General features: G+C 41.9%; 2 protein-coding genes and 1 pseudogene across 3 annotated transcripts; 2 read left to right on the top strand and 1 right to left on the bottom strand.

Annotated features, from left to right (window-relative positions):
• Positions 1-19,351: 19,351 nt before the first annotated feature.
• LOC133926393 (UDP-galactose/UDP-glucose transporter 7-like) lies at positions 19,352-22,854 on the top strand. Of its 2 annotated transcripts, none has more exons than XM_062372322.1 (7): positions 19,352-19,509; positions 20,529-20,634; positions 20,723-20,968; positions 21,495-21,605; positions 21,685-21,843; positions 22,116-22,259; positions 22,378-22,854. In XM_062372322.1, exons 1-7 carry the CDS (start codon positions 19,472-19,474, stop codon positions 22,543-22,545), a joined length of 972 nt encoding a protein of 323 aa, XP_062228306.1. In that variant the 5' UTR covers positions 19,352-19,471; the 3' UTR covers positions 22,546-22,854. The 2 variants fall into 2 exon arrangements, with proteins under 2 accessions (XP_062228306.1, XP_062228307.1); XM_062372323.1 differs by having other exon boundaries at positions 19,390-19,509; positions 20,419-20,634.
• Positions 22,855-24,100: 1,246 nt separating this feature from the next.
• On the top strand, positions 24,101-29,858 carry LOC133927551 (glutamate receptor 2.8-like; annotated as a pseudogene).
• A 2,233-nt stretch (positions 29,859-32,091) lies between these two features.
• LOC133926392 (cyclic nucleotide-gated ion channel 17-like) lies at positions 32,092-37,043 on the bottom strand. The gene is made up of 7 exons (XM_062372321.1): positions 36,747-37,043; positions 35,646-36,153; positions 35,052-35,264; positions 34,620-34,906; positions 33,961-34,072; positions 33,375-33,611; positions 32,092-33,177 (listed from the first exon to the last, which is right to left on the bottom strand). Exons 1-7 carry the CDS (start codon positions 36,809-36,811, stop codon positions 32,539-32,541), a joined length of 2,061 nt encoding a protein of 686 aa, XP_062228305.1. The 5' UTR covers positions 36,812-37,043; the 3' UTR covers positions 32,092-32,538.
• Positions 37,044-60,168: the final 23,125 nt, after the last annotated feature.

Genomic DNA, 60,168 nt, shown 5'->3' with positions numbered 1-60,168 from the left:
CTGGTTGCCACTGTGGCCAGCTGGGTTGACTTCATGATCGTGTTGACGGCCAGCCAAAGTGGCACTAGGCGGTGGAGAGGACATGCGAGCAGCAAGATTAATTTCCTAGGCGATCTCTGTGACCTCATCTATGATCAGGCATAAGACATCAACCTCAGGAAGACCCTACGGCGAATGCAAACCGTGAAACTCTGACCCAGGAGAAGGCTTGGAGGTGGAAATTTTGGGAAAATGCCAAACATACCAATATGACCCGAGCCTTCTCCGACAAAGGGAGGTCACATATTGGTGGAGCATCTCGCGGAGGGCCATTCTTCCTTAGGGCAGCCACCATTAGGAATTTGACCCACGAATCGACAGCCTCGTCAGGGAGATCTGAATAAAAGAGATACCTAAGATACCACATGATTAGCAACAAGCGCCATAAAAATGGTTGTGCCATTACCTGAGGAGCTCTCCTGGGTGTTGTCCTCACTCCTAGAGTATAGGTAGGCCTGGAGGTGCTCTCCTCCGCAAGTGGCACAACCAGTGCCTGATGAAGTCACGGACGACGTCTGATTCCGACAGCCTGACGTCCGCGAGTTGCTTAACCCAAGCAGCGAGGCTTAGTAGCTCTGGAGTTGTTGTAGGGGCGATCTCCTAGTTCTCGGTGACTTGCGCCGGCCTGGCTGGTAATCTGGAGGTAGAACCACTCGTCCCTCCAGCTTGACCACGACGATTTAAGGCCCATCTCAAGGTATGAGCCCGTGACACCATCGTGAAGTTGAAACCCATAGCTCCCGGTGGCCAACCCGATCTATAACCTGGCCCTATAGAAGAATCTGAAAGGGTCTTGGCACGACTCGACCCCTCTGAAATTCTCGCACATGTGAGCAAAAATGCTCAGCATGATGGAATTAGGGTTGAGGTGAAGGTGGAAGATGTCGTAGAAGGTGATAACGGTGGTGAAGAATTCAGAGAAGGACGGCACGAGGCCGGCTAGGATGGAGACGAACATAATGATCTCCCCCTGGCAGGCAGCAGGCGCATCTTCCCCAGGGCGGTAACCCAAAGACAGGCGATGGGGGAGCAGATTGTTCTCGCGCATTTGCCTTATCTTCGTCGCGGTGCACTTGGACTTGGGGAAGTCAGGTTCTTTACTGGAGTGCAGCGCCATTGGAATGTGGTAAATGATATGGCGAGAGCACAGGCAGCGACAGAGAAGAGGGGCTCTGCGCACAAGGGCTGGGGGCTCGGAGAATGCGGAGAGCCATCGATGCTCCCATTTATAAGATGGTTGTGGTATCTCAACCACCGTGGGGCCCGGCCAGTTCGAAATTTGAAAAGCCACGCAGGAGAAGCAGAATTCCCTTGGGTCCGGTGGACATCATTGTCTCTCTCTCCCACGTTCCCCTTTTTTTCTCCCAGGATCTCTCTCTCTGCTTTTAACCTCCCCTTGGGATATGGTTTTCTGGGCCCACCACGAGGGAAGACTGTGTCGATGACCACACCCGGAGTAAACTCTTGTTCACCTAGGGCCCAAGTGGTGTGGCCAGGTTGGACCACGGCCACATGGTGAACTGCACAATGACCATATACGTGGGGGAGCTTAGGAGCTATTGTCGGTGCACAGAATAAGGGGGTCCCTGCCAGGGGGAGCCCACACAAGGGAGTGCTAGCTGGCGATAGATATTTTTTCAAAGACCATGGCCCCATCGTGCGACCAGACAATGCTCTCGTGACCAGCCCCCTGGTCGCGAAGGTAAGCCCTGCGACCAGCCTCACTAGACACAGTGTAGATATTTCATCTTAACCTATCAAGTCGCATTAAATGCTATCTACTCAAGTATTTTCCTTCTCTAGGCACCCCCTCTAGCGAATGAAGTCTTGGCCAGTGTAGATGGGTAGTGTCCCGTCCTGTAGCATTAAATGCTACGGGATGACATTACAGATAGGTGTGGCGCCGTGAGGCGACGGGACAGGGCAGACCGATCGATCAGTGTAGGGTCTGCATAACTACCCTAGCTAAGGGTAGTTGGTTTTGTCAGGGTTATACTGTTCATTGGGTTCGACTTGTTGTTCGAAAAAAATCGAAAGGAGTCTCTCGTATGTTATTGTAAGGTGATTCATTCATAATATTTATTATGTGCGGTTTCAAGGTGCTGGCTACCTAAGGAAACTCCGATTCGATCCGCCCCCGGGCTGGGAGGCATCTACCTCATCCCAATCACAAGGAGAGGTTCACCATGATGGGCTTAATTTGGAATCTGGGCTCTTCTATCTTCGACCTTTAATAGGAAGGACGGTGATTTTTATTCACTGAATGGAAATCGCTGGCCTCCGAGGGCTGGCCCCTCTTCCCCTTGCTCTCCTTTCCTTAATATTCACCGTCGAGTCATCAAAGTCATCAACTAATTCAGAGGGGCTCGGCTGGCCCAGTCGCCCTACGCTACTGGCACTTCCAAAGGCGAAGCTCTCGTCTTTGGCGACCAGCAAACGGAGGGCTAAAACCAGTCACGTTATTGGCACGGTCTGTTTGTATGTACACCACTCTTGCTATATAAATACGGGAGGACCTAGCATGTAAAAAGAGAGGAACACATCTGTAAATAGTTTCATACTATCTATAAAAGAATACACAGGACGTAGGGATGTTATCCCACAGGAGGGCTGAACCTAGATAACCTTGGTGTTCTTGAGTTTATACATACACACCGAACACGTCGATCACGCACCCATCATTCGGTATACCCTAGAAGTATTGTTAGGGATTAACGCTCGACGGTGTTAGAGGATATTGTAATAGTATTATATGAGATAAATTTTTAGAGTATCTGCTAGAGATATCTTTAATGGGCCATTACTGCGGCATTCTAGCTATTTGAGAGCCAGGAGACGTCCCTAGTTGGCCCTCTGGTTTTGATCTCCTCATATATTTTTTCCAAGTCTTCTTCTCTCTCGTGCTGCACTGTTTTGTTCTGCTGCCTAGCCTTGTTGTCCTTTCCGATCTGTGTGCACTGAGGAGAAAGGAGAGCGGGATCTCTGAAACTGGTGCCGCGTAAAGAGCTGCATAGGGTGGTAATTAGGTTTTTAGGTAGTGCTTGGCGTGACCGCTTGATGACTGCTACGACGACTGCGACCTGCCTTGACTTCTTCTTCATCAATGTCCTCGACTTTGACTATGTACTCGAGTTCGACTACATCCTCGACATCGACTACAAACTCGACTTCGACTACGTCTGAGGAGGTGCTTCCACGACATCGGTCAGATCGCCCTTGCGGAAGCTTATCTTCATCAACTCAATGAGTAAATTGTGCGCACAACTTTGAAAAACATGATAGATCTGCTGGTTGCAGTGTTTACATCTAGTTTATCATGTGCAGTTTTCCTCCTAATAAAATCTAGACTTAAAATTTATCGTATTATCTAACAAACTCAACTGTCACGACCTTTATTGAAGGCATGTAAGTGCAAGGCTGGAACCTCTGGTTCTTCAAAAAAAGGCTGGAACCTCTGACTGACAGGCTCCTCTCGTGGTGCCTTAACAATAGCACTACGGCAGCTCCCTTATGCGAAATGCAATATTGTGACTTGATCGAAACAAACTAACAAAATCTGCAAGTACTTAACTTCCCCAAGCAGGAACCTCATCAAAAAAATTATTCTGAAAAAAGGATTAACGAAACGTCATCATGCAACATTGCAAATTCTCTAGGTACTACAGTGGTGAGCTCTGCCACTGGCCAAAGAATAATCACCCGAGAAATTTCATCTGTCACTGCGGACACGCTGGCAGCTGGTTATCTGGCTCACTCCCTCTCTCGGTATATGTGCTGGATATGTTTTTTTTTTTAGATACTGATGTGCCGGATATGTATCACGTACCTCCTGCAAGAAACTGCATCCAAGCGAAGACATTAACAGTATGGAGCCGCCAACGGGACGCTTGATCGCCGGCGCCGCTGCCGTCTCCGCGGCTCTCCTCTCTTCGGTCATGTTTTGGTGCGTCGGAATATCGGCGCCACGGCGGCCACGGCAACAGCTACGGTGCCGGTGCCGGTGGCGTCGTGCTCGACCTCACAAGCGACGCCAGAAAGAAGAGCCCTTTTTCTCCTTAAGAGGATGTCTTCTTACGCTGTGCGCTGTCAGATTTGCTCTGAGATTCGTCTCCTACGCTCTGACAGATTCCTGCTCTACACGACTCTAAGAAAAGATCCGACAGTGCAGAGGTTAGGAGGACGGAAAGAAATTTGATGAGTCCGGACCTTTCGTATAGACCGGTGCACCGTGCGATCGTGCATGCATGGCGCCAATGAAAGTCTCACCGAGATCTTACACGCGCGAGTCTCATGAAATTTCTTTTCTAAGGACATACCTTAAGCAAAAAATTTACTTTCAGGCTGGAGGACTTCTACGCCAAGCGTCAAGCTTCGCGTGGAAGCCCTGGTACGGCAGTGCATGCTGGTAAGTTTATTCGCGTATGTATACCGGCCCTTCAGGGAATTGTTAACTTCGGTGATGATTTTTTTTCTGTACTTCGAATTTACTGCACGCATAGATCTCGATAAAGAAAACAGTAAGTTTTTACAGCTACCAATCTCGCTCGATGATAAACCAAGTGGGTTAGATTCGGATCGAGTTAAAATCATATGATCTATCACTACTTCATTCCTTAAACCAAACAGTCCATAAGCCTCTCGCATGAACCACCACAGCATTATTGTTTGTAGTACCTGGACACATTCCTCTCCGTGACGAGGAAAGGTCATTGGATTCTATTAGAGAAACCAAATCATCCATTGTATCAACTGTCATAACAAAATATCAGAACTAAACATCACTTAAGGCTCTAGAGACTGCCAGACTTATTGTCAACTAACGGCACCCAGCTTCTCGCCAAAGCAAAGAAGTCCACAGCCATCTTGCGCAGTTGTTTGGTTCCTTCAGGCAGACCTTGCCCGCTGTTCTTCTCTTCAACAAAGACCAAAGTCCGCTCAATAACAAACACAAAAAAGAATAGAGTTCTTTTTTTTCAAAGGGCACATAATAGAGTTCTTTTTTTCTTTTGAGATGCAGAATAGAGGTTGGATCATTATTTCCTTTTTGAAGACAAAACCGGAAGGTTTTACTCACTACTCTCTCCCGTCCGAAATAAATGTTGTTTTGGACATTGACATAATCTCTAAAATACAATTTTGACTACTTCTTTTTTTTAATATATTGATAAAATATAGTAAAAATATATTATTATAAAATTAGTTTTTAAGACAAATCTACCTATATCATTTTCAAGTATCCAAACTCAATAAATATAAAATAATTTATATTTAAAGTTTGAAATAATTGACTACATATAATATAAAATGACATTTATTTTGGACTAGAGAGAGAACTTTCAAAAATTATGTGCATATCCACTATATATATGGGGGATGAAGAAGCCAAACATGGCTACCTCCTTCTAAAGAACATGCATACTTAGCTACCTTATGAGAATGAGCCTCCGTCTTCCATGGCACATTTCCAATGTGGATGAAGAAGCCAAGCATGACAGCCTCTCTTTCTAAAGAACATGCATACTTAGCTAGCTTATGAGTATGTATATTAGCATCCCGTCTTTCATGGTGCATTTCCAATTTCTTGGACTGCCGTTGTCGGGCCTCAATCTCATAGATCACAAGTGAGAACTTGAATATGATTTGATATGCCAAACTCTTTACCACCTCAAGGCAATTGAAGGCCACACACAGCTTCACAGCATTGATGTCAACCGCAATGCACAAAGCTTACGTAGAAAGACGAATATATTGTGTAATTGTGGATGCTACATTGAGCCTCATATGCATGTTTATATAGAGTTAGGGGCGGACCCACCCTATAGGGATGGTGGGCCGGCTGCCCCAGCTATCGGCGGCCACCAGCACCCCCTTCCTCCAGCGAGACCGCGAGAGCTTCTGTGAATCTTGTCGCCAGAAGCAATGCAGTGATGAACCTCTGTTTTGTTCATGACAACAACGAAGAAGACATGTCACAAGAGGATACCAATTCATTGTGGGCTTACCGGCTTTAGCTTGGAGTATTTGGACAATTGGTCTTGCTAGCTTGGAGACATCCCAATCAGCAACTGAATCGTTGACCCCCTCCGGTCTCTCCATCTCTGAATGTTATGCGGCGCAAGCAAAGCAAAACCTAGCGCTAGCGAGCAGCGACAACCGCCAAATGACAACCGGGCGGAGGCATGCAACGAGCCTCAAATCATTGCGGTGGCAAGCCCTAATCCCCTATCAAGGAGCTTGATGGAGGGAGAGGAAGAGGAGCCTAGGAGCGCGGACTGCGCGGTAGGTGACCCCCCGTTGCAATTGCAGTCGTTGCGAGGCATGATGCATTTGTGATGTATTTGTACTTTTGGTTTACTTTGTTGCTTGAGTTCGCCCTAGCTAAAAAATTTAGCTGGGTTCACCACTGTATAGAGTACATCACTTAAATTGCAAGCCAATCCTAGAGTTAAGGTTGAATCATATCAGACAGATTATAATCAATCTTAACAAATCATATCCTACTATAACAGTCGTACTCTAACATCCCTCAAAGTCGTAGTGTGAGCCTGGAGGTGTTGGAGGAAGGTGCTAACTCAGAGCGATAGCTGGCATGGTGATGATGACGACTAGCATGGGGTGGAGACATTTCTTGGAGTGGCAGCGACGATGGCGTGACCACGAGCGTCGGCATTGCAGACTGGGAGGGCATGCAACAACAACCTCGTTATTGGTAGTGCCAGGCTCGTGATCGTGGATGACTTACCAGCAATGATGATCCAGCTTAATAATGATGTTAGATGGGGCACTTGGAAGGCCACAGATGAGGGTCATATCGATGAGCGTGCTGCATAACGTCACTACATCATCGGAGGAGAGGAAGCACCGGAGAGGTTGAAGCCGATATAGTGAAGTTGAGAGCCGAGGAGCATCGATAGGTCAGCAGGGCAACACAAGTTGATTTATGATCGAAAAGAAAAGGAGAAAACTTAATCTGAAAATGACCAGGGAAAACTCTAAATGTTGGTGATCTATGGATCGGCGACACAAACACTAATCTACATGTTGTGCAGCCTCGGGAGAGATCATGGAGAGAAAATCATCTCCCAAGGGTGGGACGGTGGAAGCTATGGAGGCAACAGCTCGGGAACGGAGCCGACTTTGTGGATGTTGTATTAAGCCTCATGGGCGTGTTTATATAGAGTACATGATTTGAATCGTAATAGCAATCCTACAAATAAGACTGAAACATATTAGACATATTACAATCAATCCTAACAAATCATAGCACAATCCAACATCTTCTAGTGTAGCAGGATCAGTTAGGGTTTGATTGGTTGCCCGCATGAGAGTGATATGGTCTGGTGAATGCATATAATCTTAGGGAGGAGTGTGTTACCCGTATACATTGTTCCACTCTGGCCTAACGGATGCAAATACATGCTCGTAGCCTAGCTCGGCGAATACAGAAGTCTACATCCACTCATGCAAGTAGGCCCATATGTCAATGTCATAAAATCACCTTCATATGAGTAAACAATCACAATCTCAACTCTTGTAATCCTCGTGCGCTCTCATATTTAGTTAACCAAATAGAAACTCAGCTCAGTCTATTCAGACATATACAACGAACCAAATACTATTCTTTTCAAAAAATATAACTACACTCAGACTTCTTCCCCTCAACATGCATATACGTTACATGCGGGTAACCAATCACGCCCTTAATGTGTGTTTTGTTGCTCAAACGAGATTTTGTAGAGCTGCATCATAGAAGTAGGCTGAGGGGAAGCTGGTTGAGTGGAGTCATTTGTGTTAAAAAGGAGAGTGTTTGGTTGATTGTATCTGAGACCGCATGAGCGGATGGTATAAGCTGATTTTCTGTTTGGTTGACTGAATATTTGAGGCCGCATGAGCAGATGCAAGAGTTGATATTGTGATTGGTTACTAGCATGAAGATGATTTTGTGATACTGATAAGTGGATCCGTATATATGAGTGGATGCAGATATTCATATGAAGATGATTTTGTGATACTAATAAGTTGGCCCGTCTACATGAGCAGATACAGTTTCTGCATCCGTCGAGCCAGGCTGAGGAGTGAAGCTCAAATCAAGCTTCACCCCTCAGCCAGGATGATGACATATTTTTGTATCCACTCATACAGACGAAAATAGTAGATACAGACAACCAAACATATTTTTTCTTAAGATTATATACATCTGAATCAACCAAACAGACTTATGTCACAGCACTAGCCGCAATGAATTTGCGGAGTTTTTCTTATTTGTATATTTTGTAACATTAATATTTAAATAAATAAATCTCCGATGGAAATAATTATAAGAATAGACACCTACCGCCCTCTCATAGGGCGGTTAGGACCTTACTGCCCTCTGAGAGGGCGGGGTAGTGCAGGGCTAACAGCCCTCTGATCTGTGGTCTTTTGTTGCTCCAAAAATTCTAAAAAGTTTTATACGTGTTGTGCAACCCATTTTAATTGGATTCACCTAAAAATCATGTGTAGAATTTAAAATAAAATTCTCCAAAAAAAGACTACTTTTATAACTTTTAACAATTATTAGGGCCTCAAATAAATTTCCAAAAATCTGAAAAAATTCACTAATATTCATCTTATGTGATTGACTAGTTTCTAAAATTATTTTCAGACCTAGTCTATATGGTGAAAAAGTGAGTTATTTTGTAATGATCTATTCACATGAAATGATAAAAATACATATAAATACAGCATTACAAAGTAACTCACTTTTTCACCATATAGGCTAGGGCTAAAAATAATTATAAAAATTAGTCCATCACATAAGATTAATATTAGTGATTTTTTCCAGATTTTTGGAAATTTATTTGAGGTCCTAACAATTATTAAAAGTTATAAAAGTAGTTTTTTTGAGAATTTTAGTTTAGATTCTTCATATATTTTTTAGTTGAATTAAATTAAAATGAGTTGCACATGAATTATGTAACACGTAAAAAAAATTAGAATTTTTGGAGTAACAAAAGATCACAATTTTATATAAAGAACATGCGAGAAAAAATATTACTGTAAACAGTGATTTTGACGAAACACTGATCACGCTTGCCATCTATTTATTTAAATATTAATGTTAGAAAATATACAAATAAAAAAAAACTTGCGTAGCATCACATAAAGCAGCAGCAACAAAGCTGGAGATTGAGGCCCATAGTCCTGTCGCATACTGTTGCGGCCCGAACTTCCAGAAAGGTCAACCCACGCCCAACTACCAGAAAAATAATAATCCCACCTCGGTCTCCGATGCCTATGGAAGCCTTGCGCTTGAAAAAGGGGCGCGCAATCGCATCCCTTCCTTCCTCCTCACGTCCCTCGTTACCACTCGCCAATGAGGATTATTAATTAATCAACAAGTCAATCAATCTTAATAAATTCTCAATGAACCCACCAGTGGAGTAACCGGAGACTTTTTTATAATTTTTAAATCCAAAAAATTGTAAAAAATAAAAAACTATCAAAATAGTTATGAAAAATTTGTAGTATATAGAATACTATCATATAGCTCTTACAAAAATCAGACAAAATATGACCTGTAAAATGAGAAAAAAGAACAATTTTTCTTTTTTCTTATTGTATAAGTAATTATTTGCATTGAAATTTTTTAGAGCGATGGCATACTATACACCATAATGTTTTTAGAATTTTTTATGACCATTTCAATAGAGTTTCAAAATAGACACATATATTTATAATTTTTGGATTTAAAAAATAATAAGGTCACCGGAGATCGAATCCCAACCAATCTCGATTTTTTAATAATATTATTTTACTAAAAATTTGCAAAAATAATAGTCAAATTAAAAAATTACAAAAATATGTAGCAGTCGGCACACTAAATACTGACAAAGTACCTATCAATATTCCGTATGCCGACAATCTACGCAGCAGTGGGCTCGGGGACCTGTCGGCATTCTGAAAGCTGACAGATTGTGGGCCCACCTAAATGGTGGTGCCATGTAGGCAATTCGTGCAGGACGGCGGCATATCGGCATTTGGAATGCTGACACGCGACTTCTCATAGCCTATGGGCACGTAGAATGCCGACAAGCGTGTCGGTATTCCGAGTGTCGACATGCCTTTATATATTCTACGGCTGCCGATTCCTCTCCCATATGCGACCGTATACAGAGAGCGGGCGGCGACGATGAGAGGGCGGTGCAAGGCGTCGTGCGGCGGGAGGCAGCGGGGCGGTGTGCGGCTGGACGTGCGAGGCATCGAGCAGCGGGCAGAGGCGTGCGGCGGCGGTTGGTGAGAGCAGCGGCGTCGGTAAGTGTTCTTCCTTTTTCTAATTAGTTAGAATTAGTTACAAATTCAGAGCAGTTAGAAAGTAGTCGTAGTTAGAAGAATTAGGAGTACTTAGAAAATTAGAGAAAAAATTAGTAGTAGTTAGAAAAATCGTAGGTGATTCAAGAAAAATAGTTTGAAATTAGGAATAGTTAGAAAAATTAGGAAGAGTTAGAAAATAGTAGGAAAATAGTTAGAACTATTAGAGAAATGTTCAGTATAGTACACAATTTAAAAAAATAAGAATATGAAATTTAGAATAGAGTAGAGTAGATATGGTTTGGAATTAGTTATAGCTAGAAAATATATTATATTTAGTTAGGAAATATGGAATAGTTAAAAAATAAAATTTCGGTAATGTAGAATTAAAATAGGTTATTTAATAGCATTCTAAAAATTAGATATTATTAGATGTATACAATTTTCGTCAATGAAGGAATTGTATACATCAACGGTTAACGGTGAAGGTTCTGATTCCTAGATGTCGAGGAACCACCTGGCAGTGGAAAGCTTGGAGGTTACATGTTCGGAGCAATGACAACAATTTGTGTCACTGGGGTTGAGACGGGATTTTTCTCACTATGTCCTTGTAGAAGCGAGCGATGTTGCGTCGACAGAAGTCGGACCTAGCACCGTAGAAGGTGTTGGTGAAAATATTATCTTTGAGGAGGTGCAGGAGAGTGTGGTTTCGAAGGTACACCTGCAAACTAGTGCACCGGTTGAGATATAGACTGTAAGAAAAGAACTTAACAATGAGGAAGAAAATCGGGCCGTAATGTGTGCTGATCAGGGAGAGCGGGATGAGGTACTAGTGGATCAGATTGAAGCAGATAACGACAAGTTCTGCACACTAGTGGACCCTGCCACCCCTGCAGATGTTGCATAGTCTCGCCATCCTTCGCGCGACCCCTTTACGTTCTCCATCGACCAGGTGCATCACAGAGCAGCTGCTAGACGGAGGCCAGCAGGCGTGCGCATCAAGCGCGCCTGTGGCCATGGAGATGCCCCTTGACTGCACCATTAGACAGTACTTGTACATATTTATGTTGTTTCTATTATATGATTGACATGTCATATAAGATGTTTATGTTGGTACTATGTTATCAACATTGATTTTATTACCCATATTCTCCTGCCTTCTAAAAGCTTAGTATCATGCAATCTTATTAGATTTCGAACGTATCTACATGCCGTCCTGACTACAACGACATAATAGGGGTACCACTAATAACTGTTACATGATAGGGTACAATTTATTCAATTACAAACAATACGTACAATAAAAAATTACATAAGTGTAATGCAGTACCTCGGGATACATTTATACTACTCATACTGACCACTACGATAGTACGATACATGTAGCATAACATGAATTGACAATACCTCCTCATATACTACAACTACGATAGTACGATACACGTAGCATACTGCACATGAATGCCCTACGTGAAATACATTGGAGGAAACAGTACAGGTTAAATACGAAATCAACACCTGGCCCGTCCGCTAGAATACATCCATATTACTCTCAGTTGTTCCTCCGACCTACCATGCAAGGCGGGATATAGCGGCTTCTTACGTTGTTGGCTCTCTCTTGGCGCAATTGTTCATGTAGTTTCGCGATAATGATGTGTAGGTGACGGATGTATTCTTGAATGTGTGGTTCCAACCGCGGGTCAATCCAGTATTGAAAACCACAATCATTCGTCTGAAAAAAGTGGTATATGAGATAAGTAAATAGTATGGTGAAAATCGCAAAGAATGTGCGTTTTATTTTATCTTACTCTAAAATGTGGACAACGGAAGAATCAACACGTCACCGAAATGCTTATAAACTTGGACTATAGCGTCATCTCCATGCTGACATGGCAGCCAAAATGTGCAAGGAAGAGCATTATGGTTTTCGTAGTAATCTCTACCATAGACATCTAAATAAGAGTGCGGAGGCGGTGGATCGATGGGACCATCGAGAGGATGAGGATGCGCCATTATCTCGATTAAATACGAGGTCAACAGATATGTGCGTAGAGAATAGATTGGCTTTCATTTATATACAAGAAGTCCCGAAGACAATGCAAAGATGTTGCAGTATTTGAGAGAGTATGGCCTAGAATGCACCGACCTATTTGGGGTATCGCTGAAAAGTCTATTCGCTAGACTGCACTGGCCTATTAGGGGTACCACTGAAATGATGTTACATTATTTAAGAGCTTATGGCCTGGACTGCACCAGCCTATTTGGGATAGCACTGAGAAGTCTATTCGCTAGACTGCATTGGCCTATTAGGGGTATCACTGAAAAGTCTATCCGTACATATCTACGTTCTATGTATTACATGTTCAACCATTACTACTTACCATTAAGACATGCTTCATTTAGCGATGGAGTACTAGATGAGAAGCCTCCATCTTTTTCACCAACCTAGTAGATATTTTCTTGCACCCAGCAATCTATCTTTCTATAAGACATACTTCATTTAGCGATGGAATACTATATTCCATTGTAACTTGTCGTAGAATGTGTACGAGCAGGGTACGAGTCGGTGCATATTACCTTACGTACTGTACACATAGACAGATAATGAATGCTTAAGATGATCCCTATTTGTGATGTATTTTACTTTCTTCAATGAAATGGCCGGGTTTTATCATTCTACCAATATATTTTTTTAAGTTCAATGTTTTCATAGGATTCTCTACCTTCTATGTAGAGATAATAATAACTCCTTAATGAATTTTTAGAGAATGATATGACCACACCAAGCAACAGCTTTCACAGGAAATCTCTACCAAGCATCAATACCATAACTTTTCTAGTTTTCACAAGGAATCCTATACTCTAGCCCACAGCCAAGCACATGCACTCAGTCTATGCACTAGCCCCCAGCCACTATAAATAACTTCACTCCCATCCATGGATAGATCACTCTTTCCTCAACTATCTCAACTGCAATGTCTTCATCAGCTCCACCAAACTCACCCAAGAGATTTTCATCCCACAGGGATTGAACCCCCGATGTGTTTATGTGGCGACCCTTGTAGGTTTCGCGAGTCACAGGACATCTCGTACACATATGGCCTATGCTTCTTCATGTGTGCCAACTACCAGTACGATAAACCTCGACTTGGACCATACGAGTACCCACTGGTATAGTGACATAAATCACTCATGTGACACTTTCCATATAATTTCAAGCACCGTCTTACTAATCTCCTCTCTTGTTTCATTTGTCTAGTCTTCTTCACCTATATGTGATTTCATGAAATAGCTGGATATAGAGAAAAATGAACACCAAAAGCAGTGGATCCAAATGACCATGCGGTGAAGGAGGGAAGCATACGAATGCTGAGAATACGAGCAACAGCAGGAGGAACTACAGCTGAAGCGTCAGGACGAGGAGCGCATGAGGAAGATGACGGAGGAGCACGCCGCGGCTGAAGCACGTGAAACAGAGAGAAAAAGAAAGCGGGAGATGTCCCATCGCGCTAAGGCAGGAGGCTTCGATGCCCTGCGAAAGGATAAATATCCTAGGTGCACTCAGTAGAGAGCATCTATTGTAACCTGACCTACTTTCATTTCCTTAAGGCATGTTAGGTTTAGCAGCGGCATGCTATAATGTTAGTATTTAGGCGTACCGTACATGCCAACATTTATTGTCGTTATATCTTTTATGGTTATGGTCCATTCGCGCATCGACAATAAACCCCATGTAATATTTTTCAGCGTATGTAACATCCATGCCTGATTCTTTGAAAATTATGCTCCCCGACTATTATTGTCCGATTAATAGTTTTTTCAGTATTCCTATAACATAAATTTATTAAAACAAAAAATTAAATTCAAATAGAAAAGTAGCTATCGTCAACCCTAATTATTAATAAAAATCAATAAAAAAAGTATATCGACAAATAAAATACCAACATACCTATCGGTATTCCGTTTACCGACAAATATATCGGCTCTCCGCTCCTGCGACACCCCTATCGGTGTCTATCCGGGATCCTATCGGCACGCGAAATACCGATAGGCTTTTTATCCGCTTTCCACATGCCGATAGGGCCCCGAGCTCAGAGCCAACATAACCTTTTCGATATTCCATGTGCCGACCGGTACCTATTCTTACAATTTTATGAATTTAACTATTATTTTTTATAATTTTCTAATAAACAAATACTTCCTCCGGATTTTTTTATATGACGCCGTAGTGTTGACGAGAAGGAGTTTTTTTATATGACGCCGTAGTGTTGACGAAATGTCTTCTTCCATCTTTGCCCCTTTTCAGCTCTCCAGCGCTCTTCGCGACCCAGCACTCTCCAGCCCTCCCCGGCGGCGGCGCTCTCCCCGGGCGACAGCTCTCCCCCGACAGTGGCGCTCTCTCTAGGCGGCGGCGCTCTCCCCAGGCAGCGACAGCTCTCCCCCGACGGCGGCAACCCTCCCCCGACGGCAGCGCTCTCCCTGGGCAGCGGCGCTCTCCCCGAGCGGCGGCTCTCCCCAGGCGGCGACGCTCTCCCCGAGCGGCGGCTCTCCCTAGGCGGCGACGCTCTCCCCCGACGGCGACAACTCTCCCCCGACGGCGGCGCTCTCCCCTGACGGCTACAGCTTTCCCCGAGCGGCGACGCTCTCCCCAGGCGGTGACGCTCTCCCCCGACGGCGACGTCGCTGAGCAAGAATGCCTTGCAATCTCTGCTCTGTGTGAGGCCACTGGTGCCAATTTAGCAGAGGTGCCGGGCAGCAAATACGTTGCAATCTAATGCTTATATTCTTGTGTGAATGTTACTCCTGAATTCTGTATGTACAAGATCTGTATGTACTCTGAATTCTTGAATGCTTATGCCTACAATGCTTATACTCCTGAATGCCTGCAATGAGTATGTACTCCTGAATTCTTGAATGCTTATGCCTGCAATGTTTATACTCCTGAATGCCTGCAATGAGTATGTACTCCTGAATGCCTGCAAGGAGTATAAATCACAAATTCTTGAATGCTTATGCCTGCAATGCTTATACTCTGAATGCCTGCAATGAGTATTCAGATTGGACCCAGATTCTTGAATGCCTGCAATGCTTATATTCAAATTGGACCCAAATTCTTGAATGCCTGCAATGCTTATATTCAGATTGCTGAATTTTTGTGTGTATGAGGCTGGGCAGCAACTGCCTTGCAATCAACTGCTCTGTGTGTTGGTTTCGAAGGCTCCTGTTTCCAATTTTGTGAAATTGCAAGGCAGTTGAAAACTTTTGTACAGGCATAAAGAACAGATTCAGGTCATGGTCCAAGGAGTATCAATGGTTACAGACAACTGTACATTGAACAATTTGTCTTCTCAATTACTAGGCTGAAACAGGTCATGGAGTAACAGCGATACTAATGGTTATAGACAAACAGGTCATGGAGTAAGGATTTACTGGGCTGAAACAGGTCATGGAGGAATTAGTCATTGATTTGTGCCATAGCTTCATGTACCAACAAGTCATCGCAGCTGAGCTGTAAAGGAAGACACCCTTGTCTTTCTAGCATTTTTTTCTTTATGTGAGGAATATCATATCCATTGCCGCCTCCAATTTTCATAGCTTCCTTCATACATCCATGGAGAGTCAAGAAAATTCGGTTTGACTTACACACCGAATAATCTCGGAAAGCCTGATCCATAATATCAAGATGTCAGCTCATTTTCCACCACATCCAACAAAAGCATATTGCTTATGGCAAAATCCAATGAACATCCAAAATTTTAGTGTTTTCTGGAGCACAATGCTTAGAAGAGTAATGTAGCCATTCCCAGCAGGGTTGTTAAATTTTCCTTGCAGAGGCTATATTCTATGGAGTATTATTCAGTAACTAAATTGGCTGGGCACAAGATATTTAACTGAAGATACAACAGATACAGATATTACAATTCAATTCGTTTCCATGGCAGCAAAACTAACAGCTCATGCTGTACTGTACATTATTAACAGCCAGAGAAATGGGTCAGCTCAGATATAGCTAGTTGTATAGTAAGATGGGGCCTTAAATGAAGTGGCTGCAGGCAATGCTCTACTAAAAGAAAGTCGAACATTACCTTATCAACGGCAGTTACAAGTTCAGCTGTTGTTTTTGCTGTTGTTTTGTACTGGATTGACTAAATGGAATTAAAGAACCCTAGATCCAAGATGTTAAAATCAGGCGAATTTGCAGGTTGACATATGAGTCGAATGTCGAACCCATGTTGCTTGGCAGCATCACAAAACAGTTTATCATTAGGCGCAATATGAGGTCGGGCATTGTCTTGTTGTATGTATATGGGCTTATTGGCGTCTTCACGTGGCCATTTAGCACGAATCGCTGGCAAGACTTTTTCAATCAGAAAAATTCGAATGACCTCCTTTGTAATTGACTCAATAGGCTTCATTTCTATTGTCCCTGCAGGCCGGTTAGCACTCGATCTCTTAGCTGGTTCGTATGTCACGAAAGGGAAGCATCCAATTTTGCCATCAAAGGTGTAGTTGCCATCAGAATCAAATCTTGGTCGAGCAAGAGCAGTCATAAGCATGATTTTTGGAATGTAGTTCTTGTTTTTGCATGTCCGTGTGGGCTCATCTTCACCTTGAACCGTATAATATCTCTCTGTCTTTCTTGTGATGTTGAACCATTTCTCATCAATGAAAACAAAATCAAACAATCCTTTAAACACCGGATCATTAGGTATACTCATTGGGTCAAGCATAGATAGACACCACTTCAAACGATCCTTCTTGTTCTTATCTGTCAAGTACGGCTTTATGCTGTTTGAGACACGCTTTATGATACCTTCCCATTTGATTGATTGCAACTTGCTTTTACTGACATGTAAGTGGGTGGACAAGTCATCTAGTGTTGTACGGCTTGACAAAGGAAGACCACGAAGCACGGAAACATCCACTTCTACCTTCTTGCGGCCACACTTGGACTTTCTACTAGAAACATCAACTGAAATACCTTGATCCAGACAACTTTTACCTTGTTTTCAAATACGTTGTACTGTCCGAATGGGTACCGAGAATGCTATAGAAACTTCCCTTGTCTCATGGCCCTTCAAGTAACCATTGTTGGCTCTTCCTAGCAAAGCTTCAAATATCGCTCTCCGTTTATCATTAGACACCACATTCCTACGTGCATTCTCTTGAGCATCTGGAGCATGATCCAAACCTGTATAGTCACATATGTTTCAGTCTCTCAGTAGCACATGATGCATACTTACTGCAGTTGGCAAAATACTTGAATATCACAAAGGAGTGACATGCTTAGAACTTTGTGATCGAGAGAATTTACCTATCATCAACTCTTCTATTGGTTCCACATTCAAATCAATATCACCAATTTCTCTTCGACCTCCGAAACTTGATGGCACATTCAAATCAATATCACCAATTGCTCTTCGACCTCCAGAACTTGATGGCACATTCAAATCAATATCACCAATTGCTCTTCGACCTCCAGAACTTGATGGCACATTCAAATCAATATCACCAATTGCTCTTCGACCTCCAGAACTTGATGGCACATTCAAATCAATATCACCAATTGCTCTTTGACCTCCACAATCTGTATTAGCAAGAAATGCAAAACTTGTCACATACGGAGTAATCAGTCAACCTAAGAGTATAAAGGTACAACCTACAAACTTGACAATTCAAATCTTACCTTGGCCAAGATCATGAGAGGTCACTGTTCTTGCCACCACCGGAGACCTCACCACTGGAGATAGATGCATCCTCGATGACAGCAACATCCTGCTTAGCGGGGATCTAAAAATTGGCATGTTCGCACAAGGGGACTTCCTTTTCGCTGCTGGGGGTTTTAACACATTTGCACCTAAGGACTTCCGTTTCAGCAATGCCGACTTCATCACAGACGAGCTAGTTGAAGGATCTAGTTCTTGAACATCTAGCCCTCCTTGCGCAACCTCAGATTGTGAGGTTGCCATGAACTCTAGTGCGGACTACAATAAGATAGAGAGCTCCCCTGCCCTCTTGGTTCCATATACAGACAACAATAAGAATTTTACTAGTACAGAGAATATTTTGCTGCTACAATAAGATAGAGAGCTCTAGTGCGGACTATGTGTGAAAGAAGAAGAAGAAATGATGCCCCAGCATATGACCAATCGCTATGCCCAACAAAACATTGCTTGTCCCTCAATACTCCAATCTAAAGATCAAAAAGAATCACACCTTGACTCATTCACCTTGGTGGTCTGGAGAGGGAAGTGGAAGATGCGTGCGATGATCCGGTGGCGCTGCTTGGCGACGAACAGCTGCACCGAGACGCCACGGGCTCGCGCGGGAGCGAGGCGTCACGTCGCCGGTGCGGGAGGGAGGCGTCACGCGGATGGAGCCGGCGCGCGTCACGTCGCCGGCGCGGGAGGGAGGCGTCACGCGGATGGAGCCGACGCGCGTCACGTCGCTGGAGCGGGAGGGAGGCGTCACGCGGATGGAGCCGGCGCGCGTCACGTCACCGGCGCGGGAGGGAGGCGTCACGCGGATGGAGCCGACACGCGTCACGTCGCTGGCGCGGGAGGGAGGCGTCACGCGGATGGAGCCGGCACGCGTCACGTCACCGGCGCGGAGGGAGCTGTGCGACAGTGGCGGATGGAGGCTGCGGCGCGCCGCACGACGGTGGCGGATGGAGGCAGCGCGCAGAGGAACGTGATGTGGAGGAGCGACGAACGAGAGAGGGACAGCAGTGTCATGGGCCGGCCCACGTGAAGAGAGGAAGGAGGGGCTGGCTGGGCCTGGCTCGAGTGAAGAGGGGAAGAGAGCAGCTCGCCACCGGAAGGTCGCGCGCGGGAAATGGAGAAGGTCGCTCGCGCCACCGGAAATCCCCACGGAAACGGAGGGCAAATGAGTCAATTCGCGCAATCCTTAAATTTGTCAAACTTGTCGAAAACGTCATATAAAAAAATCCGGAGGGAGTATTGTTTAACCAAAAGAACCGTGCGTGCCTCACCCCACGGGCCACGGCTCACGCCCCCAGTTCACCCGGCCCACAGATCCCCTGAGCCCGCACGGCCGCACCGCACCACACCCGACTGCCCGTGCGCGGCCGGTCCATGTAGCCTGCGCCCGGCTTGTCGGAAGCGCGAGAGGAGAGGAAGAGATGGGGGCGGAGGCCGGCGAACCCAGCTCCTTCCTCAGGTGAGCTCCCCTGCGCCCGCTCGAGACCCCCCCCCCCCACCTTGCTTTTCCTGTTCCTCTCCAGTCTCCATCGACCATCGCCTTGGCGCTGTTTTGCTCTCCTCGCCGTGTTTCGTGTGATTTGGGGCGGACGGATGTGGGTGAGAGTAATCGCGCGGGCGCGGCTGTCTTATGCTGATTTCGATACTTGGGTAGTTCCATAGTTACATGAGTTGTGGAATTCGAGCCCAAGAAAGGAACTTTCGATTCGATTGTGTTGCACAGAGGAATCAGCGGCATGTGGGAAACTTATTCTCCCAATCTGATTTCTTGCTGTCAATTTTTTCTTTCTTTTTGACGAAAACACACGCCTTTTCTTTGAAGATAGCTTAGAATGTGCACAGTTTTTTCTGTCATTTCGTTCGCCAGAAGACACACGTTGAGACACGTGTTCTATATGGTCTGGGCAGGGCAAGGCCGTTGCAACTTGCAATGGGCATCCCGCATGCTAATGGCAGGGGTGGGATGTTGTTCTTTCGAAGATCATGTTGGGTGAGGGTTTGAATTTAGGTGGTCTTTTCTTACTGAAGAGCAAACGATGTTTCATTTAAAGTTTCAAGGCAATTTGGAATAGGATAGTGAGCACTGAGCAGAGCCCTACTTTTCCAGTAGTACTGCATGTAGTCAATTGTCTGGCCGCCTGATGTGTTGCCTTTTTTTCTTCGAGGGAATCTGACGTGCTGCCACAACTAAACTACAGACTAGATATCACTTTGTTTACATTGTTATCATATGGAATTATTACTGACATGGGCAAACATGGTGAGGGAATATCTTCTTGATTTACTAGAGCCATGAAGAGCGTTAGAACGCAATGATGGCATTGCTTTACATCATCAATATCTGAGACTAGAGCAACCTTATTTTCAGGAGCCAAAGAAAAGAAAAAGCAATTTGTGTACAGCTACTGGTTCAGACCAGATTGAAGTTTAAAATGCATTGGAAGTTCTCACAATTTCCCCATATATATTCTCTTGTAGCTTAGCTTCAGCCTTTTCCTATGGAATTGCATCTATGGCAATGGTTTTCGTGAACAAAGCAATTCTTATGCAGTATGTTCACTCCATGACCCTTCTCACTTTACAGGTATTACTGAACACCAGACTGACAAAACATTGTTTGTTTCTATGTTTGACTAAGCCTGATTGTTTCAATTTCTCCAATACTTCTGCAGCAAATAGCCACAGCACTTCTGATACATTTTGGTCAAGGTGTAGGGATGTCTAAAAGAAAAGATTTCAGCTTAACAACTGCAAAAAAGCTTCTTCCAGTGTCAATTTTTTACAATGCGAACGTGGGATTTGCTCTAGCAAGCTTGAAAGGGGTTAACATCCCTATGTATATTGCAATCAAGAGGCTCACTCCCCTTGCTGTATTGGTGGGTGGGTGCATACGGGGAAAGGGGAAGCCACCAACACAGGTAAGAGTGCATTTCTTGAGACTCTTTTGGACTTGCTTTTACATATAGTACAATGGTTACTCCAGCTGTAGACCTCCCACTGTCTCCATTTGACGTTTTGAAAACCGATTGAGTGGTTTGGTCTCTCCAGCTCAACTGTTGTTTTGACTCATGAGTCATGAATTTGGATAAGAAGTATGGATATAACTTCTCATAAGTTTACGAGGATTCGGGCCTAAACTGGGTAGCATCAATCAAACTTTTCAAGCACTCCTGCCAATAAATCTTCATAATGTTCTTGTTACCACAACTTCATAAGTGGCTTCTGACATCCATGTTTTTTCTAGTAAAATTGTGTAAGCACTTAAGGAACATATTGCAAAAGGCATTGACATTGTCACTGGAACTCTTGATCTGTTGTACCTTCTTGTTTCAAAATTTCATCATATGCAACTTGAAAATCTTTTGGGAACTGCATTGTTTTCCCTGGGAAAAACAGCTCTTTATTATTATTTGGCACATCCTAATCAGTTCAAATTGGTTTTAGGTCACTCTTTCAGTTATCTGCACCGCCGCAGGTGTCCTTATTGCAGCACTTGGAGATTTTTCCTTTGACCTATATGGATATTGCATGGCTCTAACATCAGTCTTCTTCCAGGTTGTGTTATTTCTACTCTGGTTTGTTCTCAGATAATTTGTTCCGTATCTTTCTAGCTGACAGCTGAATGTGTACACAGACAATGTATTTGGTTTTGGTGGAGAAATCAGGTGCCGAGGATGGTCTTTCCTCAGTGGACTTGATGTTTTACAACAGCTTATTGTCACTTCCATTTCTGTTTTTCCTCATTATAGCAACAGGGGAATTCCCCCATTCTCTTTCAGTATTATCTGCCAAGGTTAGTACTACGAAATTACGAATCCATCATAATCAAAATTTAAATTTAATTAATACATCTAAGGTAGCAAACTTTGTTTGTTCCCTTCTTTCACCCATTCAACTCACAATGATGACTAGAGATGGTTCTCCTGAGCTTGTAGAGCTAATAGTTTTACACTGCGCTGTTGATCAACATAATATAACTTGTTGTCAGTTTCTGTATCAAATTATTTTCACTTTGCTCTATGCCTCTGTCCTAACTTACAGTACCTGGTGACTCTTGAAATGCAGACATCCTCTCTGTCATTCAGTGTTATCCTTGTTATTTCACTGGTGATGGGAATCGTTCTCAACTTCACCATGTTTTGGTGCACAATAGTAAATTCTGCTCTGACAACAACAATAGTAGGAGTTCTCAAGGGTGTCGGATCTACGGTAAGTTTACGCCCTTCTGAATGAGCAGTGTAATATTTAACTGGAACCCTTGATTGAATTTAGCTTTGAAGTCCTAGAATTAAGCACACCTGCTTTTTTTTCCTCGTTGGCTTTTCAGACCCTAGGTTTTGTGCTGTTGGGAGGTGTGGAAGTACACGCTCTTAATGTTACTGGATTGATGATCAACACATTTGGTGGTGTCTGGTACTCCTATGCAAAGTATAAGCAGAAGAAGAAAACGCCACGAAAGATTGAACCTGATGAAGAGTCGCATGCCCACAAGTAGCACCATGTGGTTATACTTGGTACCTTCTTTAGCAGATAATAAGTGAATACCAGCTTAAAACAATTTTTGATTCATATTCCACAAGTAGCAAATAGTTGGCACAAGGGAAGCGACGAGCTTGCTTCCTTTTGTTATCTTATAGCTTTATGAGTTAATACTTGGTAATCTATCCATAGGAGGGTGAAATTAGTGAATCTCGCGGTGCAGTAATTTTGCCCTGAATGGTTCACTTATTTCAATTCAAAGGAATACATGATGAAGAGTTGCATGCCCACAAGTAGTAACGGATTCAGTAGCTTTGTAGTCATACTTCATTTTTCCAAACGGACTTATACTTCATTTTTTGAGAAGATGATGACTAAATACCAGTTTAATCCATTTTTTCTGGACTCTCATTCCACCAGTAGTAAATAGTTTGTGTTGCCAGGGAAGCGGCGAGCTTGCTTCTTTTTTAAGATGAACTTGCCCTTTTATTCATCTTCCAGCTTTATGAGCTGGTAACCATTACCACATGAGAGTGAGATCAGTTAATGGCGAGACTGCAATGCAGTATTTTTGCCGTGAATGATTATTATTTCGAGTGAAGAAATACCTGAGGCTTTATAAGGGGAATGACGTCGTTGAAAATTGAAATGGTAGTCATCATCATCGTGACGGTGTGAGATTTTTGTTTAGATGTGGGGACAATCCCAATTTCAATTAATGAAACTAACATCACTAGTGACCTGGAACAACAAGTTCATAACCGATAAGTTCATAACCGAAAAGGATAAAACGAAAGATAAAAAGATATCATGTCAAAACAGCAGCTACAAGGAGCAAACCGTAATCTAGCTGATGCCAACTAAAAAGATTTAGTGGCAACAGAGCTGTCACTCCTCACGATATTCACACAGCAACTCACATCATTTTGACACGATATTCACACAGCAACTAACATCACTTTCAAAATAGAGCTTCATGTTATCGTCTTTTCTTTTCTTGTTTACTCCAGCTTTAGCTTACTATAATCATCCTTCGTCCCTCATGACATCCTACTTGCACTTTGGTAATCTCCGTCACCATACTTTTGAGTCTTGTAGCACCTTTATGTATCACCTCCAGCTTCTCTAGTTTCTGCAAAGTTGACCAAAGACTAATCTAATGGCAAATCAAAAAGATTATAACAATTGGATCTTGGGGTAATTTACGTTCAAAGCATGATATGTTGCGAGTTTTCCATACAGATCAAAATATGGTTGCACATACAGCAATCACAAACATTTTCTGTTTTTGGGGTCTGTGGAGGAGCAATTTAAAGGCACCTCTAAGGTTTATGCCAGTACACTAATTCAGAAGCTCCTCAACACTAAGTATAATTATGGATTCTGTGGCATAAGAGAACACATCATGATGATGACAGATATAGCTGCCAAACTCAAAGGCATGGAGATGAAAATCTCTGAGGGTTTCTTTGTCCACTTCATTATGACATTTTTTTCCTCCTGAGTTTACTCTTTTTAAGATAAATTATAACACTCGGAAGGAGAAGTGGAGCATAAGTGACTTGATCGCGATGGACGTCCAAGAGGAAGAAAGGGTGATGGCTAAAAAGAAAGACTTTGTAAATCAAGTTAGCAGCTCCAACAATAAAAAAAAATTCTAAGGGGATTTCAAGTCTAAAAAGAAGTTGCATTTCATTGCTAAACACGACAAGGCAGCATAGAGGGTGCCCAAGGCACATGCTCCTTCTGCCTCTGCCTCTCAAGAATCTAAGGATGACAGATGCCACTTCTGCCACAAGAAGGACCACTATCAAAAGGATTGTGTTGGTTTTCTAAAGTGGTTTGCAAAGAAGGGTAATGATTTAATAACATTCATTGATGAGTCTCTTTATACTGATTTTTCCCTTAATTCATGGTGAATTGACTCAGGTGTTATTGTGCACGTTACCAATTCCTTATAGAGATTTCTTACCGCGAGAACATTAGGAAAGGGGGAGCGAAGTCTTAGAGTGGCCAATGGGAAGGAAGCTGAAGTTCAAGCTGTCAGATCTCTTCTATTAGTTCTTCATAGCGGCTTCACTTTTAGACTGAATAATGTAGTTTATGTTCCTTCCATGAGGAGGAATCTTATTTCAGTTTTGATGTTAGATGATGATGGTTTTTATTGTAATTTTGAAGATAATAAGTGTATTCTTAAGTTTAATTCAAATGTTATTGTCTTGCCATCCGACAAGACAAACTTTATATGCTTCCTCTTAATGAATCCTCTGTGTTGATGAATGTCTATGATGTAAGTTTTACGAGAAAGAGAAGTACAATTAATGAGACTTCTTCGAAATTGTGGTATTGCCGTTTAGGTCATATTTCGAGGGGGAGAATGGAGCGTCTCATTAAGGAAGAGATTCTCCAACCCTTAGACTTCTCCGACTCTGACCACTGTATAGATTGCATTGAAGGAAAATATGTTAAGCAAATAAAGAAGAGGGCCACTCGGAGCATAGGATTATTAGAATTAATTCATACAAACATATACGGTTCTTTTCCTGTGACATCAGTTGATGGTTTTGATTCATTCATTACCTTCACTGATGATTTCTCCCGTTACGGCTATATCTATCGCATTAAAGATCGATCTGAGTCTCTTGACAAATTTAAGATATTTAAAGCTAAAGTAGAAAATCAGCACAACCTGAAGATTAAAGTAGTGAGAGCGGATCGTGGGAGAGAATATTATGGGAGACATAGCCCATATGGGCAAAACCCTGGTCCTTTTGCTAAATTCCTTCAGTAAAATGGCATAGTAGTCCAATATTCTACACCTGGTGAACCTCAGCAAAACGGGGTAGCTGATAAACGCAACCACGCGCTTATGGACATGATGCGAAGTATGCTCAGCTATTCTAGTTTACCAGTTGAACTGTGGATGGAGGCACTTAAGATAGTCGCACACATTCTTAATCGGGTTTCCAGTAAATCAGTTCCAAAAACACCTTATGAATTATGGACTGAGAGAAAACCCTCTTTAAAGTATTTACGCGTGTGGGGCTATGCAGCTGAAGCTAAAGTCTTTAATCCACATATTGGGAAATTAGATCCTAAGACAGTTAGTTGTCACTTTATCGGGTATCCTGAAAGATCAAAGGGGTATCGCTTTTACTGTCCAGATAGGATCACTAAGTTCGTAGAAATAAGACACGCTGTGTTTCTTGAGAACGGAGATCTGGAGCTGAGGGAAGTTGATCTTGAAGAAAAACGGGTTTATGTTCCTACACGGTTGATCCAAGAGCCCTACATCCCTGTGTCCCAGGTGGTTGCACCTTTAGTAGAAACTAACGTTAGTGCACCCCCTGTTGAGGTCTATGAAATTCCTAACGATACACCTAACGATGAGCCTCAGCAGTCTCCTGCAGTACCCAGTCCTGATCCTGCAGTGTATAATGAACCGATCAGGAGATCACAGTGTGAGAGGAGACCTGCCATCTCGAACGATTATGTTGTTTATATGAATGAGGATGTTAATGAAATAGGGAAGACAGAAGATCTCAACTCATATAAAGAGGCTATGATGAGTGAGCATTCGTTTGAGTGGTTTAATGCCATGAATAACAAATTAAAGTCTATGAGCGATAATAATGTGTAGAACCTAGTAAAAATCCCTAACGGAGCCAAAACAGTAGGCTGTAAATGGGTCTACAAAACCAAACATGTCTCTAATGGGAACATCGAAAGGTTCAAAGCAATACTCGTAGCTAAAGGCTTCTCGCAAAGAGAAGAAATCGATTATAATGAAACTTTATCTCCTGTATCAAGTAAAGATTCCTTCAGAATAATTATGGCGCTCACAGCGCATTATGATTTAGAGCTGCATTAGATGGATGTAAAGACGGCATTCCTTAATGGCGACTTGGAAGAAAATGTTTACATGTTTCAGTTGGAAGGTTTTGTCATGGAAGACAAGGAACATTTCGGATGTAGCCTTAAGAAATCAATTTATGGTCTAAAGCAAGCGTCTAGGCAGTGGTATTTCAAGTTTGATAAAGTCATTAGAAATTTTAGCTTTAAAGAAAATGAAATTGATAACTGCATTTATGTAAAGTTTAAAGGGGGAAAATTCACCATCTTAGTTCTTTATGTGGATGATATCTTATTGGCTAGCAGTGATAAGGATATGCTATTTGAGACCAAGAGATTTCTTTCCTCTAATTTAGATATAAAGGATCTCAATGAAGCCTCTTATGTTCTTAGCATTGAAATTCACCGAGATCGGTTCAAAGGAGTATTAGGTTTGTCTCAAAAGGCATACATTGACAGAGTACTGAAGAAATACAATATGCATAAGTGCTCTGTCGGAAGCATTATATATGCTCAAGTATGTACGTGCTCTGACTTAGCTTTCGTGACCGGGATGCTTGGCAGATATCAGTCAAATCCAGGATCGGACCACGGGAAAGCCGTTAAGAAAGTCCTTCGCTATTTGTAAGGCACTAAAAACCACATGCTCATATTTAGATAATCCGATAACTTTGAAGTTGTTGGTTATTCGGATGCAGACTTTGCAGGGTGTGTAGACACTAAGAAATCCACGTCAGGTTATATTTTCACCCTTGCTGGAGGAGCTATCTCGTGGAAAAGCTCCAAACAAACACTTACAGCATCTTCAATGATGCAAGCTGAGTTTGTGGTATGTTATGAGGCTACCGGGCAGGTTGTATGACTAAAGAACTTTATCCCGGGATTAAGAGTGGTCGACAGTATTTTAAAACCACTTACGTTATACTGCGACAATCAACCCGCAGTTTTCTATACGAGTAACAACAAGTCGAGTGGTGCTGCCAAACACATCGATATTAAGTATCATGTTGTGAAAGATAGAATTCAGGATCAAACAATAAGTGTTAAGCATTTAAGTACTAAGTCAATGCTTGCGGATCCGCTCATTAAAGGCTTACCACCTCATATTTTTCGTGATCATGTTGCCGGTATGGGGTTATTGGAAAGCCTATGATTCTGGATAAGAGGACCATGATGCATACCGACTCCCATTAGTAATAATGTGTTTCTATTTCGAGATGGAGTGATACTCTGGGTTTCGGCGGTATATCATTAGCCACTATAACGTTTAGCCTTGATGTATTGTTTCATCGAGAGTGGGCTTATGATGTTAGCCTTACGATCAAGAGGGAGAATATTGGAATTGATCTCGGCAAACAAACTAATGTATCATAACTAACGAGACCGAGATATGGGGGAGTCATGTCCCGTCCCGTACGCGCCACGATCGGAGACGCAACCAACACATGGTTGCGGTCCCGAGTTAAGCAGCGCCATATAAATAAGGGGTCCGGCGCCTTGTGGTGGGTTAGCTAATCCCGTGAGGTTCCGAAGCGCCCTAACAAATCTTTCCCGATCCTAACGAGACACTGAATCAACTCGAAGATTGCTGCCACTGCAGCGACAAACCGAGGACCTAATGGCATCTCCAGGCTCCGGTATGTGTTCACGCTTCCGTTTTTAGGTGTTTAATCTTAGGGCTAGCTATAACGATGGTTAAGTGAAGATTTACTACTAATACAGCCAACAGCGACTAGCGTCCAAGATCTTCGAACGGTGACTACGTGGGGTATCAAAGGGGTTCTTACATGGAGTCCTGGCTGGAGGAAATAGGCTTCCACAAGAAGAACTTACTGGGTTATGGCACAGTGGAGGAGTATGCTGACGCCCTACAGAAGAGATCTCACAACGGAGGGGTCTCTGCAATAGTTGACGAAATCCCATACCTGAAGATGTTCCTGTCAAGGGAAAACTGCAAAAACCCCCCCAAAAGTCACTTGGATTTTGACTTTCCTCCCCAAAAGTTGTTTTGTTGCAAAAAAACCCCCCAAAAGTTTGACTTTATTGCAAAAATCTAAAAAAAATCCTTTGCATCATATTTCATGGAGAGGAAGTTTGGAAAAAAAAGAAAAATATGCAGCTCATTTATTAACTCATGTTATTTTAACTTTTTCATGTCTACCATTATTTTTCCTACACAAATAATTTTTTAAGTAAACTAATAAAAGTGGTTTCACTAATTTTAGGGGTGTTATGGATTAGTTATGAATTAATCTATCTGCAGCATATTTACTCAATCCTGCGCGTTACAATAACTATTTCAAGATTTCATGTATTTTTACAATATAGAGGATCATGTAAGAAGACTAAAAAAATTTTGTTTCATGATTTTTGGATTAGTAAATAATTAACTATGCATTTAACTCGAATTAATAAATGAGTTGCACGTTTTTCTTTTTTTTCAAACTTACTCTGCATAAAATATGATGAAAAGGATATTATTTTTAAAAACAAATTTCACAAAAGGTCTTATAATTGTCTCTAGTTTTTTTTAGATTTTTTTGTGATTTTTTTTAATTTTTTTGAATTTTTAGAAGTGTTTTTGCAACAAAATCAAACCTTTGGAGGGTTTTTTTGCAACAAAACAATTTTTTGGGGGGAAAGTCAAAATCCAAGTGACTTTGGGGGGGGGGGGGGGTTTGCATTTATCCCTCCTGTCAAAGTACTGTGAAGGTTACACCATGGTTGTTCCAACCTACAGGTTGGGAGGCTTTGGGTTTGTAAGCCCTTTCACTATTTAATCTGGTATTTCGTATTCTGTAGAACGAGCAGGATTTGATTTGATTTTCACTGTATATGTTAGGCTTTTCCGATAGGGTCACCCATGGTGCACGACATATCGCAGTCCATCATGACGCCTGCAATACAGGAAGAGATGGCACGGATAGAGAGGAAATGGTTCGGCAACCCAGGAACCTGTGAGAGCAAGAGCGACGGCATCAACTTGTCCAGGCTCGGCTTCAGCAACTTCAATGGGCTGTTCCTCATGAGCGGCATCACCTCAGGCCTTGTGCTCCTCATCAACGTCGCCATCTTCGTCTACCAGGAGCGAGACAATCTCAGGTCGATGTCACTGCAAAGGCTGCACACATGGGTTCAGCGCCTCGCCAGCACCGAGTACAGGGGTTCGCCCATCTTCAAGAGGTGGCGGCAAGAAGAATCTGTGAGGAATGGCCACGGAGCAAATCAGCTTCAGGGAGATGGATGAGTGGCCGGTGGCACCGGAGTCAGCAAATAGTTGGCGTAAGAGAAGCAACTGAGCTTTGCTTCCTTTTTTTTAGACGAACTTGCTTAATGTATTGATCTTGTAGCTTTATGAGTTACTAATAGCCAGTAGCATAGGAGAGTGAAATCAGTGAATGTCGTGGCTGCACTATTTATGCCCTGTAAGATTCACTTGTTTCAAGACAAAGAACACGTGAGGTTTGATGAGTGCAATGCCGCTGTTGAAATGGTAGCCATCATCATGTGAGATATCAAAATTGTGTTAACACTTACTCCTGGATTGGGTGATCAGAAGATGTTACGATACTGCATTTTACATCGGAGGTCTAGATTATAATTCGAGTACCCATGTGATCATGCAAAAGGTGTTGAAGCAGACATCAGAATCTGCGAGAGCACGCTTTTTCCGAATACGCAGAGCCTCGTCAAAGCTAAAGTTGATGAAATTATCGAGATGACTATAGACAAGATGCTGGGCGAGTGCCGGATAAAATCTTGGTGGAGGATGATGATTCAATTGTAGTGGAGGATATGGTGTCACATGAGGAGGACGTAAGCCAAGAGGTGCTGGAGGAGGAGTGCTACCATAATTCGGCTGTTGTTTTGCAGATGGAGGAACACGATGTACCTATGGCGGGCGATTCTGCTCCTTTGGCAGTCAACGCTGCTGGAATGGAGTTGGGGACCTTGAAGGTATTGGGCGCGACGGTCTCTGGCGGAGGCTTGATGTCGGACGGGGTTTTGCAATTGCTGATCGACGCAGCGCTTCTGCCGGGCGACGCTGATCCGCTGGTGATCGATACTGCTACTCTGGAGTCGCTGTCTTGAAGGACCACAAGCAATCGTCACAGCTCTCAGCTCTGTAGCCGCAGATCTTGATGGGGCCTGCCGAGAGGGTGTCCAGCAATGACAAGCAATTGGCACAGCTGGAGATGGTCGCCAATGCGAAGGACCGCTCGAGGGGCTTCGGAAGGAGAGGAGCCAAATCAGCGTCGACTCCAACAAGCTTGGCCTCAACACCTTTAAGGCGCACCAAGAGGAGAGTGGATTCTGCTAGACTCGGTGGAACGAGCAGCAAGGCTGATGGTCAAGAAAAAATTGGAGCTTAATGAAGGTTCTTTTTAGTGGCGTATACTGGATTCGTTATTGGTCTTTACTACAGAAGACGAAAAATTGGTCCCTTATATAGGATGCATATTGAAGATTGGAAACAGAGTTTTATGCTCGATATGATTAGCTATTTAGTAATAGAATTTGTGCTTGATTTTATCCAGATAATTCTGACGATACTCTTGTTTTTACCTAATTTATCCAGAATGTCGGATGTTATATCAAAATTTGTATTAATAAACGAGTATGTGTATAACTTTATATAGAAGCTGAAATAATCTTATTCTTCATCTAAAATGGATTATAGAAGAGAGGCCAAGCTACTCTGAAGTCTGAATCGCCGAAGGGGTTCGTGCTCAATTTGTTGCTACTGATTTTCCACAATCCTTGCACATGGTGAAAATCTCCTTGCTTCATGCTTTTCTTTGGAGGAGCAGTGTCCGAAATCATCGAGATTTCGTGGGTTCCGCTCTTCTGCCGCCTCGCGCTGGGAACAAAACCGGGAAGAATTACTCATTCCGCACAGACCGCGCCGGTGGCGCATGGTGTCCCAGCAGGCCTCCCGTGCGAACGCGACACGCACGCGGGTGGGGAGCACCGACCGGCGGACGGAAGGCAGGAACCCCTACGACGAGGCAGCCGCGGGAGTGGGTTTTGTTTGATTGCCCGTGACAGGGATTAAAAAATTTATCGAAATTTCATGAATTCAGTAATTTTGGATGAGAATAAAATATCTAATTTTTTAAAAAAATACTAAAATATAAAACAGACAGAGAAGATGACGAAAAATAACCAAAATTTTTAAAAAAATTCATAAATTTCAGTCTTTTCGTCGGCGCAGAAAAAAATTGTAAAACAAAATTAAAACCCCTACCCGTGACCCTGAGCCACGACGTGCGCGGCTCCATCGGTTCGCAGTGCCACGGCGACGCCCTCATCACCTGGGGGCTCGTTGTGTCCGACAGCGTGCACTGCTGCCTATGTGCAGCCGAGGTGGGACAAGGATCCCTGACGTCGCGTGTCATCGCTGACATGTGAAACTAGACACACGTGTCATCGACGAAGTCATCGTGATATCAACATTATAGAATCCGGATCCACAGAGTTGGGGATGGGGCAGGGCCGCGCCGTGCGAGCGCGATCCTGCTGTGTGGTCTGTGGAGTACGGTGGGCACCGGGATTTGCGATCACTGGGAGCGAAAGCGAATCCCCCATGCTGGTGACTGGAGTTGCAGACATGCTGGCCTGACGGCCAAGGAAGGACCACTTGCTTTGGCAGAACAGACGCACCTTGACAAAGAATCGGTCTCGTCCTTGTTAAACTGACCACAGTGCATAAAACCAAAACCAAGCCAGGTACGATATTACTGCTGCAAAACAAAACAATGGTCTCCTACTGCAATTTACAGACTCCGAAACAAGAATGGCGGAGCCCTAGCTGGGATCGTCAGAAATCCGCTCGGCCAGCCAATACAACAATCTGCTCCTATGAGGTGCCAACAATGCTACAACCATAACTTCATATGTATGTACAGTATGAACAATAAGTCAACCAACAACAGCACACCTTTCACCGTCTTTCTTCCTTCCTTCCTTTCTTCTGTTCAGTCACGAAACCTGGCTTTATAACAATTTCACCACGATATTAGCATTTTTATCGACAGTCAGTCACCTGCAAACCTGAAATCGATGCATATCTGTAGAAGATCGACGCACAGCAGTGTTTGCAGCAGAAACAGCTATCTTGCCGTACCAAAGAATGCATCAGCTATTCAGCTCTCCCTTAATCGTCATGCTCGGCTGAGAAATCTGGCTCAGAAGGCTTCCTAAACTTAGGCAGTTCTTTAATGATGTGGGTTCCTCTCTTGAGCGCGAGATTCTGTTCGGGTGAAGCGTCGCCTTCGTATGATCTCATGGAGGAGAACGACTCCCTCATGTTCAGGTGCTTGGCCATCCTCCTCTTGTAGCGGCGCCAAGCATGTTGGATGAAGCATGCCGCCCAGGTCCTCCAGTGGTGAGAGTAGTAGCGGAATGTGTGCTGCAACTTCCTGCTGTGGAGACGCCTGAATTGACTGGCAACGAACCTGAGGTCCTCGGCTTGGAGAGCAAACGCCTCCACTTCAAGAATTGCCTTGACTGTCCGAGTGGATGATGGCAAGTTAACAGTAGGCTTGGGAACAAGAGCCCATCCAAGGAGCTCTTCACCGCAGAAATCACCAGGTTTGAGGGTGATTGAATTGAAGAAGCCCATCCGGCCACCATCTGTGGTGGAGCTTTCCAACTTCCCACGAATGATAAAAAGCATCTCAGTCACCGGGTCGCCTTCACGGACAATAAATGTGCCCTCTGTGCTCAAGGAAGATACAAGACGCTCACATATGGCGTCAAGAAGTCGATCGTCCATCTGGGAGAAAAATGGGACCTGCAGCGTTGCAATATACAGGATTAATGATAGTCGGACATCAAGTGATCCATGATGTCATGAACTAACAGCAAATAAACTGCTACGTGTGTCGCATCTATCACCTCACAAGAGATATGTCAGTTAATGCTATCAAATGTGTTACTAGCCAAAAAAATGAGAGAAGGTAGATTTGCAAAGGAAGTAAGCTAATTTACCCGACAAACAAGATCCAAGCAAAGGTGACGCTTGATGTCACGGCGAAGATCTGCTGGTAGAGACTTCAATATAGATTCTTCATCCACACCTCGAGTTGCAAGCCACTTGTAATGAATAAATCTTCTCACCCTTTCCCTTAAGTCATGGGGAAGTTGTCGATGTCTCATCCACTCTTCGGTATCTCTCTGCTTTAGTCTCCACTCCTCAACCCTTGCAGTGATAGATTGCAGGTAGGTCTAGAAGATAAAATAATTTGATAAGGATAATATTCCTTGTAAAAGAACTGCTGGCATTACCCCACGAAAACAAAATCTAACTAATTCATGGACATGATAGGACTGGGGAGCTGGTTTGATAAGGTCCACTGGTTAAGGTTCAATGTATCAACTTTAAGACAAGAGTCAAAACGTTTGGATATTTAAAACCACTAAGGCACTATAACACATTTGTACAAATACACATACACTAAGTGGGATATGAACGGGAAAGTATGACCACATCAAGACAAAAAAAAATCAGGTTTCTATAATTGTTAGTCTAAGCAGTTCCTCAGTTGGCATGTGCACTAAGCATAGTTAAAAGTACCTGGACATTTCCAATCAAATGCGCAAACAAGACGAGACCAAGCACCGCCAAGAATATAGCATACAGTGTCTCACCAAGATAGGTACTCACACTTAATGTCTGGCCATAACAACTGTTCAAAAAAAAATGGAGTGTCACAGAGCATGTTAGAAATGTAATAAAATCATCATACCAATTACTCCCTCTGTTCTCAAATAGATATCATTTAGGGATACGTGCAGTCAAAATTTATAAACTTCGACCATTACTATACACAAGTATTAAGATTTGTTACATGAAAATAATATTAGTGGATTTGTCATAGAAAATACTTCCAAATGGTTATATTTTCCGTACCTTCCGATAACATATACTTAGAAAAAATGCTCAAAGGTATGCATTGGAGACTGTGTCGATATCCTACACTACAAGTAAAAAAGGACGGAGGTAGTATTATTGTTCTTGTTTTATCTTCGGTTTTCTTCCCATACATAACCCAAGGTACCATTGCATATTGGTACTTACTGTAGATCTGCTTTTGTCGTCTACAAATTTTCACTTTAACAGATAATACTAATATAATTACTACTCAAACTAACAAATAGTCAATTAACAGTCTTTTTTTCGTTTGAGACACAATTAGCAGTCTTAATAGAACATGTTTTCAGCTAAAGTCATACCTTAGATTCTGCAAGCCCCACCAAAGGCAATAGAAGTACTTCCTCAGGAAGCTCTGACTAGGAGTTCTGTTGGATAACAATGGCTGGAACATACCATAGTCAAAACTGATATTTTGACTACTAGCATTACAGCTACTAAAGACTCCAGTCGTGTTTTGCCAATTCGGATCTGGTTTTACACCACAATCAAGGTACCAGGTGTGGCAATCAGTTTCATTCCTGCAATATTTTTTCCAACACGCGGTCTGGCGAGCAAAGGATAGCAGGTACCATAGTGCTCCTAAGACCTGGAAGAAGAAAACTGCATCTTGAGAAGTTCCACTATATGATGGCAAGACAAAAAAAATGGTAGCACAATCTAAAAGTAATATGCCAAGTTTTAAGATATGAAATGACGAAAGACAGCAAGTATTACTCATATAAGTATCATACATGGCTAGCAATCATGTATAACAGCAGATTGTATGCAGCTCCTTGCCAAGCAGTCTTCGCAAAAATCCCAGTAACTTTGACTATTTTATTATTCAATGAAAACATGAGGTATAATCTTAGAATATACTGAAAAAGAGCAACCAGAAGCAGTATATCATTGTCATGCTCAGACGAAGAATATTTGATAGCGGGTATCACAGACCAAATAATGATCTGCAGGAAAGGAAGAAGAAGAACAAGAAAAAAAGATGTATCAGATAGTCAGATAACAGCCATAAATCAAACATCAGATATAAGATAGTTTCAGCATATACAAGCTCTCAAGTCTCAACTATAGGATGTAATCTTTTATGGTAAGAAGCTGAGAATATCTGCTTACATGTTTGAGAAAAAAGAACAGTTTTTTCATAATAGAGCAGGTGCGTCAGGGCAACACAATAAATGAGAACTGGTGGCTAATATCTTAGATTTTTTTTCCTTTTTGGTAATTCTAACTTCTAAGGCAGCCAATTGAACGAAAAACAAGAAGGAAATATAAATACAGCATACCATCAACAGATTGCAGAATTCAGTTCTGAAAAGAAGCCAAATTACCTGTGGCAAAGGCAAAGAAGCCACTAGATCAACTGCAAAGTCAGATCTGAAATACTGCTTTGCTATTTCCTTAGAATCTGTGACGAGATCTCCTCGACCGAAAACCCCTAACGCTGAGCTTGGATTAATATATGCAGTCCTGAACTTTATCATAATTTGGATGGCATAAAAGAGGTCGGCAATTGATCTGAAGACAGTAACGATGATGGCTAGGCGCCTATCCTTCCCGATACAAGAGGTGGTTGGACCATAAACGATTTTAGGCACATAGAAATACAGAGGGTCCATGAATAGAGCAATGAAGCATGATACACGGAAGACATAGGTCCATGTCAAGATGAAATCGCTTGATGGGTCAATAATCTTGTTGAACCACAAGTCATGTGACTCATGTCCTGCCACAAAAATCTTGTTTTTCCCTGAATTCCCCAAGCCGAGCCTGCTAGCAGCTAGCCCTGCCTGCTTCTGGTGAATAGGTATGACTGGCTTTGCCCTATCATCATGAAATCTGGGAATGAAAATAGCATTAGAATTGTCCCTAAAAAGTAACACTACAAATAGCATGTTGGGGCATTCTGTAATTATTTAAGCCCATCAGTCAACACTATCAATTCGTCACTCATCAGCATGAGTGCATAACCAGGAGTGTTATGCTATTCCATTCATCCATGTACCCCTAATCATCTATCTTATTCTACTCAGTACTCACCACAAGTTAAACTATTACACTAAGGAAACAAATTAACGGAACTCTATACATGAATAATCTTAGAACCGAACTAATTTTGCTAACTCCCCAAGTAGATTATCCCATACAAGAGACTAAAATCAAACACTAAATCCAAGTTTCACACAGGAACGACGAGCCTACAACTACAAACCAGACCAAGAACACGGCAACAACCAACCCAACCAAACCCAAGAGTTCTCCTTCCCCAATCCCCACCGAAACAAGAAAATTCGCCGCAAAATTGCGCCCCTTCTCATCCTTTCGATCACCTCCACGCCACCAACCACCCCCCAAGTCCCGAAAATATTTCCAAGCCCGTGAGCAAAGACACCAAATAGCCAACCAACACCCAGTTCTTGCGCAGCGTTCACCTCACGGTCCTCTGCCTCGTGAGCGCCACCTCGTCCTCCACCCTCCTCCTGGACCCGAACAACATGGGGCCCGTCCGCTACTCCCGCTACACGGACCGGCAGCTCCTCCGAGAAACCACCGAGGGACCGCCGCCTTGCTCGCTCATCCGGCGCCGGAGCAGCCAGAGCGGACGAGGAAGGGGCAGGAAGAGCTCCGGCGCTCGAAATCGCGCGAAGCCGCCTGCGCGGAGTTCGAGGAAGGGGAGGCGGCCGAGAAGACAGGGAACTGCCAGGGAGACCGACCGTGCGCTCCGTTTGGGCCTGCCGCGCTGACTTGACCATGCTCTAAAACAGTCAACGGATGCCAAAGAACTTACTCAGAAAAGTCCTGACAAATTTTGGGGGGTAAATATGGAAACTTTACTCCCTCTCTTTTTCATATTTACCCCCTCTCTTTTTCCTGAGGACTGGAACTTGCTGGCATGCCGCTCTAAGAAGGGATGAGGCAAAGCACGCATCACACTTTGTCCGAGCACTGATATGCTGATATGCACAGAATCTTTTCTTACTTGCAACTCACATACCAACCCGTGATTGAAGGACTCATAACACTTAGATGGTAACAAAACATGAATCACAAAGTTGAGCACAAAAGGCACCAAGAGAGGAGCACACCCTCAACATCCGGCTCTCGCGATGAGGGGAGTGACCGGTGACTAGGGTTTCCCTGTCACCACCGACTACCGCTCTGGCAAAGGCGCCCTCTCCCATGTCACTCATGCTAACGCGCGACCCCTACACCGTTCTCCCTAGATGATGCCACCGCCACCCCACCTTGCGTCGCACCTCCGTCACCCCGCCACCTCCGGAGCCGTCTCCATGCTGGCACACCTCTGTCACGCACAATTATTGGGTCTCTAGTCATCGGGCTCCTCCACCTCATCAAGCCCCAATGGTCGTCAATGTCACCAGTTTCGGTCACCTAGCCCAAGTACAACCAGATCTATATCCAACTAAAGCTCCTTCACACCGACGTCCCTAACCGACACCGCCTGACCACCTCCGCGCCTAATGTACCCGTTTGATATGTAGGGAACCATTGCCTGTCATGATATAGGGGATTATGCGTGATAGGTTTCCCCATTGCCGCAAACAACCACTAATCCCCGACAACGGTCGTTGACACCCTCATATTCATTGCATCTCCACCACTCTACCACGGCGCCCTCTCCACGACCATGCTTCAATAGGATATCGCGGTCTCCTTGCATGCCACTGGTGGGCGGCATGCGGCAACGCGGTCTACCGCCCAGATGCCCCTGCCCAACCTCCCCAACCATGCTAAGCCTCTAGGACCCTGCCCTCTATCGGTCAACTTCCCTCCATCCCCCGCATCTTCTAATTTGGGTAGGTAATTTGTTGACACCCCATCACCTCCTTTAAGATCCCACCTGCCGAAGCTCAAAGAGGTGGTAGGGGTATCGGCCATGCCTAAATTCGATGGCCATCTGCTTCTCTCTTACGCTGCATTCACCCAACGTCATCATTGTGCCGCATCAAGACCTCTTGAGGAGGGGGACTTTCTTTGCTCCTCCTAGGTTATGGTGCCTTGCTCATTCTCCATGTGTTGAAGACACCCATCGCGGCCTCTGCTGGAGCAACTCCAAGCTCAATGCTAATAACCTAGTAGAAAACTACATTAAATTGGATTGGACTAGGGATGGCAATTAGGTATGGTGGAGTAAGGGTAGTGCTCATTCATACCTGTACTCGCCAATTTTTACCCGTGTGTGGGCGAAGACCCCCCCCCCCCCAAACCCGTCGCCCTCCGGTACCCGTCACCCGTGGGTATACCCATTACCCGCTTGCCACAACATATGTACCAAACATTGTCACAAGTTCCATGTATCATTCGTTCATTCTATGTGAGAATAGTGTAATGGTTGCAATAAGACATATAAGTAATTTCAGCAAGACATATAAATAAATGATTTTAATATGATTTTAGCTCAAATAATTTCAGCAAGACGTATTATTTTAGTATGATTCAACAAGATGTATACTGAACTTTAGTATGATCATCTACTCCCAAGCACAGCACAATTTTCACTCAAATGAACATTTGAATAGATGAGCACTTCAAAGGCTCAAATCAACATGTGAACACTGAACAAGGACATCAACAGATAACTATACGGGTATACTAATTTTGTGGGTATAGGTATGTCTTACCCATACTCGTATCCGTCTACCTGTTGGGTAGTATTTTTCACCCACGAACGCACCCGTGGGTACCAAATGCTCCTCATATCATACCATATTCGGGTATTTACCTGCGAGTAAATAGATAATTGGGATAAATTGTCATCCCTAGATTGGACTCAAGTAAAGGAGAAGCACTGGTGGAGTAAAACTTCACTCTCAAGGAAGGCGGAGTATTTTGATCCAAAGCAATGCGATGGGCTTTCAAGAGAGGCGAATCAATCCAGCTCTAGACGTCGCCTCGCCTCTCCTCAATCTACTCAATCCGAGACCACTGCACTAAGCATATTCCGCAAGATCATCAACAATCATTGCTTCATATGCCTTGCTCCACACCACAGTGCTTTCTCGTATCATGATCCAATGCTTCTGTTGCCTTCATTCTGGTCACCAAGAGAGGTTTTACCATATGCAACCCCCTATGGCAGGGGCTCGATAGAGACGATGATGATGGCCATAGACATCATGGTCACGACAGCCATAGGCACCTTCACACGTAGCAATCCATGTTTCGAACCCACGATGGGGTGTGTCAGGAGCACTCACACTCCCCACACTATCTGGTTTAGGGTGGCAGTCACCACGGTGGACAGGAACATACCGCAACACACCTGGATTGTTCACATCTTCGTTGTTAACGCTAGATGACCTCATTGCTAAGGAGATGGCTGCACCCTAGGTTTTCTTAATTCTTCAAGAGACCTCGCTTCGAGACAAAATTCGCAACATATTGAGAGATCAAGTGTGTGAACAGGTGTAGACCGCTATTTAACCTCTCCTCACTAGACTCCAAGGTTCACAGAAGTTCAATGTCGGTGGCTCGTTGACCGGTGCTTACGGCTCATGCTTGTGCATGGCTCATCACATCTGTTCCTACTATGACCGATGTGAGAGGGCCAAATTCGAGGGTGCTAGCACCCACCCCCCACATTACCATTATGGCTCCCTTCATGCTCCTATCTATGGAGACTCATTGTGACACCCTTGCTCCATCAAACTTGGCAGCACCAACTGACGACGAGGTAAAGGTAGCACTCGACCGATCTATTCGTGACTTAGCAGCCTTTGAATGCATGAAGACTGCAGAGACGACTGAGGTTGGTGGCTATCGTTAGTGCACAATCGTGAATACGTTGTCGCCCACTTCTACACAGCCTAACAAATCCCTTGAGCCAACCACCTACTCTGATGGGGTGCTAGGCTCTCTTATTGGCACTCGCATGGGAAGCCCGACACTTGAGGCTAGCTGACTCTACACGGTGGCACCTATGATTGGCATGCCAACACTGCTACAGAACGACACCACTATTGCTTTGTCTGACATGCGTGATGCCCCATCCTTGACACTTATGGCCAACAATTAGACATCAACATATTGCAATGAGGTGTCCCGAGAAGCTAGATCCACCTCTACAACTAGTGAAGGTGCCAACCACGTTTACAAAAGCACACCGGCTCGTGTGTCAAACAACCTAGCTGCAATTCCTGGTTACTAACCCATGTCAAAACACAACAGGTCCCCTCTTCCCGCCAGCCACTGTCGTGTGGCGGCTGCAGGACCTCTTCATAACTCCGGCGCGGCCCATACTACAACACCAACCACCACCTCCCCCATCGAGAAAAGCACAAATGAGACACCGCAGCCATACCTTTGACATGTCCATGGTCTGTCGTAGCGCATGCTTTGCCTCGTGTCGACCATCATGCAATATGCATCACTCAACTTACAGCGCAAGCTCGGCCTCCTCGAGGATGAACTCGCGACATTGGAGGGCATTTTGCATGAGTACATTTCCATGTTTGAAGGTCTGATGCCACCATAGTGATTCCAGCGTTGATCACACTTTTCAACCTTGACGATGACGCCGCCATCCAAATGGACAATGCCCTTATTGAGTTGGCCTTCTTTTGTTTTTTTTCTTACGGGCCTCGTTGCCCTTTGTATTTAGCCTAGGCTTTACTTATGTTATCTATACTATATAAAATACGAGTTAGTTTTCACGTCACATCTTTCCTCTATTATCCTCTCATCTAATAAAAACTCCTAAAATTTGAACAATTTACCCACTTTTTTATCCACTCTAGTCCTCTAGTCTCCCCGCCATATTACCGACTACAGATATAGTACCCATTGAACTGATAAAAATAAATAAAAAATTATGAGAGAAATTAGCAGATAATATTCTCCTCCTTTTTCAGATCTCATATGAAATTAAACTATAACATCGGTCCCGACATATTTGTTCGGCAACGCTCCTATAACGTATCCATATTTTCGTAACTTGAGCTTGTGCTTGATATTATCATATCCAATATTTGTATTTTCATTGCAACGCACAAGTACTTAGCTAGTTTTAATATAAATATGTAGTTAGCATGCCTATTTTTTTTGAAAAAATTGAGCACAGTACGGAAGTTAAGTTAAGAGTCGTAGTGAAGTTTTTTAATCTTTTCTCCGATCAAAATGTTTTTCTCCCATTCTATGCTTGCTCCTCTTTGGCACTCTTCCGTTGGATTTGTTATAGCAACCGGTGTTTATAGTTGTTGTTATGAGAACTTTATGTGGCGTAGTTGTTTACTCGTGTTGTGCCACTAAAGTTAACCGTTGCACGTGCAGTTGTACATTCGAGTGATCACTGTGGGGAGTGGGTGATGAGTCCATGACTAATATTCTGAAAATTGTTTTCATTTAGTTTGTTACTTTCTCTAATTTTGTGAAGCAATACAATGATGATGAGGAGAGGGAGCTAGCTAGCGGTTGTTCAGCCTTGGAGGAAAAAAAACATTTGGAGGTATTAATTTACGTATGAATATGAACAATCAAGAAAGAAAACCTTGCATTTTATTCAAGCAAAGCAAAGAGTAGATGAAAACCTTAGCTGCAATCATGGCTAGCCAAAATATATTGAAGACTACTGAACTAAAGAAGGTTCAAGCACCAATTAATACAACTCCAACCTTGCACATGGAGAAGGAGAGTCATGCTGACCAGTCAAAGTGGTGGAGAACAAAATTAAATGATGCAAGATACAAACAAGGAGCATTAGGGACGATAAAGCCTACTCGAGACCACCTATTCAGATTCACCACCTTCTTGGATTCGACCATCTACTTGGATTTGGCAACCTACTCGGGTTCGTCACCGCTAGATAGGTCTAGTATAAAACTGCCATAAATATTTCATATGGTGTCCGTTTGGGTTATATAAGTACTTGTTGAAAAGCTTACTCCGAGTACTTTCCGATGTATCTTACCTCATCATCATATCTGTCGTGTACTGGTCACAATGGCTTAAACAAGATGTGGTTTGTATAAGTTCGAGTCATATTCAAGTCATGTTCAATTTAGGTCGAGTCCAGGTCATTTCATGAGTTACGTCAGGTCTGTGGAGCATATAAAAGCCTAGGAGTGTCACCCCTTGTATTCATATTGGTTTTTATCATGTTTTTGCTCGTGGCTTTGCCTAGAGGAAACCCTAGAAGGAGGTGATACCTTCTTCCTTATCTTGTTGTTACCGTTCCTCAAGAATCGAGAGAAGTGCGTGATCAAGAGCTTGTTCCTAGGTGCGTGTTTGATCCTTGCGTGGATCTCCTGTTCTGATCGTGGGTTGCTACTCACGGGTAGAAGAACTATCTAGTGTTTTGGTTTGCTATTTGAGTAAGCGATCCCTTCTATATGTTTTGTTGCTAAATGATCAAATAGAGTTCTCTTGCTTGGTTGTGGTTGCTGCTATATTAGTTTGATCGTGAAATTATGAATTGCATCGAGTTTGGTTGTTGTTGTTCCGTTGACCAAATTTTAGAGAACTATTTGTTGATGAGATTGTATTGTGAAATATCAGAACAAATTCAGGCATTCACAGGCATGTGATCATCATTGGGAGACTCTATCAACTGATAGGCATACATGATAGATCACACATAAACAAAAAAATAGCGTGAGGCTTAGAGCCTGTTTATTTCTACGTAGATTGTGAGAATATAGATTCTGGATTGTGAATTATAGAAGCTCATTCAATATGAATTATGGATTGTGCCATATCCAAACATAAATTGTGAAGATCTACTTCTATAATCTAACAGTTTATTTACTGAATCTATAAACCACAATTCAGAACCTAGACTTGGAGAAAACAAACAGCCCTCAGTGTCGCTGGTCTATATTCAATTCGTGGTGCCAATTGGACAGCACGATAAGCTACGCAGAGAGAACAGAGAAGTCTCATTTTATATATCTAAGGCTGCATGGTCTATATTCACGTGGCTCTGGTTGCATGATATCCACATCAGAGAAAACCAGATTTCTTTTCCATGTGCGTATCGAAAATTGCTATACGCCGATTTTCACAAGCCTCCCACCTTGTAACCCTTCGCGCGGCCGACGGCGATGAGGCAGCGGCCCCGTTGTCTGACGGCGGCGATTACTATGTGGGAGCTGGGAGGGGTCGAAATCAAATGAGAGAGCACGGTGGTTCGACGAGCGGCGAGCGCAGTCCGGCTCGGCGAGGACGCAAGAACCGTGGTCCAGCAGCGTCTGCAGTCTGCACACTGGAGATGTGACGTTATAGGCGCTGGACTGGCCTCGTCTGCTTCCCGCGGTTAGTCATCGCTGCGTGTGCTTGTTGCCCACCTAACCCAGAATTTTTTTCATTTTTGAAAATTAAAAAATTATAAAAATAAACATCTATTTGAAATTTTTTTACAAAAATAGATTGTCGCACTTTCAGCTAGCGACAATAATCTAAGTTCTACAATTTTTTTCAAACGAACTCCTATTTTTTTTAAAATATTTTCGAAATAGAAAAAAATCCCCTGACCAATCCATCGCCCGCCTCGCCTCTCTGCTCACTTGTTTTTCCGGCTCCTCGGCCTGTGATCCTTTCTCCGGAGACGAACTCGGCCTAACACTGCCGGACGACCAAAGCAGAAGCCCCGATTCGAACGCAGGAATGAATTTTGGCACATGCCTAGTGCCGCATGATTATCATTTTACAGCTCATGCAAAAGGAATCCGTAGTGAAGCAAACACCCGAAAGCATACACACATTGATCACTCTGCTCAAAAAAAAAAACCCGTCTAGTTCAGCATGCCATTAACATGAGCCGAGATGCTACAGCGATAGCAAGGTGGACGTTGTTGCAGTTTATCTCCTCTCACTCTCTCTCTCTCTCTAACTGCTCTCGGCGGTTATCTCGGTGCCCGTTGGGAAGGGATGTCTCGCCAACGGGTACCGTCTCATCTTGTATAAATATGCACCAAAGATCAATGCAATAAGACAACGATTCACTATTCTCTAAGTTCAATCTATCGATTTCTTTCTACTTCAACACGTTATCACGCACGTGACTCTACATCACGCTAAGGAGCCGATCCATCAGACAAGCAAGAAGACATGCAGCGAAGCAAGAGGAGTCGCGGATGGAAGAAGAAGCAAAGATGATCCAACGGGTCGCCACAGCCTGCCCTCACCAAGATCTTCCTCTTTGGCAGTGTTTGAGTTGTTTTGTTGAGAGATTTAGAGAATCAGCATTATCTTTTGATTGATGGTTGTATATATATATATATATATATATATATGTATATATATATGTATATATACATATATATATACATATATATACATATATATATACATATATATATACATATACATATACATATATACATATATATACATATATATATATACATATATATATATATACATATACATATATATATATATATACATGTTTAAAGGGCATAAACATATCCATTCAGTAGTGAATGGTTGTCCTTTAGATAATAACTGAAAAACAGTTATCTTTCCTAATGATATTTGATCACATGTTTAATTTGAAGAGATGTCTTTTGTAACACTCCTCCTTGATCAATTATCTTATGTGTAAACTTTTTGTTGAAAACTCCTTAAAAAACATGTGGGAAAATATGAGGAGAAATAATATGTTATATATTGATATACCATTAAAACTCTTTTAAAAGCCAATTGAAAAATATAAGGAGAAAATAAAATAAGATATATCAATTATTGCCTCATCGTAAGTTCATATGAGAAAACTTTATTGGTGAGCTTAGAGAGCAATGATTATGATCTTTAGATCATATTTAAAACCTCCGAAAACCATTTAGGAAAATAGGAGGAACAAAGTAGATATTGCCTCATTAAAAACCTTATATGAGAAACCGTATAGGAAAAACTCATAAAGGAAAAGAGTGTAATATAATAGAATAGGTTATTTATTCAGGGATCAACTCCTCCTGAACCTTGCAAATCACGCAGTCGTCGCATACCAATTCCATTAACATATTTTTGGAATGTAGAAGTCGGTAAGGACTTGGTGAACAAATCAGCGAGATTATCACATGATTTGACTTGCAAAATTTCTATTTCCCCATTATTTTGTAATTCATGAGTATAGAACATTTTAGGGGCAATATGTTTAGTTATATTGCTCTTTATGTAACCTGTTTGCATTTGAGAAATACATGCAGAATTATCTTCATACATAATTATTGGTGATTGAATAGAACCAATACCACATGATTGTTATATGTGATTGATCATTCTACGAAGCCATACGCATTCACGTGATGCTTCATATAATGAGATTATTTCAGAATGATTAGTAGATGTAGCCACTAAAGTCTGTTTTGAAGACTTCCATGAAATAGCTATTCTAGCATTTAAGAACACAAAGCCTGTTTGTGACATGGCATTATGGGAATATGATAAGTAACCAGTGTCAGTGTATCCAATCATATTCATATCTTGATTTCTTTGAAAGAAAATACCAAGATCTATAGTGCCTTGGAGATATCGTAAGATATTCTTCACTCATATCCAATGACGTTTAGTTGGAGTAGCGCTATGCCTAGCTAGTAAGTTTACTGCAAATGTGATATCAGGCCTGGTGCAATTTGCAAGATACATAAGCGCTCCAATGGCACTGAGATAAGAAACCTCGAGCTATAGTATCTCTTCTCCTTCCTCCCGTGGTCTAAATGGATCTTTCTTCATATCAAGAGATCGAACAACCATGGGAGTCTTCGAAGGGTATGATTTTTCCATATTGAATTTCTCCAATATTTTCTGGGTATATGCGGCTTGGTGTAGTAGAATACCTGAAGGATAATGCTCGAGTTGTATTCCCAAGCAAAATTTGGTTTTACCCAAATACTTCATTTCAAATTCCGTCTTTAGATGATTGCGTGCTTCATCTATATCTTCTGTATTTCCGATGATATTGAGATCATCAACATATACAGAGATAATACAAAATCCTGTTGAGGATTTCTTTATGAAGACACATGGGCAATCATCATTATTGGAATATCCTTTTGGTAAAAGGAATTCTTTTAGTCGATTGTACTACATTCTTCCCGATTGTTTTAAACCATATAATGATTTTTTAAGTTTTACACAGTACATATTGCGGTTTACGTTTGGATTCGGAATGTTAAGTCCTTCGGGGACTTTCATGTATATATCCGAATCAAGTGACCCATAAAAGTATGCGGTCACTACATCCATCAATTGCATAGATAGATTATTTTGAACTACCAATGAAATTAGATATCGGAATGTGATTCCATTCATTACTGGAGAATAAGTCTCATTGAAATCAATGCCGGGTCTCTGCCTGAACCCTTGTGCTACAAGCCTCGCTTTATATCTCACCACCTCGTTGTTTTCATTCCGTTTGCAAACGAAAACCCACTTGTATTCCACAGGAAAAATGTTACGAGGAGTAGGTATTACTGATGTGAATACATCTCTTTTGGAGAGCGAGTGTAATTCTTCCTGGATTGCATCCTTCCATTGTGTCCAGTCCGAGCGCTTGCGGCACTCTGCCATGGTCTTTGGATCTGGATCATTGAGAAGGTCGTATGCAATCTTTGAGGAGAAGTATGTGTCGACAATTATAGTCTTTCTGTCAAATGATTCTCCAAAATCAATATAGTTGATGGAAATTTCATCTACCCTTTCCGACTCATCGTGATTTCCTATTGTGATTGAGTCTGGGTGTTCCGATGTCGCAGCATCAGTATTTGTGTGCACAGTTGAGCTGGGATGTGGATGTTGAGCATCCACTGGATGTTTAGTATCCTTAGGCTTTAGGTGTCTTTCAACTTGACGTTGATTTGCATTTACTGTTTTAGAAGAAAGATTCCTCTGTTTCCGCGGTAGCTTGCAAGAAGCTTTATCTTTTGTGTCCGTACTTCTCCCCCTCTTATTTTGATTTGGGAGTTGAGTGGTTTTATTTAGTACCTCCACTCTTTTCGGCACATTCCGAGCAGGAATATATGATTTAGTGACACATTTATTGTCAGTAAATGCATCTGGCAGGTTATTTGCAATATTTTGCAAATTTATAATTCTCTGAACTTGAAGTTCAGATTCTTGAGTACGTGGATCTAAGGAGGAAATATCTGTGGCATTCAAATTGATTTCATGGCATTCTTTTTGGATTTGAGTTGTTTTGTTGAGAGATTGAGAGAATCAGCATTATCTTTTGATTGATGGTTGTACACATATATATACATGTTCAAATGGCATGAACATGTCCATTCAGTAGTGAATGGTTACCCTTTGGATAATAACTAAAAAGTAGTTATCTTTGCTAATGATATTTAATCACATGTTTAATTTGAAGAGATGTCTTTTGTAACAGACAGCAAGGTCTGAACACACCATCCTCGTCGGCTCGGCTCTCCATCGCGTCGACGATGCTACTTCTCTTTTACCATAACGACACCCCTCCTCTGAATGAGGCCGCTTATCTCCCAGCCGCAATCGGCATCGCCTGCCCCCACCAACGGTGACTCCTCACCCTCCCGACCAAGGCACCCCAAGCGGCAGATGGTTGAGCTCGGTCGGTGGCGCTTGCCATCTATTCACCGAAGGCTCCTCGCCATCCCAGCGACGGCGCCCATCAGCAACTCCCAGAACTAGCCCGCCCTCAACGGTGTGCCATCCCTGCCCTGCAGCGCTCCTTTACCCCTGCACGACGACAACCTGCCTAACCGACGGCTGCCCAAGCTGGCAGTGGCAACGATGAGCCAGCTAGGTCTGGCGGCGACATGCCCAAATGGCGACGGTGATAGCACGCGCCACTCTGGTGGCGCATCTTCGTCCTCTGGCGGCTCACGACCCCCAACAGCGTCGGATCTGGAGCATTCAAGCGGCGACCGCGCGTAGGCCATCTGTGCCGGACGCTCAGACATAGGCAGACGACGGCCTGACCTACCCACACGGTGGCAGTTTTCTCTTAAGCAGACTCATCCCTCCCATCTTGGATGAACCACCAGACCAGCGATGACCTACCCGAATGCGGTCTGCCTGAGCCAACCATGGCCTGATGCCAGCTTGCCTAGCCACACCAACGGAGAGATTTGCCCGTGCCAGCCTCGATCCAGATGCAGTGACTCAGCCTGCCTACGCGAGCCTCTGCCCAACGGCGAGGTTTGGCCTCACGATCCGGCTAGGCAGCCCGTGCCTCCATCGATCGGTGACCTTCAATGCCGACAAGGTGGCTAACGGCCACGTACTTGAACCTCACTCGCCCGCCCTCAATGATCGCGGCCTCCCGAGGCCAAAGGCGGCAATACAGGAGGATGGGATGGGGCTGGCAGCCCAATTTGCCACTCCCCTACCTGGCCGAATGGGCCTTAGCCTAAGTTGCCTTGAATTTTACAAAAGAACGTCTTGAATTTCTATTAAATTGTGTCATACAAAAAAGACAGTATGTTGTCTTTTACATTTATATCCTCTGATTTTATATGAATTTTAATTTATTATATTTACATCATGTAAATATGCATTCTAAACTCTCACATCACAAGAAATTGCAAAGTGATGTGTACCAACTCATAAAACCCCTCGGGTTCCTATTACATCACTCTTTGCTTAGTATAACTTCAATTATATTGATGTTCTTGCATTTACAAATTGAAGAAAATACCAAATGAGAATATTACACATTTGTAATATTTCTATTTCAACCTTCAGCTTTTACATAAATTATGTTATATTTACCTCTTGTAAATATGCATTATAGACTTTTTGTCGTCAAGAATTGTAGAACTAATGTGTATAATTGTATTTTAAATATATTACCTCAATAATACTCCGCCGTTGAATATATTGCAGTTTTTTACACATTATTCCATACAATATTTATTGCATATTTTTAATTGCAATCATATTTTTCTTTTATTATTTATTCGAGCCTCTACTTAAATAATTCGCAAAAATTAAATATGAGCAACTTAATTTCTTTGACCACTTTCAAGAAAGAATATATGGTCTCATTCAGCTATTATCTGAACCATTTATTGTACTTTATAGTACTCCATGAAGCATCTACAAGATAGTCACATGTGTATCTATCATCTGTTATAAACCATGTTTGTGCCAAATTAATTGCTCCAATTATACAGTTAAGAGAAAAATATCCTAGACACAGGATAAGCTCCATTTGAACGGATAATATCGTGAAAATTTCTTCAAGGGCATTCATTAAAAATATCCCAGACACAGGATAATCTCCATTCGAATGGCTAATATCATGAAAATTTCTTCATAGGCATTCAATACATCTTTGTATGAATCTAGGTATCAATAAAGAGTTAAATTAATTGCATGACCACTCCTAACAGACTTGAAATTAAAATTTAGGACCTAAGGTTAATCAGGTTTGATCAGCTTAGACACATGTTTGGTTCGTAGCCACAATTGTAGCAAGATTCTCTTTCTGTTGCTATGGTCTCACGGGTCAGTGACTAAAAAAAAGTATGACAAAATTCTTAGTCTTGCCAAAATATGATGGAGATTTTGATTGACTAACCTTAGATAAATGTGACAAAAATATTATAGCAACATGAACCAAACAGGCCCTTACTATAACCTCCTGTTGGAATCATGCATTATTACATACTACGGATTTGATTTAAATCCGATCAACTACATATCATGCAATTTCCTCGTTGCAATCAGTATGTAGAAATCAACTAAGAATTTCCCATCTGCAAAAAAATTAGTTACGCTCTCTATGTACCAATATCACCACCGTAACATACATATATAGGCCCTATAAAAAAATTGAGAATCTTAGTGAGGTATAAATCTTCATCAATGATAAAATACCTCAAACTCCTAACATAAGACTTAAATACAGCCCAATACGCTGATTATATTTTGATAAGGATAATTATTTCAAGATATGTACCACAAAGAATGACTTCAGGCCTTATATCCACGTACTAAAGAATATGAAAAAAAGTTTAGTGCGTTATAAATTTGCAACACTTCATAAATACTTTGTCAATTACATTAACTGATCACAAAGGTGCCACTAATCCTTGTTGTCAATGCACCAGAAAGAGTGGATATACCTTATAAACCATTCATTCCCCAAATGAAAATAAGAGGGTGAGAAATCTAGACACAAATAATACTTCTTAAGCTACCATAAAAGCAAATAAAGATATCTTTTAAATCAGTAAATGAAGTTCAACCTCTTATTAAAACACACCTAATATATAATGTGCATCTAGTATCTAGCACAAATGTGCACCCAAACTTATGCTAGGATATCAGAACACCCTTACTTTATTGTTGGGGGAAATCACGAGAAGTTAAAAGGGTTAACTAAATATCCACAAATTACATTGATTCTCCTGAATCATACAATAAAAAAAATTATAATTTGTCGATATTATACCTCTCCTCAAAAATTACCAAAGACCTTTAACTAGATCCGGACCAAAGTCTATGGCTACGCAGAGTACCTCTAGCGATCGGATTGGACCAAGTAGAAAAAAACAAATAAACTATAATTGCACTCGCTTAAGAAAAAAGACACTCAACTCTATAATACCTACTCTTCAATGAGTCTTCCCACTAGAAGGAAAATAGATCACTTATCTCTATAATATCTATTCTTCATTAAAACTTCCCACTAGAGGCAAAATATGTCTATTCATTCGAAAGAATGAGATGGTGAGATACAAAGTAATACCTATAGCACAAGGGTTCATACAAAGACCCAATATCAATTTTTGATGATAACATACTCTAGTTATGAGTGATATTAAGTTTCGATATCTAATAGTTTGACAGTATACGAATTTATCCATGCAGCTGATGTACTGACCGTGTATTCTTATTGATCACTAGATTCGGATATCTATATGTCTCTAAATGGCTTAAATTTTTAAATCCAAGAGCAAATCAAAATATGTATTATGTAAAACTAAAAAGTCACTCTATAACTTAAATCAATTAGACAAGATATAGTATAACTAACTGAATAAGTTCCTTCTACTGAAGGGTTATTCAAATAATGATTGCTCGTATATACTCATTAAAAAAATCCCTCATTAGATTCTGTATCATGTCATTACATAAACTACACAACATATAAAAGTGGCAAATAATCATCTTAAAACAGAGTTTAAGATAAAATACTTGGTTAAAATCAAGTTTTGCTGAAATCTATAACTTGAGTACATCCTGTAAAGAATCTCATATAAAACACCTACAGTCATTCGATTTCCTTGGTTTGAATAAACATCTATTCAGACCTAACAGTGCTGATAAGGTAATATTAGAACCTTAAGTTCCATATCCTAGAATAATTGGAGCACTCAGATATCTTGCAAATTACCCTAAACCCAACTTTATATTTGCAGTCGAGTTATTAGCTTAGACACAACATAGCTCTAACAAAAAAAAAACATATACTCACTCCATTTCGCAATATTTGTCCACGCCCACCATTGCGTACAAACCAAAAAATACTGAAATCAAGTGAAAAAATACAGTGAGATGGCCATACTACCCCTAATCAATGCAAGGATGAGAGCAAGTAACTCAAGAGCATAACAGGAAAATAGACCATAAAGCATCATTGGTTACCGCAATAGACAAACAATTTGAGACAGATACTCCCGAGGCTATGGACAAATATTGCAAAACGGAGGGAGTAACTTGCTTATAGAATATCCACAAATATCTCTGATGTACCAACGATCTTGATTTATTCTATCAATCTGTTAAGAATAAACACCATGTGATCAATTACCAATAATCATGTCTATTGGGAAGAGGTGTCTTCCCAATAGACATATCATTTCATTATGTCCATTCAACTTGTATAAATATGTAAACACTCTATGAATCAATACAAGAGTTCATTACTCTATTCTCTGAGTTCAATCTCTACTCTCAATACGTTATGACGCACTCTCGCTCTTCTGAGACTAATCGGCCACACCACAACGACGAAAATCAGAGGCACGAAGGCCTCTGCACCAAAGACATCACCAGTATGCAGTCCAACAGAACAAAAAAGCACAACAATGGGTAAGCATCACCATGCCATCAAGCAATCCGGCCACACAGAGGATAAGTGTCATGAAAGAACTTACCATTCCACGACGGAGGATTCCTTTTCTCCCAGTGTGTTCCCCAAGGAACCTCAGCCCATGGTGGTGTTCTAGCTAGATGGTGACGGCGCCCAGCCACGCGGCTCCCTCCCATGGCCACACCACCCATATCGAGATCCGCCAACAACATCTAAGGCGGTGGCTCGGCCCTCAGACCGATGCAGCGGCAGGACCCGCCCTCATGGCGACGTCCTAGCATGAAGTTGGGTTTCCCCAAAGTGATGGATCCATCGCCCTCGGATGGCGCTCCTTCGGAGCGCGGTCCAAAGCCGGCCGACGAGTTTCTCTCTAGTCGGCTCTCCTCCAAGGCGGGGCTCTGCCAGACTGACGGCGGCCATCAGCCTGAGCAGCAGCGACACTCCGACCGACGGCAGTCACATGGTGGCCGCGCCCATGATTTCTCCTCTGGGAAACCCGAACAGCGGCAGCCACACCCCTCGTGGCGGCGCTTAGCACCGAAGGCCGACCAACGGCTTCCCGCCCTCTAGGCGGTGGCCAGCCATACGGCATCCCACGCTGGAAGCAGTTTGGCCACCCGGTGCCCGCCCTCAGGCAGCGCAGCCAACAGTGGCTTGGCCTTCCTCCAGCGGCCTCCTTGCCATCCGCACTCCGACGTAACCGCCCTCAGGCGGCCTCCTGCCGCGCCTCCTGCGACGACGGCTGCGCCCTTTTGCGGTAGACCCCCCCTCCTGCGGCCACCACCAGGCGGCGACGGCACCTCGGCCCAGCGGCGCGATGACGTGTCCGCATCGACGCCTCCATACCGGCAGCTTCCATCGGCTGGCCCAACGGTGATGCGCCCTTCCGCGTCTTGCCGGGACGGTCTCCGCCTCCACGCCTCTGCCTCGGACCTGTCGGTTCCGGCGCACAGCGACCAAAGCTACCATCCGGCGGCGGTGGCCCTCAGTGAGGGAGGCCGAGCGATTAGGGTTGGCCGAAACCCTAACCTGCCGCTCCTTCCTCTCATTTATTGAGGCGGGGTGAGGGGGAGACCGCCTGGGCCGAGTGGGCCGAAAAAGGCCGCCTGGGTCGCAGCCCAGGTTGGCTTAGCCCACTCGGCCAGGCCGAAATACAGTAGGCCAATGGCCGTTTTACAGAAAAGACCTCGCATTTCTGTGAAATTGTGTCATAAAAATATACAGTGCGTTGTCGTTTTACATTTAAACCCTCTGATTTTAAATGTATTGCACTGTATTATATTTACATCATGTAAATATGCATTCCAGACCTTATTTTTTCTGAAAAATCTGTAATGTTCAATGTGTTTGTTTTTATGCAATTCCTATAACATGCACTTATGTTAAACCACCGTGTTAATTTTACAATTGAGATTCACTTTCTTGCAAGATTATACATTAATTCACCTTAATTAAGCCCAAAGTGTTTTTATGCACGATAGTGCTTAATTCAAGCAGAATTAATATGCAAAATTTTAGGTGATTACCTCTTCCACTTGATATAACACAATGTTCCAAACCTTTGCCCATACACTAGATAGTACTCTAATACTACTGCGAGATCTACACTATATCTAACACATAGTGACTATCCTTAAAGTGCCTACCGAATGTCAAATTTGGAACAAAGGTCTACACCTTTTCAAGTGATTATCTTAATTCATATCTCATATTGGCCATACATAAGGTAGTACCTAAGTACTACTGTGGGATCTACACTATGTTTAGCACATAGTGACTATCCTCAACGTGCGTACCCAATTTGAATATGAATTAAATAAAGGTCTACACCATTTTGGTGATTACTTTTAAAGTGTTAGCATAAGATTTTCATAACACAGGGTAATAGGATTATAAGCATCTACTAACAAATGTCAGATTATGCCTCCTACTATTGTGAGATATACACCACATCTGGTGATTATCTTCAACGTGTTAGCTACATAATTTGAGGTCTATACTATGAAATTCAAGTCTCAACTTGACTTTACAAATTTTGCATTATTATTACAACATTACCATAATGATTTTTAATTTGCCTACTGTAAATTAATCAAATCTATGGTCAAAATCTATGTACGATATAAAGACTGGAAAAGAGTTCGATGAACTCACACTCGACGGTCACAATTATCCAACATGGACAATGGACGTCAAGATTAGTCTTGTGTCCCGCGAAATAATAGCGGCACTACTACCTCCCCAAGAGGGAGAACCACCGCTACAAGATCATGTTATATATGGTGATTATACATAAGGCATCATATCCATCTGGATCCCAAGTCTGAGTATCTGATGGAAAATCCGAGCACTTTGTGGCTAGCTCTCAAAAGCATTTGTGAACATCAAAGGCAGTCATTCTGCCCGATGCATGTCATGAAATGGACACATATCTAACTTCAGGACTTTAAGTCCGTCGGAGAATACAATCATGATGTTCATAAATCTGCTTAGAATTGAGTTTTTGCGGAAAAAGAACCTACAAATGCGGAAAAATTAGATAAAACTTTATCTACTATGTTTCCCACTGATAGGATCTTACAGTAACAATACCATGCAAGAGCATACCATGTTTATTTTGACTTAATCCATGTATTACTTTAGGCCGAAAAACATGATGAACTCCTTCTAAGGAATCATAATTAGCATCCAATCGGCGCTGCTCCTTTACCTGAAGTACATACTAATATTCAGAATAACAATAAGTTCAAATGGCTCTATTAAATGTCATCCAAAGAACTTCAATGGTAAACACAAATGCAACAAAAAGCAGAAGCTAGATTAGGGTCAAGGCATTTCCAAACTTGACAAATCTAATATTTGTCGCAAGTGTGGATGCTACAAGCACTCCACTAAGAAATATCACACCCCAAGATATTTAGTTGATCTGTATTTATAATCCGTGGGACATAACTGACATGCTCAAGGGAATAGATTTGAAGCACACTGCAATCTTCAAACTGACTCCACCAAGGAGGCTAGTTGTTCACAAAAGTTCTACAAGAATCAAGTAACAATCAGACTCTTCTGCAACCAGAAGATCCCACGAGCACGGAAAACATGTTTGTCGAATTTGCTTCGCACAACATGTTTGGAGACCCCATCTAGTCTCCCAATTCCTTAGATATTGTAATACAATATTGTATCAGCACTATGATACTACAATAAAGTATGTATGTATTCTATATATCTGAAAAGAATTTCATATCAAGTTCTTCAATTCTATATATAGAATTCTACGAGAGTCAATCCGATGAAGGAAATTTGCCTTGTGGATAGTTATACCACAAATTCTATATTTAGCGAAACAAAAATATTTCCAAACTCTTACTCAGAGACAAGGAAATGTTTGACAATCACTGGACGCGATGTAGTAATTGTTGGTTCCGATCATGCCATAATTACTCTCCCTATGGGTACTCAAGTCAAAATCGATGATGCTCTATAGTATCTCGATTTAACCGGTACCTTATAAGTTATAGAGATATCCGTCAGAATGGTTTCCATATCGAAACCCATGAGGTATTTCTCCTCTTAATCAACGGATATGGCAAATTTCCCTATATACCATCTGGATTGTAGTATACATACATTAAATCCTGTACTACATATTGCGTACAAAATAATTTTTCTATCTTGATTACATCAAGACTTGGCATGATTGCCTTGGTCACTCCACATTAGAGATGATGAGAAAAATTATTAGCAATTCTATTGGTCACAGTATTCCCAAAATCTTCAGATTTATGCGCACCGTATGTGTCACAGGGAATTTAATTTTAAGACCATCTTACCTTAAAATTCACAATGCGCCACCCAATTTCTTGAACGCATTCAAGAACATATATGTGATTCTATTTCAGCAATTTTATGGACCATTTAGGTATTATACAATATTGATTGATGCATCTAGAAAATAGTCTCATATGTGTCCCTTATACATAAGACACCACATTTATGCCAAACTAATTGCTCGAATTATCAAAACTAGAGCAAATAATCCTGGACGCAGGATCAAATCCATTCACATGGATAATGTCGTTCCTTAACGTTCATTCAATTATTGTTTTGTTTTGGGCACTACTGTATTAAATACCATATGTGCACATTCAAAATGGTCTAGCAGAATCTCTCATCAAGAGAATCAAATCATTTGCCTGACCGACCAAAGAATTGTAATTGACCAACATCTTGTTGGTGACATGCGGCTTTACACACCGCATCATTATACCAAATTCATCCAACTGCAATAATTCCAGGTATTATGGGGAGATTAATACCACAAAAAAATGCCAGGAATCATAAGAGAATATCACACATGTTCACATTCAGTCCTCATGTCCACGTATCTGAGATCTGAATCATTATTCAGACCATCTTGTATTCGCAACATATTGTAAATAACCTACCAAGATACATTTACTGACAACAAAGGAGTCACCAAATCCTATATTCCTACAAGAAATGTACCGAAAAGAGTGGAGGTACCAATCAAAACTACTCAACTCCCAAATCAAAATAAGAGGAGGAGAAGTACAGTCACAAAGGATAAAGTTTCTTGCAAACTACCACGGAAACACAGGAATTCCTCCTCCAAAACAGTAAATACAAATCAACATCAAATTAACATACACCTTATGGATATTCACTATCCAAACGCCTATAGATGTTCAATATCCAAATGCCCAGCACAAATGTGTACACAAATCCAAGCGCTGGGTCATGGGAACACCCTAACTCCATTGTTTTAGGAAATACACGAACTTAAATACGATAATATTTCCACAAACTATATTGATTCCATCGAATCAATCAATATCAAAGACTACAAATTGTCGACAAATATTTCTCCTCGAAAATTGCAGAAGATCTTCAATTGGATCCAGGCCAAAGTCCATAGCCATGGCAGGGTGCCTCAAGCACTCGGACTATACTAAATAGAAGGAAGCAATTGAGGTATAATTGCACTTGCTCATAAAAGAGAGGTATTCACAAAAGTAATACCTACACCTCTAATGTATTCCCTACGGAAGAAAAATAGATTTTTATTCCATAAGGTGGTGAAATAGCGATGCTTGTAGCAAAAAGGGTTCACGTAGAGACCTAACATCAATTACGATGCTACATACCCCAAGGTATGTGAAATTATGTTCTCATATTCAATATCATTGGCAGATCAAATAAATTGGATAGATTCGGAAATATAAGTCCCTAATGGACTTCGCATTCTGAATCTAAATACAAATCACAATATATATTGTGTACAGCTCAAAGTCACTCTATGACTTCAAGTAGTAAAGTTGAGTATGGTACAACTTACTAAATGAGTTCCTTCCACAGAAGGGTTACTCCAAACACAATGATTACATATTTGTGTTCATAATAAAGTCTCAATTAGATTTTGTTTCATCTCCAAACCACACACGACAAAATATGTAATCATCTTAAAGACGAAATTTGAGATGAATGATTTGGGTGGTAAAACCAAATTTTGCTTAAATCTACAATTTGAGCATATTCCTTTAGGAATATTTATCCATCAGTCACCAATATCCAGATGATATTGGACAATCATATCCATCAAAATACTTATGGTCATTCAATCCCTAAATATGAATTAAGATCCATTCATACATTGGGTTGACAATGAAAAGATATTGAACCTAAAATTCTATATCTTAGTGACATCAAAGCGCTCATGTATCTTGCAAATCGCAACAAGCCTGACATTGCATTTGCAGATAACTTGCTAGCTTAAAATAGTGCAACTCCAACAACACCATTAGGCGGGAATCAAAGATGATATCTAAAGATATCTTTATGGCGTCAAAGATCTAGATTTTTCTATCAGAAAATCAAGTTATGACCATAGTGGGATATTCTGATACTGGCTATATAACTGATCCTCATAATACCAGATCATAGACTGATATCATGGTGATATAGCCATCTCACAGGAGTCATCAAACAGATTCCAGTGGCTACTTTCACCTAGCATTCTGAAACATCACATATATATGTATGGTTTCGCAGAATGATAATCCACATACAACTATCATGTGATATTAGTTCTATCGAATCATCAACCATTATCTATGATGATAATTTAGTATGTATTACTCAAGTGCAAACAGGTTATATAAAGAGCAGTATAACCAAACATATTACTGCTAAATTGTGCTATCCTTATAACGGGAAGATAGACATCTTGCAAACTAAATCATATGATAATCTCGCTGATTTATTCTTTAAGTCCTTACCAACTTCCAAAATATATTCACGGAATTGGTATGCGCAACTTCGAGATTTCCAAGGTTCAGGGGAGTTAATTCCTGAATGATAACCTATTCATAATTGTATTGCACTCTTTTCCTTTATGAGTTTTTCCTATATATTTTCTTATATAAGGTTTTTAATAAGGCAATATCTACACAAGATCATATGTCATATACCTTATTTTTTCTTTCGAGGTTTTAAAGGAGGTATCAAAGACATATCTATTATTTTCTAAACTTGCTTATGGATTTTTCCTTTTAAAGGTTTTCTCATATGAGTTTACAAAGGGATAATAATCAATATATGTTGTACTATTTTCTCCTTATTTTTTCATTGGGTTTTAAAAGAGTTTTAACAGCATATCACTAGTATTCCTCCTATTTTCCTAAGAGGTTTTCAGAGGTTTTAATATAATTCATAGATTATAATTATTGTTCTCTAAGCTCACCAAAATAAGTTTTTACTATTTAGGTTTCTCATATGAACTTATGATAAGGCAATAACCAATATATGCCATGTCATTTTCTCTTTATATTTTTCCATTGAGTTTTAAAGGAGTTTTAATGACATATCAACATACTATTTTCTCCTCATATTTTAGAGTTTTAATGGCATATCAACATACTATTTTCTCCTCATATTTTACCATAGGATTTTAGAGGAGTTTTCAACGAGAAGTTAACAATTAAAATAATTGATCAAAGGGGAAAGGAGAGTGTTAAGAATAAACATCATGTGATCAATTATCAATAGTCATATCTATTGGGAAGAGGTATATTCTCAATAGATATATCATTTCATTATATTCATTCAACTTATATAAATATGTAAACACTATGAATCAATACAAGAGTTCATTACTCTATTCTCTGAATTCAATCTCTCGATCTCTCTCTACTCTCAATACAATCAAGACATGATACTCATGACTAAGTTGTCTAATTTTGACTGACTGACTTCAAAAGAAAAATCCTTCAAAATTTCTTGAGTCATGTAAACTTTTTTCTTTATCTCATCTCGACCAAATTGACTTTTCACGGTAGGATATACCGATGTTGACTTATTCACGATAGGATATACCGATGTAGACTTATTATTCTATAGGTTTCACTTCATACATGATAGTACATCCTTATAATGAATGCCATTAAAACCAAACTCTAGTTACTACTTCCACTGACCATTCTAAACATTATATGCAACATCACATAAGTGTATTGCTTTACATAACGATTAATCATACTCTAAAATCATGTGATATATATTCATCAAAATATCCCACAATTATCTATCAAGATAATACTATTTGTATTGCTTAAATACATACAGGTTATATAAAGTACAATAATTGCTATAAAATATCTTGCAAACAAAACCATGTAAAAATCTGACAGATTCATTCATTATTCATTAAGTAATTACCCACTTTAATATTCATAAAATTGACATACAAAGATTTTGAGAATTGCATAATTCTGAAGTCATACCCTAATTTATGA

The sequence above is a fragment of the Phragmites australis genome, chromosome 8 (genome assembly GCF_958298935.1).
Source record: "Phragmites australis chromosome 8, lpPhrAust1.1, whole genome shotgun sequence".
Lineage (NCBI taxonomy): Eukaryota > Viridiplantae > Streptophyta > Magnoliopsida > Poales > Poaceae > Phragmites > Phragmites australis.
This window is presented reverse-complemented; position numbering and strand designations above follow the sequence as displayed.

What these genes read in the sequence shown, in the direction of transcription:
- LOC133926393 (XM_062372322.1), top strand. Translation starts at nt 19,472, where the DNA reads ATGGGGGCGGAGGCCGGCGAACCCAGCTCCTTCCTCAG. An exon ending in AGGGGAAGCCACCAACACAG is followed by an intron (nt 20,969 to 21,494) that starts GTAAGAGTGCAT and finishes AATTGGTTTTAG; the next exon opens with GTCACTCTTTCAGTTATCTG. An exon ending in TTTCAGTATTATCTGCCAAG is followed by an intron (nt 21,844 to 22,115) that starts GTTAGTACTACG and finishes CTTGAAATGCAG; the next exon opens with ACATCCTCTCTGTCATTCAG.
- LOC133926392 (XM_062372321.1), bottom strand. Translation starts at nt 36,811, where the DNA reads ATGTTGTTCGGGTCCAGGAGGAGGGTGGAGGACGAGGTGGCGCTCACG. An exon ending in TATACATGATTGCTAGCCAT is followed by an intron (nt 34,907 to 35,051) that starts GTATGATACTTA and finishes TTCTTCTTCCAG; the next exon opens with GTCTTAGGAGCACTATGGTA. An exon ending in GCTTGGATCTTGTTTGTCGG is followed by an intron (nt 33,178 to 33,374) that starts GTAAATTAGCTT and finishes GCAACGCTGCAG; the next exon opens with GTCCCATTTTTCTCCCAGAT.